The sequence below is a fragment of the Lates calcarifer genome, linkage group LG1, assembly GCF_001640805.2.
Source record: "Lates calcarifer isolate ASB-BC8 linkage group LG1, TLL_Latcal_v3, whole genome shotgun sequence".
In the NCBI taxonomy this organism is placed as follows: domain Eukaryota; kingdom Metazoa; phylum Chordata; class Actinopteri; family Centropomidae; genus Lates; species Lates calcarifer.
The window spans coordinates 16,053,420-16,114,367 of record NC_066833.1 but is presented as its reverse complement, the minus strand read 5'-3'; the positions used below and the strand labels follow the sequence as shown (position 1 = coordinate 16,114,367).

The following is a 60,948-nucleotide window of genomic DNA, read 5'->3' as shown; positions in this document are numbered from 1 at the left end:
GACCAGCAACATGTCTGCTGTAAACAGGGCCTGATACAGTTGTATATACATTAAAAAAAAAAAAAAATACCCATATTTCACAGTAAAAACTGGACCACACGAAAACCTAACATATTTATCTACAGTAACAAAAAAGCCAGGCTGTCTGGTAGCAGTACAGTGTGTTCACTGTCAAAAAATATCTGACAGTGAGGTGAGAGGTTTGTAAACACTGCACATCCTGGACTGTACCAAAGCCGGAGGGCGGTGAATAAACAGTAATGTTTACATTTCAAATTTAAAGTTACACGAGGAGAGATTGGTTTATTTTTTCTCCGGGCGACAGTTTAGCTTAATTTCTTCGTGCTCTCACAGTGTAATCTCAAGTTGAAGACAAACATCTCTTTTTACCGTTGAAAAAATCCCCGCCCCACCCCTGCTCTGCGAGGAAGTGAACCGTGCGTCCGCGCTCGGCTCTGAATCAGCTGAGTTAGATGATCCCGCCCCGTTGTGACAAACTGGTGCCTTGGGGATAGTCGCCAGTGCACACACACATATATATACATACACCCATCCTCAGAACAAATAACAGGCTTGCTACCTCTTTCCTTTGAGACACATGACTTCGAAATATGCAGCATGAGGACCGGACTTTTTCGACTCGGGCTGGTTTGAAGCGAGTGTGCTCCGGTTCTTCCTGGGTTTGTTTCGCAGTTGGTGAGTCATTGATGCACCTGATGGTTAGGTAATTTTGTTGCTCTTAGCCTGTCCTAACGGTACATGCTGTCTTCATTTACCCAGTGGACTCTGATATGTCCTCTTACACTGTAAGAATTAAACCATGTCGATGTGTAAAGTCAGGTTTTTTAATAGCTAGCTAGCTATATCTTCAAATTGTGGTATTGAGGAAAATGTGCATAAGCTAGCTGTACACAGGCATATTTCACTACTGTGAGAATATTTGATAATCCAGGCAGTGATGTTATCATCCAGTCTGTGGTCTGAGGTCGTGCAGTTACATAATATACTAAGCACTAGGCTCCACTGATGCTACAATATATTCACAGGCCAAAAGATGCAGCAGCCAACTTGTTATTTGGCCACAGTTTATATTGCACACAGCGTCTTCTCATGTGCCACCTCAGAGCTTAACACCGCCACATTAAAGCCTGTTGTAGCAATAGTGTCAGTCAGGTGACACAGTCATTGTGGGGCTTGTTGTGTGTCTTACTGTGTCCACCCTGAAAGCACACACACACACACACACACACACACACACTCCTCTGCTCAACAACAGCCTGTAGAAACGCATGGTTTTTGTTTTTTTTTTTAATATCGCACTTGCTGTTTTGCTGATACGTACAATGAGGAAGTAAGAGTGTATACTTAGTTCTGGTTGACCCACACAATTTGATTGTCACGCTGTCACCTGTGACCAAGCGAAGTTTTCAGGATCCTCTTTTGCTTGATGGTTGCGCACACTTATTTGTGTTTTTGCAGGAAGAATTAAGGCCTGTGTGCATGGAAACATCTGACTAAGATATGTGCAGAAATCGGACCACTTAATGAAGGGATAGTTGGTATTTAGACAGATTCATCTTTCACGTGCTGTCTTCGTGCACTTAAATATTAATATCAAAGCTGTCAGTGGGGTAAAAGCACAATGGAAAGTTTAATCTGACAGTGACAGGATTGTAGCCAGGGTTTTATAAGTACTGAGATCACGAGTCTTGCGTGTGGCTTTCAATGGAAGAGGGGCTCACGTTTCAGAAATTTGATCATTTCTAGGTACTGCTTTTTAAAAAGTGACAAATGGCCTCATTTATTAATGCAAATGGAACCAAAAATGGGTGCATGTAAGCGAAGGATATGGGCCTCTTCAAACAAAGTTCAAAGACACATATCACATGTTATTATACAGTGTGCAGCTATTTTATTAATCAAACATAGCACCGGTGACATTGTTTTAACCACCAGAAAAAATGTGATTATCAAGCTGTCACCTAAGATTAAGCTGTTTTTATTGGCATCCTCATTTGCTTGATGGTTACATTAGTTGTCTTTTTGCTTGTGTGCATAGAAGCATCTGAATAAGATCTGAGCAAAAAATTGAATAACTTAATCAAAGGACAGTTGACATTTAGGCAGATTCATCTCTCACATGCTGTCCTCAGGCACTTAATATCAGAGCTGTTGGTTGTGGGGGTAAAGCACATTGGAAAGTTTAATCCACCAGTGACAGAGTTGAAGCCAGGGTTCTACAAATACTGAGGTTGGCTGTAAATGAAGGAAATAGGCCTCTTTAAACAAAGTTGATGGTGACACGTATCGCATCTTATTATATACTGTTATGTTATTTTATTTATCAAAAATAGCAGTAATTACATGTTTTTAACCCTCTAATAAAAAACTCACAATAATAGAGCAGACTATTTCCAAAACTGATTTCCCCAAAATTAGAAGCACGTAGATACAGTTTGCAAAAACAAAAAGCAGACATAGACCATGACCAGTCAATTAACAGGCTATAATCGACCAGTATTATTATTATGATTATTATGAAAGATATATCAATATTGGTGAACAAACCAGCCAATCATTAACAAAAAAAAACGCAGTACAGATTTACCAATGATATATTTCAGGTAATTTAGAAACACTGTTATATGACAATAACAAATTTATTTTTAAACTGTAAAACATCTTGCAACCAAATTTAACAGACCCTTATCACAATCATTTTTCAAAAAGAAGCACTGATGGGATTTGATGAGAAGAGAAGCGCTCTTTCCATCACTGTTCATCACTAGGGAATTTAATTGTTCACTCATATTACTAGTTATGCCTCCAATTTTACTGTCCTACCCTCATTCCAATGGCTCTAAAACTGGATTAGCCTTTTTACTCTCTTTTTGAAAAGTTTATCTTTTGTCTGCTCCTGGAAGTGTGGTGCAGCAACTGCCAGTTATTATTATCTTTGCTAATAACCTAGTGGTTGTTCTTATATTTACTGAGATAATGTTTAGTGTTTAGTCTGAAAAAAACACTACAGAGCCTAAACTCATGTCTTTAAAATTGCTTATCTTCACTGAGCATCAAAGCCACAGTATTTAGTTTGTAAAGATATGAGATGGTGTAAGTCAGCACATCCTGACATAGAAGAGTAGTCAGTCATGAAAATTTCATTGAATTATTTTTCTTTCTGTCAGTCACTTGTTTCAGCACTAATGCACAGGCATCACAAGCACGTGTTGTTGGGCTTGATGGTAAAGCCCCTCTCATCTCAGCCACGGGGAGTCCAGATGTCTGTTCTCTTCTAATCCTGCCTTCCTACTCCCCCACCCATCTCTCTGTTTAGCTATATTCAAATACACTACACGCACAGACACACACAGACACACACACACACACACACACACACACACACACAGACATCACCTCCTTTGCCATGTGCATGAAAGCAGTAAAGCTACTCTTTCCAGATAAGTTACTTTGTAATTTGGTGTGTCCTTTTGCCAGTGTAGCCTAAAATAATCATTTCCATATTTTAGTTCTTCCTCTGGACCCCTCTAAAGCTGCATTCATCAATATTATTATAATAGTATAATATTATTATACAGTATAATAGTACATGGCACCCAAGTCTGTGCAGAGCTTTAAGCATTTGTAGCTCTTGTCTTTTGGTTTGATGGTCTGCAGATTTACTGTTTGGCTCAGGTTCACCACTCTCATCACCATCATTTCCAGCTGCGCAAAAAAGTGTTCATAAAAAGACTGACCTGCACATTACCAAAGGGTGAACAGAGCTAGCTGGTGAGCATTAGCTGAGCACTTAGAGGCTAAAGAGCCTGATATTTTCCCTCAGGATTTTTAGGAGACAAGGAGAGTTAATATTAGACTTCTATCTGAAACATAATTCTATACATATGGTAATTTTGCTCAGTGTCTGCTAGATGTGTAAAAAAATGCCAGTGTTTGCTGGCATCTTTGCAATGATAGTTTTATAATGTGATAATTTGTCAATGTTGCCCCGAAAAAAATCACTCAATGCAGCTTCAAATTTCACTTAGTGGACAAACAAACTGTATCTCTCTGTATGTTTGTGCTCATTCCATGACTTGTTTTTCTCCAGAAGTGCATACAGAGCCATAAAATTTGTGTCAGAAGGACTCCTCCCTCCTTAGACTGAGAGACAGGTCAATCAGGCAAACACAGACCAGTCATGAATGAGGATATTTGTCTCCTTTGCCTCAGAGCTTGTGTATGACAGAGCTAAATTGGCTAATTTTATTTGCCATAAACAAGCCTCAGAGGCAGAGGGATATCCAACAGGTTGCAGTCAGACAGATACTATGGCAGTTCTGATTCTTCTCGTGAGTTTGATAAACTTACTGTTTGTTTCCTTTGAACCTTGCATTTGTCTTGTCTCCTCACCAGACACATTGTGCTAAAACATGCTGGGATCAGACTGATATATCATGGATCCCGAGGAGTTAGAGCTGCAGAATGACTACCGCTACCGTAGCTATGCGGCAGTCATTGAGAAAGCACTGCGGAACTTTGAATCTTCAAGTGAGTGGGCAGATCTCATCGCCTCACTGGGAAAGCTCAATAAGGTAAAGTATGGTGCACCAAGATGCCCTGATGCCATAGAAACACTCTTAATGACTTCCTTTGGATATCTTATTATGTGCTGTATATGAATGATGTGTGTTCTGCTGTTAAACCTGAATTCTCATTAGTATTTATAGTTCTTCGTCTTTCTTTTTCTGGTGTCAGCTTCACAGCTGCTGTGTGTTTCAGTTCTCTGCAGTTAAGAGGAAGTTCTTCTTTATCAGCATGGCTCACTGGGTTATACGACCTTATTGCTCAAGTCCTCAGGCCATTTATTTTGTGCAATAAATGTGCTACTTTTCTCTTGACTTTAAGAGCAGATATTTACTTTGGAGTGTCTGTGTGTGTTGATGCACAAAAAATAGTCCTTAAAGTACACAGAGAATGTAAGAGACTTTGTGTTATGCACAAAGTCCTGTTCCTAATACCGTTTCTCCTTATTTTCTCTCTTTTTCTATCAGGCACTGCAGAGCAACCTACGCTACTCACTCCTGCCCAAGAGGCTGATTATAGGGAAGCGCTTGGCCCAGTGCCTACACCCTGCTCTGCCCAGTGGAGTACACCTCAAGGCTCTGGAGACCTATGAGGTCATCTTCAAAATCATTGGATCAAAATGGCTGGCCAAGGACCTGTTCATTTACAGGTGAAGAAACTAGGTTGAATCTTTTACTTATTTAAGGAGAGTGCTGGCCTGATTATGAGTGCAGTTTTTTTTATGCCTTGTGTGTCTGTCTGCTTTTTTAGCTCAGGATTGTTCCCGCTATTGGGCCATGCAGCCATGGCAGTGAAGCCTGTGCTGCTGACACTGTATGAGCGTTACTATCTCCCGCTTCAGAGGGCTTTGCTGCCCAGTCTTCAGGCCTTCATAACAGGACTCCTGCCAGGCCTGGAGGAGGGACTGGAGGTCAATGACAGGTACGCAGCACATACTGTTTTTGTCAGAAAAGACAAGGAAATTATCTCAAGCCGTTCTTGTTTTTAGATTTAACGGATACCTCTAATGATATTTTATATTTTTCTTTTTTTTCAGCAAATCCCATGAAAAGACCAAACCCCAAGTATTGTCTGTTCAACTGGTTGAAATATTCTTTCATTATATTGAACATGGCCATTGTGGCTAATTAACCTATTAAGTCTTGCTCTTATTGCTCTTTAGGGTAATTGTGACACGTAAACAGTACTACACTGAAGGGTTATTTTAATCAGAATTGATTGGTATGACCATGAGGCCGGTCAGCCTCTCAGAAGTATAGATTTAATAGTAGATGTGTTGTTGAACACGTCAATGAGTTCTCTCCATTTTGACCTCTCTCTCTCTCTCTCTCTCTCTCTCTCTCTCTCTCTCTCTCTCTCTCTCTCTCTCTCTCTCTCTCTCTCTCTCTCTCTCTGTCACTCTCTGTCACTCTCTGTCACTCTCTCTCTGTCCAGGACTGATGCATTGCTGCTCAAGTTGTCACTGTTGGTGGGTCAGCAGGTCTTCTATGGTGCCCTGTGGGGCAGTATGGTGGTCAGCCCCGTGGTGCGGCTGCCCGCCTCTGTCTTTATAGTTACGCATTATGACCGTTCAACGCCCCTTCGCCAGCAAGCACACATGCTAGGCTACGACCACCGCCAAGTGGTGAGTGTTTGTCTTACTGCACGAATTTTGACACAGTGAAGCACATTTAGTTATAAAAATTCACAGTTATGGGGATATTTTTGTATTGTGGACATATTTCAGTCATGCCTCAGTTCAGTTTACGGTCAGCTCCATCACCATCTTTTGTCCTCTGTCTCCAGGTGAAGTCATTGTGTCTTTCTCTGCAAGATTCAAATGTCCTGGTGCAGAGGAACATGCTTGAAATCCTGCTCTATTTTTTCCCCTTTGCCATATGCCTGGTAGGTAAACATAGATTCACAGACATGTTTGATTCTTAGTGATCTAAGTGTTTCTCCATGCTGCCTGAAACGTAAAATATTTTACGCACCTGAGGATTTTCCCTGGAAAAAAACAGACTCACTGATGAGTGTTTAGAACTGCAAATGTGAAATTCTTCTTTATCTGAGTCTTTGGTGGATCACTGTGTATGATATATATCAGGCATAGACAACAACAAAACATTTTAAATGGAAATATTGCAGATTCCATTGAATGTGAAAGTGTTGTATCATTACTCTGACCTTCTTCCCTGATGGTTCTCAGCTTACTGTCACTGTGTGTGTTGTTTGTTTAGGACCCAGCAGAAACTTGTATTGCTATGAGTGTTGAGGACATGATCACAGTGGTGTCTGCAGCTTCACTCACACTGCTCCGCAGAGACATGTCCCTTAACAGACGCCTCTACGCCTGGCTCCTAGGTGCTCACCTCAGTGATAAAATCGTGTATCACACTACTTTTCACCTCTCAGTTCACTTGCTGATGTTTGTCTTCGTGTGCATGTGTTTTCAGGCACAGACATAAAAGGAGAAATGGTGGCACCACACCCCACCCTCTCCACCACCACAGAGGAACATACATCGTTCTACTTCAACACCTACTCTAGAGATTTTCTTGTACAGGTAACTCCCTAATATATATATGTAATTGTTTTCTTGCTGAGAGTTAGATGAGAATATCAATGCCGCTCTCATCTTTACAGTAATTATGAAGCTACAGCCAGTTGCCGATCAGCTTAGCTTTACATAGCATAACAACTAGAAATGGGGAAATAGCTAGTCCTAAGGGAACAAAAGCTATCTACCAGCACCACTGAAGCTCACTATTTAATACATTATATCTTGTTTGCTTAATCTGAAAAAAAAAAACAAACTGTGTGAAAACAGTGTCTTGTGGTTTTTTGGAGTTTATGTGCAAGATTATTTGTTGGTAGGGAGCAGTAACTTGTCATGTTGTCACGCTGAGATTTCAGGCAACCAGCAGAGACAAAAAGTAGTATGGTTTCACACACATTTCATTCCAAGACTAGGGGGGAAAAAACAAATGAGCACATTTCCTTAAATGTCTTAATTAAACAAAAGAAAATGTCTTAACTATTTTGAGATTTTAAATCAGAAAAATCTGAGTAAAAAGAGGACATTTCAGCTTGTACAGGAAAGGATAGAGCCCATAAGTCACATGTCACATGTTGGTCAGTGTGTTCTAATGTGTGTTTGTAGCCTTTTTCTCTTATTTTTATCTGTTTATTCCTGTGACTTCAGGCTCTGATTAACATCCTCAAACAGAAGGGTAAGGAGAGTGACCCAGAGAGTGTGATTGGATACCTCCGACCATTTCGCATCATCATCAGCCTGCTGGATAAACCAGAAATTGGTAGGTAGCTCTGAGCACAACAGTACACAAATATGTCAAAATGCTGAATTGCTCCATCCACCACTCTTTGTTAACGTCTCAGCTTTAGACCAAGTTTGTTTCACTGTGATAATCATGATGTTTCCTCTCAGGTCCAGCTGTCTTGAGCAGTGTGATGTTGGAGGTGGTCCGAGCCTTCTACAGCTACTGTCGAGAGATGCTGGGAGAGGAAACCATCGCCAGCTCAGGGCTTTCAGGCAACCAGCTAGCCAGGTGAAAGTCATAGATGATTCCACAGATGCAAGGATGTTTACTGTTGAATTCATATCTCACTGAACATGTGACAAAAGTGCAACCAACAAAGTGAACACAGAAACAGATGATTTTTCTGTTTTCTTAAACAGTAAGATAAAAGAGAATAAGAATGCATCAGAGATCATAAAGACGGTGAATATGCTCGTGAGCTCCATGAACAGCGAATACCTGTGGGAGTACATGACACGACGCTTCTGCACTTCTCTCAGGTATGGTGGAGATGGCGGTGACAGAATGTTTGAAGATGTAAGGCTGTTAGAAAAAGTCAACATTCACAAAGTATGATTGGCTGAGAAGGCAGAAAAAAATTAGTTGGTGTGATGGTCAAGAACACATTTCAACATACAGTTTTCCATGTTTATCCTCAAATCTCAACCAAGAAAGGATCATTTTATTCTCTTTATTCTCTTTTATTCTCTTTATTTCTCTGCAGTGAAAAAGATGACCCACCAACACCTCCCCAGCAGGACCGCAGTCATCCTGCTCCCTCTGTTACAGAGATGTCCAATCTCATCATTTTCCTGCTTGATGTTCTGCCTCTGGTAAACAACATACACACACACACCTGCACATCACTAGTTCCATTCTTTGTGAAAATGAAAATTAGTGCAGTAAAACTTAAACCAGGAAAAGGCAGGGAGGTGTGTATTCCAGACCCAGACCCAGAACATTTGTTTTTTATCCACAGGAGCTCCATGCTGACATCCAGTCCCAATTCCTCCCTGAGATGCTAGGCATCATGCTGCGGACCTTACGCAGCCACATGGACTCTGTTAGCCCAGAAGATGTCACACACGGCCTGCGTGCCTGCTTCAAGGTCCTCAGTAAGATCCAAATGCCTGTGGCTTACATGGACATTGAAGCAGGGGCTCACACGGAAGAGATGGAGTTACAGACACCAGAGGAGGAAGGCAAAGAAACACAGGTTAGATATTTTACTGTCTGTGCCATTGTGGTTTCTTTTAAAATACTTTTGATGTTTGACTGTGCCTAACCATAAAAATTACTTCATCTAGGATATCGAGAGGGAGGGAGAGAAAGATTGCTCTGTCAGTCAGATTAATGGTCACCAAGAAGATGAAGAGCTTAACAGAGATGGAGGAGATGAGGGAGAGCCTGCAAATGATGTTTACCCAGCACTCAGGTCTGAAGACAGCGGACTGGGGATCAGTGCCTCACCGTCAGAGCAGCAACTCCCACTAGGGATGGGGTTGGGGACTGAGAGAAATGGAATTTGTAAAGAAAGCGAGGGAGTGTGGAGGAGGGGAGGCAGTGTCGACACAATGACTCTATGTCTGCAGGATATCCTGTCCTTCATAACTACAAGGTAAACTACCGAATCATTTTTTAAAATTAGTTGCAATTGGACCTCTCTTTAGGCCACATTTTTAAAACTGAGATCTAAATATAAATATTTTCGCCCATTTCATATTTCAGATACCTGCTGGTGCAGGTGGAGGATGTCAAGGTACCAGAGGAAGTACTCCAGCCTGACGTAACTGCTGCCTCTGTGGATCCGAAGACTTTGTTGACAAGCATAGGGGGACGTGAAATCAAAGACAAACTGACTGGACTGTTCACTCCAAACAAACTTAAACCTCGCCCTTCATCTGAAGTCCAGCTCCCAGCAGCCCCCGTGGAGAAGAAAAAGGAACGTGAGCGTTTAGGATGTCTGGACTGGGCGGCGGGCTACATGCCGCGGGGCAGAGCAGAGATCTCTGAGGCCTGTCGACAGGCCTTCACTGCCACCTGCCACTTGCTGCTGGAGTGCACCACCTTCCCTGTCTATCTAAGTGAAGAGGAGACTCTGTCTCTCCACACAGACATGTTTGGACACACAGGTCAGCTCACAGATGGTCTTCAGCGATGCAGCCGAGTTAATATAACCCACAAAGAAGTAATTAAAATATTTTTGTTTTCCTTAGGCAGTGAAGTGGAGAGCCTGCCAGTATGGCTGAGGTCCTTGATGACACTGTGCTGCCTGTCCAGGGACTACAACATCCAACACACAGCGGTGGCCTCCCTGTTGGAACTTATCAACCATTCGCAGTCCTTAGCACTGGTCATCCAGGACAAGCGCAGACGCTACCAGACGTCTGAGTCTAACCCTCTGAGTGGGCAACTACAGATGGTCACTGTGCCACCCATCTACCCGGCTCTGCTACAGGCCATAGAGGAGGGCACAGATTTCTATCAGGTAATACAGTCAAAAGGAAAATGTCCGAATAACTCAGAGCTGTATTATAAATGTGTTATATTAAGATTTTGTGACTTTGTGCTGTGATCCAGAGGGTGTCCCAGGTACTATGGAGCCAGCTGGAAATGGAGCGGAGAGAGCAGCACATTTCCTGTGTGGAGCTCTTTTACAGGCTGCACTGCTTGGCTCCATCAGCATCAATCTGTGAAGATATCATCTGCCAGGCACTATTGCACAAAGACAAGGTATGTATACCTGTGCACACACACAAACACAAAATTTGCTCTCACATTTTTGTTTTCTCCCAGTGTCTGGGAGAGTGTCAGTTTAACTGGGACACACAAACAAACATAATAGGAAACATAATGAGTTGAGCAAATAAGCCTTGTGTTTGTCTGCCTCAGGCTGTTAGGCTGGAAGCACTGCACCGCTTCACAGTGCTATGGCACCTGACCCGGGAGATACAGGCCAACAGGACCATGTCTCTCAATCGCTCCTTTGACCGGTTAGTATGTAGTTGAGAGCAGTTAAGACAAATGGAGGGTTTTCACAGCATGTTGTCAAAATAATGAAAACACAAAAATGTCACAGAGGATGTAAGTGTATGTTTTGAAACGTGTCTCTCTCTCAGGTCTCTGTGTGTTGTGGTGGACAGTCTGAGCTGCACTGATGGCTCAATACGTGCAGCAGCTCAGTGCTGGCTGGTCAGGGCTCTGTCCCTCAACGATGTGATTCGAATCTTGGAACCTATTCTATTGTTGCTGCTTCACCCCACCACTCAGCGCTGCTCCATTCACAACATCAAACAAAATCTCACTGCTGGTAAGTGCATGTGTCTGCATGGTGTATGTTGTATGAGTGAATTAATTATGAACTGTGACTGTGTTAAGAATCAGCTTTGTTTGGTTTGTGCTGTTAAGCTGATATGCTTGCTCTTTGCTTTAAAGGTAACCTGAGGGTTCTAAACAGCAGAAGTCGAAGCTCCACCAAAACATCTGGGACATCTGCAGATACCATGGCGACAGAGGTCACCACCTTAAATCTCTCCAACGTTGTGGACCGAGAATCCCTGTGGGCAGAGTTAGACAGTGGTCCAGAGCTGGACAAACTGCAGGACTCTTTAGTACTATCAAGGAGTGAGAGCGAAGAGACAGAGGAGGAAGAGTATAGAGTGGAGGAGGAGGATGAGCCTGAGAGTGAACACACAGAGTCAGCTGACACCAGTGGTGCCCAGGTATCCACGGAGAACTCCAGCTCTGGCTCCGCTCCGTTCCGTAGCATTGAGGAAGGAGGCGTGGTCAACGGCTTGCGGAGGGCAGAGTCTGAGCATACGCAGGCATCTGATTCACTGTCGAGTGAGGATGAGGAGGATTTAGAGCTGGAGGCCATGGCCAGGTCTCGCCTGTTAAAACAGGAGCGCGAGAAAAGAGAGGCCATCGATTCTCTGTTCCGCCACGTTCTGCTGTATCCTGTTGCAGGCGGATGGCGCCATCTGCTCCAAGGCTTGGCACTGCTAGACAGCCTGCTGAGGAGCAGTGCCGAGTGCCCTCTGGTGGATGCTCTCTCCTCCACCTCTCTGGACACGAGCTCTGCAGCACATTTAAACCTGGTTTCTAACCTTTTACAGCGACACCAACAGGCTCAGGATGGCAAAAGCTTCTATGGCTGCCTGCTCTCCCCCACGTCCTCCCCCTCCGTGCCCCCGTCCCTTCTCATTGAACTGCTTGTGTCCTTGTGCCTGCGATTCCTGCGCTCTTATTACCCTTCCTACCTGAGCCTTGGCCCTCTTGACCTGCAGGGAAACAGAGAGGTTCAGGTGAAGAGTGTGGAGGTGCTAACCCGGTTGATGAACCAGCTCGGCTGCATAGCACGAGAACAAGAGGGTAATGGGGCCAATCTGGAGCCCATCCGCAGACTACTCTCAGGATGTAAAGTGCAGCAATATGCTCTGCTTACACTTTCCGCATCCATGTATGTCAGCCAGAGGGGAACAGACAAGGGACAACCCAGAAATGTGGAGCTTCTGGATGAACAGGGAGGCCTGTCAGAGGAGAGCCTGGTGAATCTTGGATCAGGAGGGGGACAGGAACAGTACCCCTTACAAATGGAATTACTTAAACTCCTTCAGGCTCTCATAGTCCTGGAGTACCATGTGTGGATTGGTGGGTCTGTCTCAACAGCATCTGGCCAGCCTGGGGACCCTCGTGAATCCCCAACTGCCAGCACCCCCCTTGCTCGTGAGTGGCAAACTGCAGTCCTTTTTCAGCAGTCCATCAAGGCAGCCCAGTATGTCCAGAGTCACCCCATCACAGCCCAGGGAATGTTTGTTTCTGCCGCAGCCAGGGCTCTGCAGCCACAGTACGGCTATGCCATGCACCCCCACTGGGTGTCACTGCTGTGCTCCTCTCTGCCTTATTTGGGACGCTCATTCGGCATCATCGTGGCTCCGCTCATCAGCCAGATCTGCAGGAACTTGGACGACCTTGTCAAGCTGTATGAGCATGATGGAGGAAAGACAAATCAGAGGTAGACTGTGCACCTCTAAAAATACATTCTTACATAGTTTCATATGCTGTGATGATTTGACAGATTTGTCAGAACTCTCTCCTGACATGTAGGATTTTATGACAGTATCAAGTAGACCAATAGTCAAACCCACAAAGAACCCAGGACCAAGACTGAAATAAAACGTAAACAAAGGGAAAAAAAGTGTCATGGCCAAAGACGCCTGGGTTATGACTGTAATATTTTCGGCAGGTAGTTTTTGATGCTGTGCACAATGGAGAGTGACAGTTTACATCAAATATGTGCTTTATATTTGTGTCTTCTGATCAGCCTGAGTGCTCGGAGGGAAAACATCGCCCCTGACTACCCTCTCACTCTGCTGGAGGGCCTGACCACCATTACACACTATTGTCTACTGGACAACAAGAGGGTGAGGACTGAACATACAAACACAGATTTGTATGTCTTATATCTGTGACAATGTTAATACTCGTTTTCTTCTCTCTTTGTCTCTCTGTCAGTCGCTGGTTGCCTGCGATCCTGTGGATGTCCGTAACGCACGCAACGCTGTGATAGAGGCTCTACCACACATGCTCAGCAGTATGGCATTGTTATGGGGTGTGGTTATGAGGGAAGAGCTTCAGAGGCGGGCATCTGACTCTGGCCAGAGCAGCAGACACACTTCTACCTCTGTCTATTTTAGAAGCACCAAGGTGTGTGTTACAAATGTGCAGATTTCCAGCATAAATATATTTAATGAGAGAGATGTGTTCTTTACGCTGCATGTGTTTGTTGATCAATGCTTATATATTTTCTCCTATTCAGCCATTTGCATGTATTCTAATTTTATCCATTTGTGGTGTGTGCATGTTTAGATCCTGCGGCAGCGAATACTGGAGTTTCTTGTCCCTCTGACTGGGCAGTATGGGGTTCAGCTGATGGCTTCACTGGGAGTCGTATGGAGCAGCAGGAAGAGTAAAAGGAGACATAAAAACAAAGTAATGACTACATTGTGTCTTGAAACAAACAAACAGGACACAGTCACATCTGGGTCACTGATGGGCTACTAGTTGTTGGCATCTTAAAACTCTTGTCTTCTTTAGGTTCTACCTGTGGCCAGTGAGGCTCGTCTGACCATTGTGGACCTGGTGAAATCACTGAATACCTTGCATACGGATACCATTCTACAGTTAGTCAAAGAGGTGGTGAAAAAGCCTCATCAGATCAAAGGAGAACAGGTACCAAAACATACATATGCACACAGATGCTCAAAACTTGTATCCTGGTAGTTTCTGAAGTTTATTTTAACTAATTTTCAAAATATTTTCTACCTTTTTCTCCCATTAGAAATCAACCTTGGTTGATATCCCCATGTTACAGTTCAGCTACGCCTATATCCAGAGGTAAGTAGAAAAATACAGCCCCAACCTCAGGTTTAATATAACCATTACATTGCACTACAAATGCTCACTAATATAATCTGTTTCTGTTTGTAGTATTCCAGCTCAGGTTCTGCAGGAAACTGTTGCTCCTCTTCTCAGTCTGTTGCGGGAGTCTGTTCAGCTCAACCTTGCCCCACCTGGGCACTTCTTACTGCTGGGGTCAGTTTTTACACATTCAACCTATTAGTAGTAGTACTTCTATATTACAGATGATAATAATCACTGGCCTGGTAATGTTTCCACTGCAAACAGTTTGAGGGCATACACACCAAAACAGACCATAAGTGCACTGCAGTTCATGTCTGTACTTAGGAAATAGGTCAAACACATTTGCAATTCTTAAATTATATTTTTATAACAATGAATTATTAAGTAATAGTTTCTATCTTGCAGAATCCTGAACGACTTCGTCAATAGGCTCCCCAACCTGGACAATAAGAAGGATACTCGAGACCTGCAGGTATGATGCATGTTGAATTGCTACAGCTATGATTAAGATAGCAAGCGAAAGTGCCCTCAAGTAATAGCTAACATGGAGGAGGGAGGGATTTATTTGCACTTTAGTAATTACTGTAAAGTGATGTATACGTGTAGCAGGTCAGTAACCAGATTTCTCCTCAACTTATCTTGGAAGCACAGCTCACTGACTTTAACAGCCAGAACAGAGCTCCCCTTCACAGCACAAAGTGTCTGCTGCTGTGTACAGACATATGTAGATTTCTACAAGCCACTTTGTGCCAGTTCAAGTTTTGGTTGTTTTTTTGAGTATGCATCACTCCATCACTGATTATCATGCAGGAGGTCACTCAGCGGATCCTTGAAGCAGTAGGTGGAATCGCAGGGTCATCTCTGGAACAGACCAGTTGGCTCAGCCGCAGTCTTGAGGTCAAAGTTCAGCCACAAGTGTGCCCTGAAGCAGACGAGCCTGATGATGCAGACGTGGATGGTGAACACTGTGGTAACGTTAAAACAAATACACACATGCATGACCTTGGCTGCAATTCCCGACCGCTGCTTGAGAAAATTAACACAGGGGATCGATGTAGGCCTCTGCCAAATTGTGAAGCTCAAATACTTCTGTTGCCATGGAAACAGTGCTCTTTCTATTGTGCACTTAGTATTCCATGAATGAACGTGACCTTTTTTTTACTTTCTTTTCGAAATCGACCTAAGAGCAAACACCTTTCTTCTTATCCATGGAAACCTAGTGGCCAAGGTAATGCAATAGACTCAGCTGGAAGCAGCCTTAATAAGTGGGGATACTGACAGAGTCTGCTGACTTAAAACCAGTAATATTTGAAACGTGCAGATAGTTTGTTCAAATTTAAGTGCCTTTTCATTCCATACACTGACAGCGATGGATGACAAATCAAAGGAAAAACTGACTGTGTCAAATGGACATGCTTCCACGCAGGGGTACATTTTGTTGTACTGTGTCATGTGTTAAAAAAAGCTGAGCTTGATTTTGGATCAATACAGAAAAGAAAAAAAGATCTAATTAACTCTGAAAAGATCCGAATGGCAAAAGCGTCAGTGACAAAGGCTGTTCAACTGACTAGTGTTTTAATACGAACAACAACTTGGTAACACTCACAAGTAAACTCACTGTTCTTTCACTCTTTATCTCCTTGTCAGACTCAATGGCTCAAGCTAGCACCATGGTTTCCTCCTCAGCTCCCTCAGTTTACAGCGTGCAAGCTCTTGTACTCCTGGCCGAGGTACGGCTCTGTGATTTTATTTAAAATGAGTGAATTAACGCTCTAACATTAGTCTGTTTGTAGTGCTAAACACATTTTCTCACTGTGTAGATCTTGGCACCACTTCTAGACATGGTATACCGCAGTGATGAGAAGGAGAAAGCTGTTCCTCTCATTTCTCGGCTCATGTACTATGTTTTTCCATACCTGAAGAACCATAGGTAACTACTGCCAGATGTATCTGAGTTATTTTAATGTTAACAATTTTAGGCCCTTTGGTTTTAATAAAGGTCCACTAACTGTGACTTTCTCTTGTCTAGTGCCTACAACATGCCCAGCTTTGAAGCAGGTGCTCAGCTGCTGAGCAGTCTGAGTGGGTATGCCTATACCAAAAGGGCCTGGAAGAAAGAGGTCTTTGAGCTCTTTATGGATCCCCTCTTCTTCACCATGGATGCCTCCTGTGCACCCAGGTTAGTTTGTTCATCTGTGTTACAACCCTGCTTGTTAGAGGAAAGGGAAGAAACATGAAACTAGACACATGGTAAAAGGGGGAAACAATGTAAATGGATGCTGCTTAAAACAAAGAAACCAATATAACCAAAAGAAGACAAGACAAGATTGCTGATATCAGTTCTTCTTTAAAAGCTGTACCTGGCCCAGTCCTCAGATAGTTCCACAAGTGCCTCAGTGATAACGCACAAATTTATAGAATTAAATAATCAATTGGCATCAAACTCAACACATCAAAAGCAAGAGGTATGCTGACAAGCTGTGGGTGCCAGACATGTCCAATAATGGGATGGCCAACCTCGGTACCCAAATTGCATCTGCTTAATTGGGTTCCGCTCCAATCAGTATTCAGTTTCACATTGCCTCCAGGTAATGTCTAGATAACTTCAGGGTGGCAGTACATGTATGGACACTGCTATACAAGAGTCATATTCCCCCTTAGCATAAAATGATAGATTTATGGTACCTGTGTAAGCACGTAGTAAAGGATGATAGCACAAAAAGCCCCAAACATTCAGTGCTTATCACACAGGAGAGTAAAGAGAGCCTCTTAGTCTGCTGCAGCAGATTGAAAGGTCCACTGGTGGCCAAGCTGGTTCATTTGTCAAGACAAATCCAGGAGCTTCAGGAGTCATTAATCACATGGTTCTGAAAAACAGGATGCACAAACTAGTTTAATTTGGGCTTAAATGATAGGTGTGGACAGACATAGTATATATGACCAGTGATGATTTTAAAAGATATTTAATCCAAAAATGTTATATCAAATATGTCATGGCATGTCTGGTCCAGGCTAGTTAAACTAGTATTTTCTTCTGTAATAAATTCCATGTGATCCATTCAAACACCACAGTATGTGGTAGAGTGTGTAAGGCAGATTTCTTCATGAGGGCACTTTATTAGCAGTACTGGGTCAAGTACAATCTGCTTGTGCAACCAGAGAGATTAACAAAGAGACACAAAAAAGCAGAGTGCATATAGGCTGAGAAGTAACTTATAAGTTGATATCCACAAGATATATAGTTGTATAAGCAATGTGTCATATATCTGAACCACAGCTGGCTTGCATGTTATATGATAATCAATATACAGGACTGCTGTATCACATACTCAGCTTAATAAATTGACTATTGTACAGAATATGGAAACTCCAAACCAAATGGTTTAGGGTTCTCTCTCAGTAGTCGGAATTCTGGGTAATCCCACAGCAGTGTTTTATTTGGCTTTTCAGGAAGTAACATGACAGTCTAAAACCAAAGCTAAATTGTTGTATAGATTACATACCGAATGCAAACCTATTTTGCTGTATCTTCATAAGAAAATGAAATTTATTATTCCAGCAAATTAATTTATAATGTACTCTGTTTGATTTCCCTGTGTACCTATAGCTGGAAATCCATTATTGACCATCTGCTGACTCATGAGAAGACCATGTTTAAAGACCTCATGAGTGAGTACAGCCTCTACAAAATTGATTGTGTTACTGGGTTAGTTACAATTGTCCATAAAAGGTGAGAGCAAGTTTACTTTGAAGTAGAATGCAGCATGTTGGGAGAGAGATATACAGTGATGGAGAGAGCTCATGAAGGTTGTTCAAATAATCCGTTCATGCAGAGGAGAATAAGGTCTAAGAAGGCTGAAATTGCATAGAGGTTTTTGATGATGTACTTTTACAAACCATAATTTATCTGTGATGTAGGCATGCAGAGTGGCTCCTTGAAACTGTTTGCTAATGTAGATCAGAAACCCATGCTGCTGAAGCGCCAGGCATTCGCCATGTTCAGCGGAGAACTCGACCAGTATCACCTCTATCTGCCTCTCATCCAAGGTGTGGTACTGTTACTGAATAATTATTTGTTTATTTATGCCATTTACTATGTTCTTCAACTATTCTAAAACTTCAGTCCTCTTCCTTTCAGAGCGTCTCACAGAGGCTTTACGTATGAACCTTAGCCCTGCTGTTTCAGCGCAGATGTTCTTGATGTTTCGTGTTCTCCTGTTGCGGATTTCATCTCAGCATCTGACATCTCTTTGGCCAATCATGGTCACGGAACTGGTAAGATCCCCATCCTCTGAGAACCTGAATTTTCTATTTGAATTATTGTAATGGATTTTTTAACTTGTTTTTCAGATTCGCACATTTGCACGTCTAGAGAAAGCTCTTCAGGCAGATAAAGATGTCTCAAAGTGAGTAAATTTATCATCAATCAATCATTTACTTACAAATTCTTCTTTCACTAACTCTTTGTTGATGCTCTTACTCAAAATACTTGGGTCTTTTTTTCCATCTTGTCTACTACCAAGGCTCACTAAAGTGGTGCGTGGCGCCCTTGAAAGAAATGGACCAGTGACTTTCTCTCAGGCAGAGTTGGACATGTACCTGTCAGCCTGCAAGTTTCTGGACACCTCCCTGGCTTTTCCTCCAGAAAAGATACCACTCTTTCAGATGTAAGAATCCAATTTAGAACAAAAGAGCTTTTTTTAGAACTTTATTACACATTTTTTTGTGTAAGTTCTGGTATTGCATAAGTTGTTTTGTCTGGATATAATTTTCTTTGTTACCTTTTCTCTGCAACTGTCTACTCCATGTACAGGTATCGCTGGGCATTTGTCCCTGAGGTGGATGTGAACCGTTACAGTGGCCCAGAGACTGCACTTATAGAGGGAGAGCAGGAATGCAAACCTCATGTTATCAGAGTACTAGAAGGGATACAGCAACGATATGGGGTAAGATCATATGCAGGTTGGGAAATTCAGACTTACAGTCATTTCCATTTAAAAATCTTTACTCTTGAATTAGAAACCATTTTAGTAAGATTTAACCATTCTAAATCAAGTAACCATAGCAACAGTACTGATGTTTACCAGCAACATCTCAAAGAAACCAACCCAGTCATAGGATCTTTTTTTCTAATGCATTAGTATTTAAACACAGTGACCCAGTGTACTATTATTTTGTTTGGACACCTTTTATCCCATTTACACCTGACATTAAAATACAATCTGAATGTAGATGTAAATGCACACAAAATGCATTGGGATCAGAGTCACATTAGCCAGGCAACATTTGGAAGTGGTCAGGCTCACATGGTGATAGGATGTCAGCCAGGTATAAATGCAATCTGTACAGCATGACCACACTCTTAAGAGAAAAAATCGAATCTAGCCAGAAAGTTGAAAGGTCATCTAACCCCACATCTTCCTGTTAACTCAAGCCCAGCAAAAGGAGTAACATTACCTGTTTATAGCAGGTGTAAATAGGGCCCTTCTCATGCATTGTCATTTGGTGTTAAGTGATGATGTAATAATGTTAGTCAGTGTTATTTAGTGCATAGCCTCCAACTGCTAATGTGTTTCCATGGAAATGACATCATACAAACAAATGTTTTTGTGTTCATTTGTAAGAAAATTCTGATAAAAATAATTCAAATTAATCATTACAATTTTGTTTGGTGAAATGGCCACATCTCACTCTAATTACAATGTCCTGACCTTTTACTCCAGACACTGAACGGGCTGAGTGAGGAATCTTCGACTGAGCATTTGGAGTTCCCCCTTCTCACCCAACGCTCCCTGTCCTCCATCACCCAGCTGTTGCCTTTCCTTCGCACCCTCTGCTGTTCCTTCCAGGGCCCTCCCCTTGTGCCCCACTGCCCAGTAGCAGACTACCCAGCAGCTAGTTCAGACACCGTCCTGAGGAAGCTGGAGCACATCATTGAAGAAGAATTCCTGGACCCCATGGAGAGTTAAAAACTCAAGCATGATGCTTTCATGAACTAAGTCCTCTTCTTAAGCTTTTTGACCTGCAGCCATATTAGAGGAATACCTAAAATAGGCAGAACCAGTGATAATGTTGTATTGTGAAATAGAAAAAAAGGAAATGTTTTTTAATGTTTTAACTTGTCTGATTTCCACATAAATACATGTACCTCTGAGGTGCTCTCACACTGAATCTGTACTGGAAAAGTTAAGGGACTTGTTGTTAATTCAGTGGGTGTTTTGAGTATCTGAAAAAAAAGGTATTATTTACAAGTTACTAAGGAATGCTCCCTTCTCTCTTAAGGATGGCTATCATCTCAGTCGCAAAATATTCATACTATACTCTCTTTGCAATTTATGACTAAAGCATTTTACCACTAAAAAAAGTTATTATGTGAACCTGAAATTATCACCCTTTTTTTTGACACCAAATAGCAGATTCAATGTGAAGAACCTTATTAAGTATTGTTTTAGGATTTTTTTTTTTTTTTGACTTTTTCATAACTCTGGTTAATAATTCTCCACTACATGCATACATACTGTATGTCTGTCTGACTCTGAGAATGTAAAGACTGGATGTCTGCAGGAACCTAATGTAGAAGTTCTTTCTCTTTGACTGTTATTATGGGACCTTACCGATTTACGTTAAGAGTTTTCTGATTAAGTTACTGAATGTGATTTGTGTACACCAGGAAAACCCTTTGAAATATTATTGGGTGTACCTTGGTAATATACATGCTTGCCATTTTTGGTGTTCAAGGGAACTCTGCCTTTCTTTGTAGTTGTTCATGGATAGTTTTTACAACTGCCTGTTGTCTTTTTTTCCACAGTGCTGAATGTTTAAGTAATTTATTTTTGATGTTTAAAGGACCATGTCAAGTTTTGAATTAACAGAAAGAAGATTCATTAAATTAAATATTAATCTTAAGTACTGTGTTTTTTCTTTGCAGCTTTAGTTGCTTGTTTTCCTGCATTTGCACCGGAGGCATTGCTCAGAAACTCTGTGTCAAATGTGACAATAATCACAGTTGAGTCGCTGGCTCCTCTTGCATGGGTGTTGAAATGTCCTTTGACACTGAACAATGACCCCTCTTCTCCTGCCTTGCTCACTGCCTTTGATGTGTGTGTGAGAGCGAGACACAGAGAGAACTGGTGAATGAGAAACACATTGTAAAGCGCTTTTGATTAAAAAAAAAAAACACTCTATAAATATAGTTACTACATACCCATAAGTAAAGCACTATGTTTCATGCACCTGCTACCAAAGTTACAATGCAGCCATTTCTATCCCACGATCTCTCTAGTCCAGTTTATACTGTATGCAACCCTCCAGTGCCCACATAATTTCTCTATATGATTTGGTTTTTCAAATTCAAATGTACTGTCCTAAATGATTAGTGTGATTACTTATGTAAAAACAAAATATTACCTAGCCTTGATTAGATGATATCTATCTGCTTCCAAACCCATTAGGTCCAATATGTGACTGTGGTTATATTATTCATTTTATTATTGGTATTATCAAGGACTTCACATCAGCTGTGATTGGGAAATACATTGTGAAATCCTTTACAGAAAAAAAAAACATCCCAGAGAATTGCTAACTCATGGCTATTTACTGGACTGTGAAAAGCTCAAAGCTGACATTAAGAGTAAGATGATGAGACACTTTCAACATATGAGTAAATAGTTGTCACTATAGAAAGCACTGTAAAGAATGTATATAATATGTTTCACTCCTTAATTACTTTTAAATCAGTGCTCCAAGTACTGTAATTTGTAGATGGAACGCTTTTATTCTGTAAAATGAACCGGAAGTTATCGTAGTTGAGGTTACATTTAACTTGTGAGCAACAATATATCATAGTAATATATGACATTATTATAATAGCGATACGAAGTAATACATATCAGCAATATTCAGAGGGAAACTGAGCTCACAATGTGAAGAGATTTGACGCAACTTGAGCAATTGAAAACAGGAAGTTGTATTTCGACAAACAGCTGTTCAATAAGTGTTATTGGTACAGCTTTCCATCTTGTAAAGCAAAACTTAAACACTAACGCAGAAAATATGTAAATGTTAAACAAGCTCGTGCTGAGGCATAACCACCGTAAATTTATTGTTTGTCCATTGTTTCCATCAGCGCCACCTTGCGCGTTCGACCGCACCTCCTCCTCCTGCTACCCGTACTGACGAAAACATGGCGGCGCAGACGGACCGCGGTGTCCCGCTAAGTACGGTAAGTAGAATTTACTTCTCTTTTGTTAGCGGTTTGGGCAATTTTACTGTGACTTCACCTGATGTGAACAGTTACAGATGAACGAATTAAACAAATGTGGGAAGTAGGGTCCATTATTTTGTGCGTACACTGTTTTACATGCTATGTTGAATATACTCTGCGGAGCTCTGTGGTGGCATGTAGACAGTGTTTACCAACAAGTGATAACGAACCGGTCATATCTAAAGTAAAGTAAAAAAAATCTGTCACTGTTTGTAGCAGTTCTGGTTGGCTGACAGCAGTCTTTATCACGAGTTGAGTTTCGGTTCGCTATTTTTTAATGACTGATGTCTCTCATTGTTGACGTACCCACATTAAAAGCACACAGGAAATAACAGCCTGGCTGATTGACTGGTTAAATCCGCGACTGAGACACAATATCACTTTGAGCCACTGCGATATATACTCTCAGTCCTCACACTGCTGTATTGTTTGTGATGTGGTATCATATATGCTGTTTGTATTCAAGAAATGCATGATAATATGGCCTGCTCAAACATAGTAACATCAATCAAAATGTTTCTCTCAAAGCATTTGTGTTTAAGCTATAATATAATACAATAAAGCAACTTCATTGAGGCTGTAGTGAGGACATAGCTCCTTCTGTTCATTTCCGCTAGAAATAACAGGGTGGATTTGAATAGACCTCTTCAGGAATTGTCAGGATCATTCGCACCTCTGACAATGTAGGTGTCAGAATTTAAATCAGCCAGACAGGAAAACATTCTTCTAAAAAAGCCTTGAAGGCCTTTGAACCCACTCTACGACATCTGGAATTATCTCAGGCTACATAGATAACAATGTGTGCAGAGTAGAGACAGGTATATTTAATCCTAATTGGAATGTAACCGTTAAGTTGTTAGCATTGGTATGATTAAATGTCATGTGTTTGTTATTAATGTCTCATTTATTTGGTTAGACCTTTATTTACAATAAATAAATACATATCCATTCAATTGAAGGTGGTTCCCTAGTTTTCAACCAGTGCAAAATTAAAATCAAGTGCAGTAGTCACTGCAAGGTGAAGGACACATTAATTAATTGATTGTTTTGAATAGACTAATGTATTAAAATGATTTGCTCCCCTTGCAGCTTTGTCCTAAGTTTCTTCATACCAACTCCACCAGCCACACCTGGCCCTTCAGTGCCATAGCTGAGCTCATAGGTGAGTCATCAAGGCAAGGTTGTATTTACAAGTGAAACACAATGTCTTACTTTAGTTTCTCTTTTACCGCTTATTAATTTTAAATTGAAATATTATTAATTATTGTATAATTAAATTAACTTTACTTACTTACTCATTCATGTACCACAGTTTTACAGTTTTGTGACATAATGTGAGAAGTTAATGAAATTGTAAAAATGTTCCTTCTTACAGACAATGCCTATGATCCAGATGTCAATGCCAAACAGTTCTGGATTGATAAGACTGTGATCAAAGGACAAGAATGCCTCACCTTTATGGACAATGGGAAATGGACTGGACCATGACATGATGCATAAGATGCTCAGGTACAGACGCTGCTGCTTGGTATTACTGGACTGATAGGTGATGCAGTTTTAACACTATGTCATGGCCAACTTGATAGTCACATTGCACTCCCATTATTGATACACATGGTAATGACCACTGCCTAAAACCTATAAATACAAACCATAGATAGGACTTGTAAAAAGTCAAAATTTCAGTGATGAATGTGATCAATCATGATGGAACTCAAATACTTACTAAAAATATTTGCATTTTCCCCCTTAAGCTTCGGATACAGTGATAAGACTGCTGTAAATGGTGTAGCGCCAATAGGTATCTATGGCAACGGCTTCAAGTCTGGATCCATGCGTCTTGGCAGAGATGCCATCGTCTTCTCCAAGTCAAAGAGCACTTCGTGTGTTGGGATGCTCTCTCAGACCTACCTGGAAGAGATCGAAGCCAAGCAAATTATTGTGCCAATTGTCTGCTTTGGACAGACAGAAACAAACAAACATATCCTTTATCTAATCACATCACGTGTTAATGGAATCTCTGTTTAAAAAAATTTCTGTATATATGAGTTTGATATGTTTTAGAGAAGCACATTTTCTCTTAATCATACACCAGTCATATTTCTGTTTGTCTTAATTTTTCATTTCAAGTTGTCCTTAACTTAAGCTGTACTCTCCGTGCAGGAGGAGCACAAAGCTAGTCTGCAGGACATCCTGCGCTATTCCCCTTTTAAAAAACAGGAGGAGCTTTTCACTGAGCTCGAAGTCATTGGTCCCCCCTGGTCCACAGAAAAAACTGGCACACGGATCATCATCTGGAATCTCCGCAGGTCTGTATTTAGTCCACGTATACCGTACATGTTCAGATTTCAGAAGCTAAGTGGTAAGGTATAGTTTACAAACCATAGATTTGTACAGTGATTAACAGTGACAGATGCCCAAACAACCCTGCTTAGTTGTATTTTGTTCTGAACAGGACATCTGCTGAAACAGTAGAGTTTGATTTTGAGAGGGACCGGTACGATATCCGAATTCCATCTGATGTCTACGAGGCTGGGAACAACACTTCCCAACATCCAGCATCATCCAGCAGCAGCCCAACATCATACATCCCTGAGAGTGTCTATTCACTGAGGGTAAGGCGCATGACTGTTAAGATATTATCCAATGTTATGTATGTCCCCACCTCCCCCCACTGAAAAATGTGAAGAGTTTGACACTAGAAGGCTTCACAATCATCTGCTGAAGGGGGAAAGTGTCCCTGAGCTCACCTTACATCTGTGTTTAAAATGTCCACCTACATGTAGGATTTGTAGGTTTGAAGCTGTTTGTGTTTCAGTATGAAACTTGTGTGATGTGGAAACTCGAAACCTGTGGTGCTTATATGCTGAGAGTACAGTAATGATTCAGTGAGGCAGGAGACATCTTGTGTCCAGCAGTTAAACTTTTTAAATGATTTGAATATTTATAGATTCTGAAAATTATCATAAAAATGTTTCACTTTTCATTCTTTGACTCTTAACATTTGAATCCTTCACCTTTCCTTTGCTTTTATGAATAGATTAATAGTTGTGTTTTTAATGGCCGTAGGCATATTGCAGTATTCTGTACCTGAAGCCTCGGATGCAGATCATCATACGTGGTCAAAAGGTGAAATCTCAGCTTATCGCCAAGAGTCTGGCCTACATCAGGAAGGACCACTACAAGCCAACTTTCGTGGTATCCTTTCATTACAGGTTCTTTAGAGGAGGTCCACCAAGAATGTTTGTATCTTTGCTCTTTGATTTTCCTTAACTGTTATTTTAGATCAGACGCATCCCCATCACTTTTGGGTATAACACGAAAAGTAAAGACCAGTATGGCATCATGATGTATCACAAGAATCGGCTCATCAAAGCCTACGAACGTGTGGGCTGCCAGCTTAAGGTGAGTTTCTGCTGTTACGGTGTGAGTGTGTCTGTTGCTTACATATTTTCAGGTGTATCTAAATGTTATCATTCTGCCTTTGTCTCTTTTGAATCTTTGCCTCCAACAGGCCAACAACCAAGGCGTCGGGGTCATCGGGGTAATAGAGTGTAACTTTTTGGATCCTACCCACAACAAGCAGAGCTTTATTGAGACAGATAAGTACAGGTAATAGCATCAGTTGAGCTCAGTCAGTTTTAATGGTATTGGTTTGGTTTAACTGTTGCTATAACCTTTAGCATATACCTTCATTATTTAGAGGTCTAAAGCGCTTAATCTCTTGGTACAGGAAAACTATGACCAATTTGGGGATCAAACTGGAAGAGTACTGGAAAGAAATGCGCTACAGAAGGAACAAAGACAATCCAAACAGCACCACGCCAGTGGAAGATACCATGTTAGTACATTTGCAGTGACTGTATACTGCATGCATATCTGTCGAATCAGGTTAACTCCCTACATGTCTTGATACTTGTCTCTGTCTTTGTCATCAGGAAGCGACCTGATCAAAACTGGGTGCAGTGTGATGACTGCTTGCGTTGGCGCAAACTCCCTGATGGGATTGACTGCAGCAAGCTGCCAGATAAATGGTTCTGTTGTATGAACCCTGATCCTCAGTTCAGGTAACTAAATACCAAAACATTTGATCAGAAATAGCCTAACCAAAATGTTGCTTGGACTCAGTGGATGTTTGCTGATCTTTTCAATTTCAATCTAATTTGCCCTTCCAGGAGCTGCCAAGTAGAAGAGGAGCCGGAGGACTCTGATGATGACCGGCCTTCATACTGCAAGACCTATAAACAACAGTGAGTCACAAATTTCTGTCAAAACACTGCCATTACTTCAGAATTAAAATTAGACCTCACATGTTAACTGGCTCTTGTTGTGAATCTGTACCTCTGTGGTTTTATTTTGTTACAGAGAGAAGGAAGAGAAAAAGCAACAAAAGAAAAGGCAAAAAGTAAGGACACATTGTCTGTTCTCAGCTGCCATTTTTTCTCTGCTATTGTTTTTTCACCTGTACCTGTAACACCTCAGCACAAAGTTGGATAAATTGCTCTTTTAATTGTAATTTTTTTCCATAGAAGTTGAGACATGTGTAATAGTGCTTTTGGGAAATTTGTTCATCTAGGATGAGGAGGATCGAAGGCGTCAGGAAGAGCAGCGTCTGGCTAGTCTTGCCAGGGAAAACCAGGCTCTTATACAGCGGCAGGAAGACCTGAAGCGGCAGCTGCATCAAACAGTGCGCTTATTATTTTGACACTAAGGGGTCCGGGAATTACGAGCAAAGTTGTAAAATTTTGATCTAAGATTATGTTTATAGTCTCATTGTTTTGATAATACAGAAGAAGGTGGATATGGTTTAAGAATATGAACAATTACAAATTATTATCTATTTTCTTTTTGTTGTTCTTGTTGATAGACTGTCCATTCCCCCCTGACTCCCACTGCCCCAAGGAGTAGGTTCATCACTGAGTCACTACAAGGGGGTGCTGCGAGGGCTGAATCCTCCTCACTGAGATCCTCCACCATTTCACAAGCTGGTAAGAAAAAATTACAGTTTGTGCGTGAGTAAAAGCAAGAAAAGTTTTAGAGATTAAAATGTGTCTGTTTTCTTTCTATGTAGCTTGCAGTCCATCCAGTAGCAACGGTCTTCCACTTATTTCTAATGTATGCTCCCTGTCACCAAGCCATACCATGAGGTATGATGTTGCGTCATTTGTGAGCTTAGATATATTAATATCACTTTGTTTAAGAAGTATATTAACTGTGTGTTGTGTACACAGCAGGGGAAAAAGAACACAAGCTGTTACTCCACAAAGAATGCCTAAAAGACCTCGAGTAAATGGCGTCAGTAGGAGAACCTTAAATACACCCTCATCAGTGGATGTGAGCCCACTGTGCTCCTCATCCGCGCCTGATGACGATGATGATACTGATGATGACCTTGTCATCTTGGAGACTGCCAGTACGCCCAAGCCACAAAAACCAAGCGTTGATTTGAATAAAGTGAAGGTGGAGCAAGAGTCAACTGACATGAATGTCTGCATGCTGTTGGAGTCTAGCGATGACGCCGCTGTTGATGTCACCTCAGACAAGAACACTGCAGGAACAAGCTCTACAGGGTCAGAAGCTGTGGGAACCAGTCCCTCGTCAGCACCTCCCCCAGAGGTGACCAGCACCACCACCCAAACAGAAGTACCCAAAGTGAAGAAGGAAGAAATACAATGTCAAACTGAAGGGATTGGGAAAGCAGAGGAGAGTACATATAATAACGATGACACAGAGCAGACTTCACACATGACCACTGATGTCTGCAGCACTGAGCAGAGAGTAATTAAGGAAGAGAGTGAGGAAGACAGTCAGAGTCTCCTTGAAGACCACATCCTGCAGAATGGAGTGGCGCACCCTCCAGAAGATAATGAGGCTGCAGGACCTTCCTGTGCAGATGCGGTAGATATAAAACACTCTTCACTTCACCCCCCCAGTATTACTGAGGTACAGGAACAACAAGACCAGCTTCTGGAGCTCATGCAGGAGACTGCTCAGGAGAGAGACTCCTATAAAGAGCAAGTCCATAACCTTTCCTGCCAGCTGCAAGACATGCAAAGCAGACTGCAGGAGCTGTCTGAGATCCATGTAAAGAAGGAGTGCTCTCACCAGGCCAGCCAGACGGAGGAGACCAAGGAAATGGAGGGAAGGGATGACTACAAATATCTGTTTGAGAAGGCTAAACAGAAAGTTGATGAATTGATTAAGGAGAAAGAGGCTTTACTGGCAACTGCGGACAACAAGCCCAGTACTAGTCGAGGTGAAGAAGAGGACACTGATGACATCGCACTGCAGGTTGACTATCTGATGCGGGAACTGGATCAAAGAAACATGGAGAGAGATGAACTGCGTTCACAGGTCAGTGTTCCAGCTCTGTTTTAAGCTCAAAGAATAGAACAACTACACTAACTCTCTCAGTGTAGAAATGAGCGTGTTAGTATTGTTTAAAGGCAGACTTGAAAAAAATTAACCTCTTTAATGCAGATGTTATATTTCCTTAATTCTGTTTTTGATTCCAAGAAAATGCCTCTGACATCTAGAAAAAGTCTTGAGCATGGAGGTTCATTCCTCCTTTGAGAAAATTATGTGTAACAAAATAATTTGTAAGTCAAAGGTCCGTGTGTCATCACTGTGTCATCAGTGTGGAATTTGAAGATTGAAAGACCATGACATGTTTCCAAGTCTACTTCAAACACTAGTTAGAATTATGAATGCATTTGTGTCCCACAATAATTCTCAAACAACAAATCTAAACATTAATCTGTTGGTCTATTCTCAGTGTGTATGTTCATATGTTATATATAATTCATCATGTGTCGTTCAGTCATATCATTATGCATCATTTTCTTTCCTCTTGGGGTTCACTGTGGGATATGCCAACAGTTGGACAGTCTGGAGCAGGAAAAGGAATACCTGGTAGCCCAGTGTGAAGAGCTCAGGCAGCAGCTGAGGGAAAAAGCACAGAAAGAAAGCACAACTCCACCAAGAGCCACTGATTCTGCTGAACAAACAGACACAGAGGAGGGAGAAGGGACTTCGATCTCTGGCACAGATTCAAGCTCCGATACATTCAGAAGGTTGGATTGTTAGAAAATCACTCCCCATACATGTTTGAATTATCACAGACATATCACAGCAGAAGAATTATGTAAATCTTGAGTTTCCCTCTGTTTTTCTCTCCTTCTCTCTACATTTCTCTCAGTCTGATCGAGCTTCGGCAGAACATTGGGCGCCTTCTCATCACCTACGTGCCTGCTCTGGACCTGGGCCAAGTGAATTATGAATGTAATGTAATTGATGAAATCCTAGACCAGGTTCTCTCTGATGAGTCTTTCGGAGGATTTGGGCAGCGGGACGTAGCACAAAATGAATGAACAAATCATCAAATTCTTGACTTAAATGCTGCACTACATCTGTAAATATTTAATGCAGATTCCCAAGAGTGGGGGAAAATAAGTCATATTTATTACAAGATATGTACACGTTTACAGATGATTTTTTAAAGAAGAAAACCAATATAAACAGTACAACCATAGCATACATAAAACACATACAGTACATAATGTTATGGACCATACACTTTGATCATAAACTCCTGAGTATAATCAAAAAAGTAAATGATTCATGAGTTAAGTGCGAGATGATGTTGATACATTCATGGCAGTGTAATAAACCACATCATTGGCTTGTATTAAGGTTTTTCAAACAAAACGCATCAAATCATGTAGTTGCTTTGACAAGACTGTGGCTCTGCATCTAATTCTGCTTCATAGTAACACTTGTTTTCTTTTTGGTTTGTATATTTTGTATATATATTCTGTCAAATCTATTTTTGTATTTCCTGTCAGTGATGAAAGACTGCAGCACATTATCATTGGTACACTTGTGAACTAAGATAGGGAGGGCAATGAGCCTTTCTGTATGTTTCTGAGTGATACAAACTGAAACTTAACTGGAAGAGTTATCACAAGTGTCTTTGAGGCATTGAACATATTGTGCCTGTTGAGCAACGTCTTAATAGGCGACCGTTATAGAGAACTGAATCGGCATGTTGTATCTGCAGGCAAATAGTCCGTTCTCTCTGATCTGAAAGTGAGTGGTGGTAAATAGTCATTGCCATGAGTGTAGAGATCTCTATAAACTAGTGTATTAAAGATGATGATTATATTTTTCTTGAAAATGCCAGCAGTTCAGTCCAACAAGTTTTTGAAGGGACACTGAACAAAATGTTTCGCTGGCTTTTGGGAGACTGAATTTCCAACAAAGAAAAGAAAGTTATGTATTACTGCAGTAATTACTTCTTGAATAAGTTTCATTGACAAATGAAAATTTCCCCTTAATAAGAGAAGTTTGTTATACTTTGGGCTTAAAATATTTTTTGAATGTACAAGGTTAGTTTAGGTAGTTTTCTACCAGTACTTGAAAGAAGTGTTTCTTAAGATACATTGATCTGCTTTAAAAGCAGATAAATTGAGGGTAACTTAGTCATTTTTATTTTAATACAGTTTGAGGTTCTCATTTTCTGTTAGGCTACTTTGTACTTGTATTCCACTGTTTTCCAGTTGAATGCTGGTACATTTGTTTTGTTAGTTTGTTTGCAGATTTAGATTATTAATGCAAAACAATCAACAAATGCATGAATAAAGGGAAAAAGGACCTATTCTTATAACATACTGCTTGAACTGTTGCATCACCACTGTTTACAAGAGAGAGCTTGCCAAGTAAAGTAATTTACATTTAATCAATATTGATATGAACAGGTAGAGAGGAATTGTAAATTACACTCCAAAATATCCATTTATTCGCACATTTCAGATAAATAGCAAAACGGATGTAATAAACATGGAGACAGAAAGCTGTTTCCTCAGATTCATATAACGACAGATACTATTGCTTTTAACCTGAAACTTGAACGTGTGTATTAGTCTTAACGCCGTTTGAATACGAATGTAAAATTTGTGAAACCTTTATTTTATTTATGAAAGCAAAACAATTCATGATAATAAATACTTTTTTAAATGGAATTTTCGTGTTTTCCCCATGCAGGCAATATAGACTCCAGACACACACATCAAACCTTAAAATCCTGCTTAAAACACATAAAGACGCCAGACCAGGTCAAGTCCAGGTTTGGTGACTATGAATGTGGTGGTTTTTGATATAGAGATGTTGTCATGGATGTAAGAAATGCACTGAGATCGGCTATATTTTCTTACACAAAGGATTTCATAAATGTGACAGTAGGTATATGTCTAATACTAAGACAAGAGGTGCACAAAACAAGAATCAGTCTCCCAGTACTGTAGCCTAAATCAAGTTTTCCTCAACTTTACCTTCACTGCCCATTCGGAAGCTAACTTTAGGTTTTCTCTGCAAGCATTTAGACAGATTCAGTGCATTCAAACATGTGCTACAGGTGCGGAGACATTCGGAGAATATTTTTAAATTGTCAATTTATTTTTAAAACCGCATTTTACTTTTGTGGACGTAAACGAAGATGTATCTATGGAGCGGAACAAACGCAAACGTCATCGTTCAGCACCGCCCTTTCCGCATGTTCGTCCAATCACAGCAGCCCGGTCAACCGGAAGTTTTGAACGAATAGTACGCGGGAAATTACTGGATTCTTCAGCTGGACAACAGAGGAGGTAAAGCACCAAAAGACTTAACTTTGGTCCAAAAAATAAACAGACCACACTCGTGTGTATTTGCAACAGCTATACGTTTCATTTAACTGCAATATATGTTCACATGTATCTTTTTGTCTATTAGGTTTGCCACAAATCCTCCAACTAACCCGCTAAGTTTGTTGCTAACCGTGTTAGCTCGTTGTAGCATTGATTTCTAGTGACTGCAATACAGCATCCCTATTTGCCAGCATGTAAAAGTAAGCGACTGTTACAGCTACAGGGTCCGTATAAATGCTTTTAGATCTACATGACGTGTAGTCGTTTACGTGTTTTTTTGTTCCCTCCTGAGATCAGTGTTGAATTTCAAGAAATGAAGGTGGTAACGTGTGAGATTGCATGGCACAACAAGGAGCCAGTATACAGCCTGGACTTCCAGCACAGCTCTGATGGACGCATTAATCGATTGGCCACAGCTGGAGTAGACACCACAGTCAGAGTGAGTGGAAAAAGAGAGAGGAATGATTACAACTGCTTGAAAGCACAAATATAACTGAAACTGTGCACAAATTTGACCAGCGGTTTTAGCTGTAAGAGGAAATGTGCAGGACCAAGAAGTGGGGTTCATAACATGTAGCATCATCCACAATGGTTTCATACTGCGTAATATAATCTTGGCATTCATAATAGGGCCATTTTACCAGGACCTTAAATGGGTGGATGTGTCACACACAAGATCCACCAAATAAGTCTTATTACAATAATGAGATTTTTACACATATAACCCTTTAGTCCTACAAACCTTTTCTCTCCCAGATGTCATAATTAATATTTAATACATTTCAAACTGTGGTATACCATTGTCAGACAGCTAATGGAATTTCATGGATGTAAAATGAACCTTAAAATAGATGAGTTTGCAAAATATTAGTTTGAGTGGGGAAAAATAATGGATTTTTTTACAGTTAGCTGCAGCAGTGGTATATGTAGTCAGACCTGTTTACAGTGACTGTTTAATGATGTAATGCCCTGATATTGGTGCTAGCTGTGGCGGGTGGACACAGGCCCAGATGGGAAGGCAGTGGTGGATTTTCTGTCTAATCTGGCAAGACACACCAAGGCTGTCAATGTAGTGCGCTTCAGCCCTAATGGAGAGCTGCTTGCCTCAGGAGGAGATGGTATGTCTCACATATTTCACAGATGCTACGTAAAATTTACGAGTTACTATTTTGGTGCTTGTTATTCTCAAAACAAGATTCAGTACAACACAACTTAAGTAATCATATGGTTTTTATTTGATACAGATGCATTAATTCTGCTGTGGAAACTCAATGACTCTAAGGAGCCTGAGCAGGCACCTGTGTTTCAGGAGGATGAAGATGCTCAGCTCAACAAGGAGAGCTGGTCTGTGGTCAAGACACTAAGGTACGCAGTTTTGATCCCATAAAGTCAGAATGTCTTAGAGATGATTTCTACCTCTTTCTTTGATTCTGAAGACTGTTAGGCTGTGTTCAGACACCTCCATATTCATTTTGAGGTGCAGTGTCCCATCTTAACAGTTAAACCTGGCTCAACTTTTGCTGCAGCACCGTTAAATGTTGTCTGGCAGCACATTGCATCGGCCAATCAATAATGCAAGTGCACATTCCTGGTGTAATACTGCTGTTGAGCTCACAGTGGTCCAGACAGGATAAAATCCTCCCATCACAATAATATGTCTGAGTTGTAAAATCCTGCCCTGTAATCTTCTCACTGGGGCCTGCCTCAGCCTAATTTGCTTACTTTGAAAAACTGACATCATATACAGTCATATACATGTCAGACACTTCTCAGTGTCTTGCTCAGCACTTAAAATCACTAAGGTCAGGCAAGTGAGACAGTTAACAGTTTTATACCTACAAAAGAAACCATTACTTTGATATGAATAATACTGTAATTTAATTAGTTTAGAAATGACAGGAGATGTCAAGAAACCACAGGTTTATACTAATTGTAATTGATACTTGCTTCAGAATAATCTAGTTTTGGAAAGTTACCTGTTCTGTGTAACTTGTTATTGTTGTTTTTACAGTTGCCTGTGGTTTTATTACAACAGTAAATATTGCGGTTGACAAATCATTTTATTATTTTAATGCTGTAATTTCAGGTTTAGTTCCAGAATTGGAATGACTAACCTCAGACCCTGAGTCCAAGTGCAACCACTGTTTTGTTTTATCTAAATTTGTAACAGTAGTGTAGTTGTATAGACAGATTCCTTATCATTTGATCTGTTTTCAGGGGACACATAGAGGATGTGTATGACATCTGCTGGACACGAGATGGAAACTTGATGGTGTCTGGCTCTGTTGACAACACTGCTATTATGTGGGACATCAGCAAAGGTTTGCATGTGATCATAGATATAAAATATGTGAGTCTGTTCCATAGCTTCTGTTTTGTTTCATATGTTAGGTGAAGTACCTCAGTGATGCACGGCATACTGAAAAACATGTGAGGATATGTCTTATTTTCAGCTTTGTATTTATTATGTTGGTTGTAACTGTTGTGTTTGTGTTTTAGGACAGAAGCTGTGTATCTTGAATGACCATAAGAGCTATGTGCAGGGTGTGACCTGGGATCCTCTGGGGCAATATGTTGCCACTCTCAGCTGTGACAGGTACAACTTTAGATTTCCTGTTTCACACTACTCTTGGCATGTTTTTGGGCCTAATATTCATTAAATTATTGTATTTGCTGTTGCTTAGCTAGTCACTAACAGTGAAATTTCAGCTGGATGATGCTCAAGATGTTTTTGTTTTTCCTCCCCTTCAGAGTAATGCGTGTGTACAGCACTCACACCAAGAAGAAGGCTTTCTGTATCAGTAAAATGAGCTCTGGGCCACTTGCAGAGGGAGAGGTCAGTTTAAATTTTGCTTTTAATGATACTCAGGTGAGTCACTCTGCTGTCTTCGATATCACTAAGAATTTATATGTAGCAACTGTTTTTTTCAATCAGGAATTTTTTGTCAGAATGAACCAGGTTTGTCTGCAGTAATATCAGAAATTCTGCGACTGTAAGCCTGTAGATTTCTCAGCCATACTAATAGTTACATGCACACACACTGTCTGTCTTAGCCACCTAAAACTTGTTTATGATGCTTCTACATATTTTTCTTACAGTTCCTTACTTTTGGTCTCAAAATTATGAAACTGAACTCCCTAATATCTTCAGAAACATTTTCTTCTGTTGCCAAATGAGCGACACATGTTGTGTACTCTCTTTCAGCCCTGCACTTCTCTGTATCTTTGCAGGTCAAGCAGTACAGAATGTTCCATGATGACAGTATGAGGTCGTTCTTTCGACGCCTTTCATTCACCCCTGATGGGTCTTTCCTGCTCGCCCCAGGTACATAAATGACATGCTCAAAATGTGGCTTTTACCTGCCATTTATCTCGTGAAACTTAGTGTTGTAATATCCCTGTGAGAAAAATGAATACAAACCAAGTTAACTCTGTTTCCACCTTTTTTTTTAAACCTGAGCTGGATGTGTGGAGATTGGAGAGAACATCATAAACACCACCTACATCTTTTCCAGAAAGAGCCTTAAGAGGTAACTTCTCTATGGTGTTCAGCATCAGTGTTCGATATTATAACTATATACCATATACTATATAGATATTCATGTATAAATCTCTGTCTTTGTGTTTTAGGCCTATCGCCCATTTGCCATGCCCAACTAAAGCTACACTGGCTGTGCGCTGCTGCCCTGTCTACTTTGAACTGAGAACCAAGAAGGGAGAAGGCAAGAACATACACCCCACTGATTAACAGACCAAACTAATAATTAAGACCTTTTTGGTTGTCTGTTCTCCTCATTTCCTCTTTTCCTGTGTATTTTCCTCATTTCTCTGTTTATGTTCCATAGATGGTTGTGTCCAGGCTCTTCCTAACGTATTCCAGTTGCCGTACCGTATGGTGTTTGCAGTGGCATCAGAGGACTCCATCTTCTTGTACGACACTCAACAGACTCTTCCTTTCGGCCTGGTGTCCAACATCCACTATCACACACTCAGTGACTGCACATGGTAAGCTAACATTTTCCTCTGTTGTCCTCTTTTGTAGTGCATTCTTGCATAGCTTACCATATTTTTGTCATCATTGGCAGAAAAGAAATATGGTGGAATATGGTGTCCTGGACTTAATTGCCACATCTCCTCACTTTAGTCATTCAGTCTGACATTTTGCTCATATTACCTGATTCCTTATTGCAAAGCAGGAGGCTAAATAAAAAGACTCATTCATATATCACCATTTCACTGACATGTTTCCTTTATATCTTGACTAGGTCTCGCGATGGTTCCTTCTTGGCGGTGTCCTCCACAGATGGCTACTGCTCATTCCTGTCCTTCTCCCCTGGGGAGCTGGGTACTCCACTGAAGGAGCCCCCCACATTGGAGGTCTTTGTCCCAAACAGTGGTGTTGAGAAAAAGGGAAAGAAGTCATCAGTGGGCAAGACGTCGTCTCCTGTGTCTCAGCCATCAAGCTCAGCCCCAACTCCCACGTCCCAAACCAGCCATGGCAAAGATGCCCCGTCTGTCACTCCTCCGGAGGAGAAGAAGAGCACCCCCAGTGCCAAGCCTAAAACTCAGCCCCGCAGGATCACCCTCAACACCCTGGAGGGTTGGGGGAAGCCCACTACCCCTAAAACTACAGCTCCTCCAGCGCCTCAGACCCCAACACCTGGAAGCACAAGCGCTCCGTCAACTCCCCAACCACACATCACCCCCCTCACCCCCACCAGCTCCTCCAAAACCCAGATACGCATCACCCCCCTCACTCCTTCCACCCCAAAAGTCCTCAACAGTGCTAATACTCCTGGGCCCACCACTCCTAAGGGTACAACCACCCCAAAGGGGCCCACCCCAAGGTAAATATAAGAGGAGCAAAAAACTTAAGGAAAATAAGACTTCCATGTTGCCAAAATCACCCATGTTACTTGTGCTATTTCCTGTGATATATAAGACATGTTTCCTGCGTTTGAAACATGATGTTTTGAGATGAGATTTAAAACACTCAATACAGCTGTTTCATTAAGGTGCAAGGACAGTAGAAGCTGGGTCACCACAAGTCTTTAACTTTGATATACTCACTGATATTCAGTGGAGCCAAATTGTGCAATGCCTAAAAAGTAAGTAAGAAAGGTAAAAGTAAGAATTTTGACTTCAATCCTAAATTTTACAGGAAGCCAATATAGTGAAGCCAGCAGTGAGCTGATATGGAAACAATGCAAAGTTTTACTGAGTAATTGTGCTGCAGAATTAATTAAATTAAATGTTATTTCTGCAGCAATGAGATTATCATAAACTGTATAATTCACAAAGGGTATTGAAAGTTCTGTGATGATGGCATGAAGCAGGTTCAACCTCATATAAGAGTAAGTATGGTAATTTATGGAAATACTTTAACTATTCAAATGTCTTTTGAAAATAGTCAGACTGAGGAAGTAAGTACACAAGGCAAACTCCATCCACCTCCCTCCCTCCTAAGTTGATTATCTCTAAAGATACAGTTTACAGAGATCAGTACTAAGAGATGGAAAACACCATGCTCTTCAGAATGTATAGAGGATCCTTTTTTTAAAATGGCCTTTTAAATTATTCTTACAGGAGAATTATAAGTAGCTGTAATGGGCTTGTGGTGTTTTTGTTGGTTTGCATGTGCTCAGCACTGGCAGTGAGAACAAAGCCCTGTCTGGTATGAGGTATTCGTTGGACCCCCCACTGACTATAAAATAATAATCACGCTGCCAGACAGTTAACAGAACAATGGCAGGTCTGTACATGCTTTTGTATTTGCTTTGTATCTGTAACTTGGAAAGTGTGCCTTGACTAGTCTTTAACTAGTTTTCTAATAGGCAGCGACTATATTAGAAAAAAAGAGGATAGAATGCAGTGGAACAGTGATTAAATTCATTCACTGTTGAAGAGTAATTATTTTAATATTTTGTGCAGTGATCTCATGCTTGATGTCTTTTTCTGTTTGTTTTCAGGAGAGTATCTTTGACTCCCGTTGCATCCAGATCCCCAGCTGTTAGTTCACTCTTCAGCACTCCCTCCTCCACTGAGAAGGCCAAACATGGTCAGTAAGGGCAACGTTTTTGGCCGCTGTCCTTTATGTTGTAAATATCACAAGAGAAGTTTGACAGTACAAAGTACCACTCAGATACCAGTGCTCTCTTTTCCCCACATTTAAAATCTGTATATGTCATTGCATGGAACTTATTTGAGCATGTGAGATGACGTGTGTGATAATATGTGAGATAACATAAGGCCAGGGATGGTACTAAAAAAAACTGGCCAGTGGCCCAACAGGAGTGAATGTAACTGATGATGGAAACAACAAAGTGTATTGACTGTGGATCAGTCATAATGTGCCCTGATCCAATTAATCAGGTCATGATTGGTCCGGTGTAGATGCTACAGATTGGATCCTTAGTTGTGATTAATGTACATTCACAGAACCTGTTATATTGTTACACTTTATACAATAATTTCAACAAATCCAACATTTAATTGATGTCTGCTGTTCACTGTATTTTCTGTAGATCAGCAGAAAACTGAGTGCTTTACATTTTGGGTCTTATTTTTGTTGTTTTTACCATCATTTTTATTGGCTTTAATAAACTTGCACTCACCAAAGTAATTGCTGGGATCTGGGAACACAGCCATGCCTCTACAATTGAACAAGAAACACAAGCAGTCAGACAGGTTGTAATTGCACCTGATAATTCTTCATCGCCAAATAGAAGTGAACCAGGAAGTAGGTTTGTGAACTATGATGAGTATTTATACTGGACGTTTGTAGTTTTTAAGAAATTGCTTTTGTTTTTTCTCTCAAATAAGTTTTGCTTACCAGTGGGTTTGTTTACAGCCTGTATAATCATCTGACTGCTCATGTTTTTTGCACAGTCAGTAATATGAAGAATGAGTACAACAATCAAAATAAAACCCATTAACCTGTCTCAAACATTTTCATTAAATACAGCATTGTAGTTGCTAGTCTGATAACTAGATCGTGTACTTCACTATGCATATTTGACTTGTCTGCTTGCTTGTCACGTGTATCCCTTCTGTTACTGACCTCTTCACTTGTATTTCTCCAGAACGTCCTTCTCCTCCCACTGATCCAGTGTGCCAGCCTCCAGAGTCCAAACGGCCCAAAACCAGCGACCCCCCTGCAAAGACCAGTGTCACCCAGGTGTTGTAGTAGTGTTTAGTAGTGTTTATTGGGAACCCTGTGGTGCTATATCAGAAAAGCGTACATACAGCAGAGAGTGAGAGTTAATGAAGCTTCAGGAGAAAATCGCTGAGGCTCCCCATGGATCTAATCCCATAGTGCAATAGCATTGTGTTTGGGTTTGATATGTCTATACGTGACCTCACACAATGTACTTGGTTATAAAACAAAAAACTGGGTATCCTTGAGTTATTTTAGGCATGTGTGTTCTGTATCATACAATAAACAGATAATGAGGTAACTGTATTATATTTGGTTTGTTTGACATTTAGATGCCTAAATGCTGTTGTAAAACAGATGTCTTGCTTCCTTTCAAGAACATGGTTGTGAAATTGAAACAGTGCTCCAACCTAAAGAAGGAAAAAAACATGCACTTCAAGGTTTAGTGCTTTGTGTATAGTCCTGAGTCTTAATTTGCAAAAGACTGTGGATCAGCAGCTTCTGTGAAAAGTGCGTTTTCTTATTGTCTAATAAAGGATGTTTCATACAGAGAACATGTTATTAAAGTGGTTTGCGTTGAGTGCTCATTCGTCGGCTGATTTGAACTCTCAAACCATTCTTACAGTCATAGTGAGACTGAAATAGAATTTATGTTGCTTAAGTTTGCTGAGTAGCTATGCATGACGTGCATGGCTATTTGTCCTGATGCATTCAGGGGTTTAGCTGGGATTTTAAAAAGTCTGAGGTCAGACAATTTTGACAGTAAACCAAAAATACTGGATTTTTCGTTTTCTGTTTTCTATAGATTTTAAGTCATTAGAATGTTTCCACAATGCAGAAAAATAAAGAATCCTTAAAATGGAAAAATAGAATATATCTTTCATGTCATTGCACATTTACGTTGTATATCGAAAATAAACCTCATAAACCTCTAAATTGTCAAAATATAAATACAAAGGACATGACCACTGTGTCCTAAATGGTGGCCCAGAGTGTATTACACTATTTAATGATTGCTTTGGCTCAGTTTCACTGTGTAAACCTCTCAGTGCAGACAGCCATATTAACTTCCAACCCTAGACCTCTTCATCCATATTTGCAAAAAGCATCAAATATTAGCTGAGTAAAACTAAAGTTTTCAAACACTTGTGTTACTCTACACTATTTCCAGTTTCTGAATTTTGCATGAGTTGCACATTTTTCTCATTACTACTGGTATAATCTTGAAATTAGGACTGCATTGTTTTGATGAGCATTAGTCGCTGTTTGACTGCAAGATCTGACAATGACAATTTTATTTCAAAATGTAACAATGATTAAAATTCAGTAATGCACACACAATGTTAGATGATGGGTGATGTAATTAATATGATGAAGATGTTTTAATTTTATGATGTTACAACTAAGCTGGTTTCATATTGTGTCAGAAATTTTGAATATTTAAATTCTTTTGGGAAGACTGAACCAAAGCCATTGAAAAAACAATGTATTGCAACATTTGTGACTGACATTGAGGTGACAGTGACAGCTAACATTTCAGAATCTGAAATCATTTGATTCTAATTTGTTTTGGCAAAAATAACGTTAACAGATTTTCAGAGGATAAACACTGGACACATAAAACTGCATCCTAAATGTGGATGTGGAGACAGTCCACTGGGTGTATCATGTTTAACTTGACTGTGCAGCAAGTCAAGCAAACACTAGTACACTGGCATCGCGAGCGAGCAACCTACCTTAACTGAGAGGGAACGAAAACTCTAAATGAGTGACAGCTCCACTAGCCAATCACATTTCGTTTGGCCAAGGCTCTTTAAAGCTTCCGCTAATGGCTTTTGTCTGAAGGCGGGGAGGAGTTGGCTCGGTTTAGGCTGCTGGTTAGCAACAAACAGAAGGTTACGAGTTTGAAAAATCGGATTGTTTTATCGCCGGACGGGCTTTGCGGTCACGGGAGCGGCATGAACTATGTCGGGTTTCTAACCGGAGCTTGTTGGCTCGCTTTTGAGAGGACCCGGTGGTGATTTATAACAATTTCGGGCTGATCGCGGAGACAACCTCGCTTTTAGGTCGTTGGAAGTGGCGATGCTGAGCTGATAGCTGCGTCATCATGTTGCTTCCGACTCGAGTTGGCGAAAAGAAATCTCAAGTTAACGCCGGAGGTGAGGCTGCCCGTCGCCATCCAGCCCCGGAGGCCACTCCCGACCCCTGAAGTGGATGGAAGACGGGCTGCTGGTGAGAGGTTGACGGTGAAAGCCTGCGTGCGCGGTTGCTGTGAAACTGGTGACTTTACATCACTTGGCTCGGCGTTATTGGCGCGTTACTCTCCCTGGCTGAATTTATTATCCACACTTGGATGGACAGTCAAACATTTCTGTTGACGTTGCGTAACGTTACAAACCACGACATTGTACAGAAATATGACCGAACGTCTCTCAAACAGAAAGTGTAACTATGGTAAAACATTTTTAGGGATGTTAGTCGCAAGTGTTTGGATAGTGGGAAGTGATGCATCCATTGACAGCTAGGGTACGAAGCAGGACCCTACAGTGAAATGCTCCTGACCCCCATCTGGTTGTTGAGGAAAAACAAGCCTTTGTAAGCCATAATGAGAGACGTTACGGTTAATTTTAGCTAGCTGACACGAGCGAGCGGACGGCTACAGAGCCAGGCTATTAGTAGGGAGTTGAGTGGTTGTTGGGGTTCATTGTTTGGTTTGGGGTCTGTTGTTTGCTGTCACCGCATCCACGTGGACTTTATCTCGGGACGGTGGGTAAAGTTTTGGCTCGCAGATCCCCGTTGTGACGCACAGGGGGTGACCCGGTCCGGGCTAAAGAGGGAGTGTGTGACTACTTCACAGAAGAACAGGCTTTCACAGACTAGGATAAAGTTTTTTTTTTACACTTCAGAATATAAAACCGGTTAAAATGGCCAGCAGTTTCACCCACACCAAAACTCACTACGCGAACGCTGAGACGTTTTGTCCGTCCAAAACCTGGTCGGATGGAGACCGGGAGAGATCCGGGGATGTGGAGTCAGTCGGGAACTCTCTAGGGCGTGGACTCCCCGCACGCCGGTCGCCCAACTTTGAGATGATAGACGGACTGCTGTACCGCAAGAAGCTGGAGAGGGGCTTTATCAACTACCGGGAGGTTTTGGATGATGACCGGAGACACGAGGCCATCTCCACCTTTCACCGGCGGCGCGCTGGCCAGCGCCACCTCTCCCTGGAGGAGACCTACAAATTCGTGGCTGAAAACTACTGGTGGGAAGGGTATGAACATCACTATTTTCCTATTTGCTCTGTATTTTTAGGAAGCATAGGCATGTTTGAAACAGAAACACACTACTGATTGATTGAATCTAAGATGAAGCAATTTACTCAGAACACGAACGATGGCAGTGGCTTTTGTTATTGAATTGAAACAATACATTTCATCCTGTGTCTTTCATCAGGATCAAAAACCAATACTGCAAGTGTTGCTTGAGTATCAAGCCTTTAAGAGTATTGTTTTTCTCAGTGCATCTTTGAAGTTGGACTAGAAATCCTTCCTTGTCTTATTTTTTTATTTATTCTCATCTTTGCATAACTGTTCTCTTCACAGGGATGTACTTCCAGATCAGAGACTTTGTCCTAAGCTGTCAAGAGTGTCAGAGCCAGCGCACCAAGAAAACAGAGGTAAGGTTAAGCCAGAGTCACAGAGGCTGATCAGACGAGCAGCTAAAGGACAAGTCTTTATCCATGCTTCATTTTTTTCTGAGTCTCACATGTTTGAATTCACACTTTCTCACTCTCATTCTCACTTAATCTCACTCTCATTCTCACTTAATCTCACTCTCACAGTTGTCTCCTGTAAGTTCTTTGTCTCACATTAAATTCTGATAATTAAGAGCTCTTATCTGTTTCTGTCAGGGGCTGGGTGGCAGAGGATGTGTCACAAAAACGATGGCGTCACACAGCACCGACATGCTGAGCAAGCTGAGGAGTCAACGGGAGGCGGGGCTCTTCTGCGACATCACCCTGCGGACGAACGGCCGATCCTACTCGGCCCACAGAGCTGTTCTGGCCGCCGTCAGCGATCACTTCCAGGAAATCTTCACAGAGATGGACTCAAACATGAAAGCAGACATAGATCTCACTGGTAAGAACAGATACCTAGGAGTCGAAATGACACAAGAAAACCTCACTTCGCTGTGCTCAGTTTAGTGGGCTAGATGTGCCTTTAGATGAGTTAGTCTAGCCGCAAGCAAAAAAACACTGCATTTGGGCATATAGCAGTTTGTCATCAACTTGTAAGTCACTATTTCCAATCTAAACATTAGGAAATGTTCATCGAAGTACTACCAAATACTTTTTGTAACCTTACAAAACCGACATTCCACAGTTCACACCCACTTCATGCAGCAATTTGCCTTGTGTGCAGAGGTGAGGAAGTGAGTAGGGTTTTAACTTTTCTCTCCAGGCCTTCTTTTTTCATTCTCTACATACCTATAGAGTTACAAAATGGTGGTGGTGGTGGGGCTGGCTCCGGAAGTGGTTTTCCCCATTCTGTATTCCCATTTAATTTTTTCCCCCAGTAAATTAAATCCTTCATGTTACCATAAATACTATAGAGCCCCTGACCCTCTGGCATTGTTGTTGTGGAGAAAAAGCCAATCAGAGGTGCAAAGCGGAGCGATGGGGAATTCAAAACACTTCTTTGTCGCAATTGTTAACAAAATGCACTGCCATAGCTGCTAAATTTTATGAAAGTTGTTACTTTTCTCAACACCATAATCTTTAGCTCTTGCCCCCAGTAACAGATCATGTGACATAATTTTAAGATTAGTGATTGGATATTTCTTGCCAAAATACACCTGAATAATTTTATGTACACAAGCTTGCACCTTTGAATTTTTTTTATCAATGAACCTGATATTTTGTATCATAGTCATTAACCTTTTGGACAGATGATTTTAACAGGAGAATTTTATGTTGATCTAAGCCGCAGAAGTGATCTAACTGTAAGTCACATAACATTGTCTAAATGAATGGGACTTTTACTTCCAGAACCAACCGGAAATAGTTCCTCCCAATTCACAAGTCTATTTCTGTCAATTTTTGTGTGCAACACTGAATTCTTTCCTGGACAGACTGTCTGTCTATCACCATATTTAGACAGTATTTTCTGCCGGGGTTGTTACCCCGGGGTGGGGTTGTTACCCCACCTTCATGTGTGGTCATTCAGATCTACTATAACCACTCTTGCCATCTGACATAATCTGATAAGGCGTCATACAAACTAGTTCTTTTCCAGGATAAATCTTTATTTTGTCATTGGTTAGTCTCCAAAATACATAGTTCATCATTTTTTCCATAAAATGCCAAGAAAAATATAAAATGTCCATCATAATTTCTCAGAGTCTGGATGACATATATATGAGAAACCAGCAAATGTTTGGAATCTTTGCTTGAAAAATGGTTTAAATAAACAGTTGCTTATTCATTTTCTGTTGATCAACTAAATGATTAATTGACAAATTGATGCAGCTGTAGTTAATGGTCAATTTAATTAAGTAGTGCTTAAACAGTGATTAATATACAAAGACAGGATTGAAACGGATTGATTGATTACCTTCTGTAGGAGCTTTTCCATTGGTCCAGATGTTCATATATTTACTCATTTACCAGTGACTTGTGAATGACTGAATGCAAAGATCCAGTAAACACATGATCACGTGATATTTTCTGACTTTATGAGTTCACAAGGTTCATTTATTATGTTTCAAACAGTGGTTTGTAGGAAACTAAGAGTTGCACTGGTCATGTCAAGCTGTTCAGACCAAGGGAGGTTGCATTTCAAAGACCTTTTGAAACCAGATCAGGTTGTGATGTATTCTGTCTAGAAATCTTTAGTTGGAGGATCCAGACCCTAAACTGGGACACAGCCACAGTCTGTCCTCTCATTTACTTACGTTTTTGATGTTTGTCTTCAGATGGGAGCAGAAGTGTCCGTGATTAAAGCAGTTATTATATTGTCTCTTAGTCTCCACCGCCATGTGTCCACTTTGCTGCCACTCTTCCTGTCATCTCTCTGATCCTATTTACACAGAGCTGCTTTCATCTCCGTCATCTCACTCACTGCTTGACCAGAGTTCAGCATATCTAATTAAAGACTCTTTTTTTCCCCTCAGGTTTCAGTGAGGATAGCCTTCTATCGCTGCTGGATTTCTCCTACTCCTCAACTCTGTGCGTTCGTCAGGAGGACCTACCTGAAGTCATCGCCATGGCCCGCCACCTGGGCATGTGGCCTGCAGTGGAAGCCTGCTCTGCTCTCATGAAGGAGCAGGAACAGCAACTCCGACCTGGCAAGAGCTTTACCTCAGCCTGTGCAGGTACATGCCACGAGCGTCACCACCAGCAAAGGGAAAACAAAAGGAAAAAAGTTTTGGGACTAGAGGACAACATGAACGACAACTTCAGTCTAATGCTGGATGCATCAGATGAGTCTTTAGAGGAGAGTCCCAGGCGCAATTTGCGCAGAGTGGCAAGACCCCAAGGTCATAACTGCCTCCCTGTGAGTCCCTCACACAGAATGAAGCTCATGGACTTCAAATCTCCCTCTTCCAAGAAAGCTACTATACCTCGACACACCATAGGCAATCTTCAGTCACAGAACTACTCACCCATACCTCCATCAAACACCCGTCTTCTCCGCTCCTCTCCTGGAGCTGCCAAGGAGGTTCAGAGGTTGCTGCCAATGACAGAGAGCCCACGACGCAACCGAAAGCCTCACCCCATTACTCGGCTCTCATGCACCTCAAGATCAAGGCCCAGCGCAGCTTGCAGCCCCATGAGGGTGAAGCAGGAAGTAGAGGAGGTTGGGGAAGATGAAGAGGATTATGCAAGAGCACAGGAGAAGTACAAGTTGATGAATGTTCTGGGGCTACAGAGGACTGCTCTCCTTCCCAGACCAGAAGATCTGATCGGGTGGAGACAAAAGAAGCGACTTAGGAAGCTGAAGGCCAACAACTATTCACTTACCAAGCGGCGGAAACCCCGCCCCACATCCCCAGGGCTACCATATGGGGATGTGACTCTGTCACTTCCCCTCTGTAACCCTGTTAACACTCGTCTCCTCAACAAGTCAGTGAAGGCCAAGCCTGTGGGCCCAGTGAGCACCGAGCAGATTACAGCAAAGAGGCCAAAGACCGTACTGAGACATGTCCCCCCAAGCGACAGGAGCATGCGAAGTAAAGGTGTGTTACCAGACATGTTCCAACCTGCGTCCAGGCCTTCCTTCGGAGGGAGAGAACTCAGGCGGTCAGTGAGGAAGGGTGACGGTGCTCACCTTCCTGCCCAGCAGCCTCTACGACGTAGCACCAACAAACCTCTTGTGAGAAACACAGTCAGGATCAAATCAGAACCAGCTGAATACTCTATCTCAGGTCTCTCTCTTTCATCAGACAGTCATCTTGGCCACACAACTCAGAGATCCCCGCCTTCACAGAGGGCCAGAAATAAAGTCACTGCAGAGACGGTCAAAACACTGCGTTACAACAGCAGCCGACCAGCAACAAAGGCCAAGCTTAAGCGGGGCTCCGCTAGAGAGGTGGAGAAGACCAAGTGTAAGCCCAGGGAGGAGGGGAAGAAAGTGGGGAGCCAGGGGCTGAAGGGGGTCATGGACACTAAACTGAGAGTGAACGATAATGAACCTAGTGGGCTCCAGTTTTCAGAGCATGGACCACCACCGTCCATCTACAGCCACCCTCTGTACAAAGTCATTAAAGAGGAGCCAGCAGAGCCGGTGCCAGTTGTTGGACCTTTCCCTGATCCTCCCTCACCAGACCTGGGCAAACGCCAGAGCAAGCCCCCCATCAAATTACTGGATTCAGGCTTTCTATTCAGTTTCTGTCGGCCAGCAGGGGGGCCCATGGCAGTACTGAAGAAAGAGGAGGAGAGCGTGGATATCTGCTTGACGCGCTCTGTGTCACAAGTTGGGGAGAAATTTGGAGATGAAGAGCCCCCCCACAGGGCACTGAGGGCCAGAGGGCCGCCCACCCTGCCTGTGGTTAAGAGGGAGAGGGAGGAGAGGAAAGTGACCCAAAACAGGGTTCAAAAACCCAGGGGAAAAACTCGAAACAATACCCTTCATCTGCCCAAATCTGCTGGGTCCAAGGCCACACGGGCCATGCCAAAGGTACCTAATAGGGTAGGTGGTGTTGTATGATATGACTATAAAACCATCTAGGAATGGGCACACTGTAGGAAATCATTAGTGTCACCTTCTTAAATTTATAACTACAGGTTTTCTTTAGGATATCACAGTTGATATAATAATATAATTGAGGCACGGAGTCTGAGAATTCCATACATTACTTAGACATATTATTACAAAATAGTTGTCAACTCATCCATAATTTTCTTTTCCCCCCTAACTCTCCAGCAACAAGGTAAAGTCCTCACTCTGAGCAGCAGGAACTGCATCGTGCTGGATGCCGTGCGACGGGCGCGGCTAAAACAGCTTCGGGGGCCTCGTAGTCAAGCACCTAAAGTCCCAAAGGCAGCCCACGCGTGTCTGCAGTGCTCTGCCTCCTACAGGGACTGTGATGCTCTAATCATGCATCGCCTCAGGCATATCGAGGGCAAGCACTGGCCCTGTCCGGTAAGCACTGACTTTCCTACACAACCTAGAACCGCACGACTCTTGAGTAGAGTTGAGATAATTCATAAAGGACTGTGATGCAGGACGCCAAAAGTCTGCAAATGTCTTAGTCCCATCAAACATTATACCGGCTATTTAAAGTGAAGTGTTACATGGTGCATTCACACCTGTGGTTTGATTCATTTACTCCAGACCAAGTAACTGTTGTCTCTTAGTTTTGTTCCAGTTTGTGTTCACACTGAGTCTGTCCAAGCAAACCAAGAGCTGTACATACAAAGTTATATGAACGGACAGGAAGCTCAGAGTCACGCTGCTTCATTAGTGCTACATGAACCCATGTGGGGAAGTCAAATTCCTGTGACTGACGACAGGCCTTGCTGCACTTCACTGCACTTTATGGCTTTATTTATCTTCTTTGATGTCACATTATGAGCAGTAATAGTCAAGACTGTAACTTTAACTCGTCATAAATAAGTGATGATGAACAGACGGAAACAGTGCAGTCTCTTGACACTCATGGCTATAATTCCTGGTCCTGACAGTATGGCATCACAACTATATCATCAGTGTAGATCAAAGCTTCTGCCTTGTCGTTCTCTGGTCATTTCCACACTGTTAATGGTCTGTTTTACCCACCCTGCACTCTGTAGCTCTGCAGTAAGACGTTCTTTCGACTAAGGAATGTACGGAACCACATTCGCACCCATGACCCCAAGTTGTACAAATGCCGGAGCTGCATCATTTCCGGTTCCTGAAGCAGCCAGAGGGGTCTGCTCAGGCAGCAAAACTGGGGTAGGTGAAAGTGACCCCTTACAAGCCAGAGCTGCGCTTAACTGAATAGCTAATATGTTTCGTGTTCGGTTTGCACATCTGTCATCTTTTGTGTTTTTTGTTGAAAGGAGGAGAGGAGTATTTTCCTTTCACTCTATAAATATCTTGCAGAAGGAACTGTCAATAGACTACTATGCAATGTGATCACATGTGTTCAATACCTGCATTGATTTTCTTTAGAGCCTGTTTTTTAATGCTAATGTTTATTTTCCAGGATGAAGGCTGTCAGTGTCTGACACCAGCGAACAGAACAGAAACCAGAGGCACATGATCGATCAGCAGCTTGTACATAATGCATCCGTAACACACAAGCACAACGGTCTGTGGAAAGGCATAATTACTCTGATTTCTAATCATTGCCGTCGTCAGTGATTGCTAATGTTATTTAAATAACCAAACCGAGGTTGCTGTTCCTGTTTGCGTTTCCATAGCTACAGAAGGTTAAACTTGAACATTACTCTCAGGGGGCGGGGGAATGTGATGCCACGGTATAAAGTGATATAACATCACAGTTGTGTATAAAATGAGATGTAAAGTGATTGTTATAACTATTACTGCTACTTATTGTTATCATTATTTTTCTATGTATAGATGAATTTTGAGTGCACTTATATCATAGCTTATGTTGTAAACCTAAGAAGTGGTAATGGAATTGAAGGTTTGGCGTCCACGGCAGGAATACTTGAAGTGTTGGAGGGAATACTTGAAGTTAGAGGGGATCATAGGAGTGAGATCGTTTGGTGTATCGGTGGGTCTTTGTCCTTTCTTGTGCTAACTTTTAAATGATTTGACTAGTCTCTCCCTCCTTTCGAATTGCTAGTCTCACATAGTCCATGAGTCGGGGATTTGACTCAGGGCTGGTATGGTGACATCACTGCATGTGCATTTTGCAGGCCATTTGTCGTCCACTGTCTTTTCTAAGGCTGCCAATTTTAAAAAGGGAAACGTGTCTCGTTTTTAATGTGAATTTCTGAATAGTAACACAGCTGTGTCATTACTGATGTTTTATTGAACTTTTCTTCCACTTCAATCGAAAACACTTGTCCTACTTCAAATTCCCCTCCTACCGAGTAAATGCAATGTGTGCACATAAAGAGATGTTTCTTTCACAAATTGATTTTAGAAGTAAATGAGCTGTCTCTCGCTATCTGTTAAAAGACTGAATAAATTTTTGCCTTTTATATCCTGTTATTCTTGCTTTAATTCTAGATATATTTGTTATGTACTGCATAACTGACAGAAACAAATACTATTCTAGCCAGTGAGAAATGTCTTGACTATTAAATGAGCATTGTTTTCATGAGTCAAACTATATACATATTATATAGAGCTGGGGGAGTTATTTTCCTAAAGGCAAATTTGTAGTAAAATTGGCTCTGTCACAAAACAATAGGCTTTTGTTGCCTAGGAAGTAGTGTACCTTTGTTCCTAACTTCTCTTTATTTTATACTAGTAATAGGTGGGTTTTTCACTATTAACATTTCATACACAAAATGATAAATCAAGAAAATATTATGTAAATGCAGCCCACACATGAAGATATTTGTCAGGGGGAGGGCTGCAACTAACAATTATTTTCATTATTGATTAATCTGCTGACTATTTTCTGAACGGATTATTTGTTTTGTCCATAAAATATTTGATATTTGTGAGAGGTCTATTTCAGTTTCCCAGAGCTCTGGGTGATGTCCTATAAATATCTTGTTTTGTTTCATCAACAGTCTAAAATAATTTACAGCTATATAACAGCTCATTAAATGTGAGTAAATCTCACATTTCAGGAGCTGGAACTGGCAAGTTCTGCAGGAAAATTGAAGCAATTATTAGATTATCGAAACAGTCACCAATTAAGTTTCTGTTTGACCAATCAATCAATCGACTAATCGTTTCAGCTCTAATCTGGAGAGAATTAAGTTTTCATGCAGAATATTAACCATATGAATCTTTATGGTACTTGCCCTCCTAAAGTGTAGTGGGGCTGATGGGAGAGACTGGACTGTTTGAGGCATGTGGAGTGGGTTCTGCACTGAATTCAGCCAGTCAGGGGGAGGAGTTCTGTCTGGGCATGGTGTGATCCAAGAGGAATGAGGAAGAGCTTTGCACATGAATCAAGTTTTAGCATCCTCTCTGACTGACTCATCTGCAGTAAAAATGGAGGTCTTTGTATTACGACGTGTTGTGCAGTAAAACAAAATGATTTATGGACTTTGGTTCAGCTGAGTTAAGATGAACCTTTGATCAGTTGTAGCAGTTGGAGTTATTTGACCATTGAGACAATAAATTGGACAGTTCCACAGAAAATGTACAACTGGTTGGCATAACTAATAATATTAGGATACAACAAAGACCAACAATAGTAACACACATGCATTACAAAAACAAAATGATTTACAAATTAACAAGATCAAATCAGGCATGGTTTCAATGAAGCAGTGGTACATGTTCAGTGAGGCAATCAAGGCAAATGTTAAATATGGAAATAAAACACATCAAATGTGTGAAATAAGTTTATTTGAGGCAAGTGTGCAGGCGTGCCTTGAAAAATGAATTCTTATTTCAGATATAAATCACATGTACAAGGCAGGAGATGACAGAGTACAAGGCACATTTGCATTGTGCTCTGTTCTCATTAAAATCAGCATAATAAGAAAACGTGAGGATGGAAAGGACATATGCAGACAAATTGAACAAATTAATAAAGAGTATAATATAGATATGACCAGGTCAGAAAAAGTGCAGTAATATATATGGTTCAGATAAATCCAAACATGAGCTTGGGAAAAGAAGATCAGGATGGATCGTATAAACAATGCAGACACCCAAAACCGACAGAGACTGGCTGTTTGGAGACGGATTCAATGTACTGTCGGTATGAAAGAGCATTTAAAGTAGGGGTGAACTGAAGGCTGAAGGTGCTGCTTGGGGTAATAGCTCATTATAGAGGGTGGGAGGTGTTGTCCCAGATGGAGTTCAAGTTAAATCTCATCTTCCCTCACGGACTGTCTCTGCACTGTGCAGTCTTTACCTTTTAGCTTATTTCACCTGCTTCTTTATGGTGAGAGGTTAGTCTCATTGCTTGAGTAAAAATGCATGATTCATGAATACATAAATGAATTAATGTCAAGTAGTCTACATATATTCTACCAGCTTCAAGTAACACTTCCTTTAAAAACACCTCTTGTGCAGTTTAAGCTAAAAGCAAATTGTATGGCATGAATAGAATTTGCATACTGTTCTTTGCTACCACAATAAATTTTATTTCAATGTTACTGCAAAACATTCACATTAGTCAGATTGTCATCATGTGTGAGAACAAGATCCGACTGATCAACAAATTGCAAAACTGCATGAAAACTATTGGGTTAGCAGAGAACAGTGCAAATTCTGCTTTATCATTACATTTGCCTGCTTGGTTCAGCACTTGATGGAGAAGTTTCTTTGGATTTGTGTACTTTTTTTATAACCTCTTTTTAAATGTTTTCCCTTTTTTTCACTCATTTAGAGATGATCAAATCCACACGCACAAGTCACAGGTTAATATATATAATGTTGGAGTTTTGAGAATTGTTAAATGTCCTCAGATGAACAAATGCATTTTGTGTTTTGTGGCTCTGTAAATAAATGCAACCAAAAATTGCTTTTTCTAAATTTATATTCACAGAAAGAAATAAAAAGACATGTTCCAAGAAATAGTGTATGTACAGCCTGGAAATGCATATGTTGAATACTTGACATTTCTATTAGTTAGGTTGCATTTGTTTGTGGATAGGAGAATGGATTCACAGTTGGTCATGCAAATTTGTAAATTTTCTTTTTAATTTTTGGTTTTGAAATAACCACTCTCACCAATACTGAGACTACACACACACACACACACACACACACACGCACACACACACACACACACACACACAACACACAGCGCAAAGGACATATGCTGAAACCTGAACTGTTCTGCAGCTGAATCTAGCTCTCACAGACAGAGGGGTCTAGTCAAAGGGGAATTTTTCAGCAGAGAAATCTCACTGTTGTATTTGCCATAGTGAGTACATCCATCAGACTGGACAGATCTTTGTTCAGTCTGCCATCGTGATATACATTGATATTTCTCATGACTTTTCAGTGTTCCTTATTCAGGTTTCGCTGCTAATGCATCCAACACCAAAACAAAAACATATGATTCTTTCTTCTTATTACCATTTCTTTTTTTTTGGAGAGGGAAGGGTTGGTGTTTCAAGTGAATAAATAGTGCTGCCCAGTGCTGTGAACTGGTGCTTATCCAATTTCAAGTCCTCTGTCGAGCTCCTCTGGAAGAAAAAAACCCCCATGTGTTGCTTCATTAAACCAGCAGTACCCAAACTCAACACTAGATGACAGCCTACACTAGTTGATAACAATGGCTGCTTGGTAACAATAAGACTCATGCAAAATGGTTCCAGCCATATCAAACCCAACCTCTAGAAACCTCAAGACAACCCCTAATGTGGAGTATCTCAGAGTGGGGGAAAAATGAGAAGCGCATGGTTATTTTGTGAGACAAAACCTTTGCACGACTTCTACCTGGGCATAAAAATAGAAATTACCTTTGTACTCTCACAGTTAATTATCCATTAAAGCAGACATCATATTTATAATATTAATAATAAAAATATTTTAAAAAAGGTTGCTGATTGGTTTTAACTCTTAACTCCTCCGTGAAGGTTAACTCTGAGTGACCCCATTTGTGAGTTGTGACTTAGGATAAACTGTCCTTGATTTTCCGAAAAGGAGTAAACAGTATCACATGTATATCACTACCTGTTTGTAATTAAGACTCAGACTAATAATAGTGTGCTGGCACTTGCTTTAATGAATTTAAAAAGCCAAAAAGAAAGTATGTTTATGTTAACCTCACAATACCATTAGCCTCAGTATCTGTTGCAGCTTATTATAGAGTAAAATTCTCAGTGTCTTCACACTGCAGCATTATTCAGGGGCCTCAGTATACTTTTTCAGACTCATAACCAGCAGGGCTTACTTAGGTTACCCTTGTCCCACCAGCGACTGCACATGTAGGCTTATGTGAGTTTAGGGCTCCATGGAGAGTACGCCCAGGAACAGCTGACAATTTATGCTAGTGGGGCCCCCACATTCTCAGAGAGAAGAGAGAGGAGAGAGAGAGAGAGAGAGAGAGAGAGAGAGAAGAGGGGGAGGGAAGAGGGAGGAATGGGGGAGAAGGAGAGAGGAGGGAGAAGAAGGGGGGTGGGGCCGGGGATGGAGAGGGTGGAAAGGGTAAGGAGTGAGGACGGGTGGGAGCAGAGCAGACCTGGGGTTGAAGGAGTAAGAGAAAGAGAGAGTGAGAGAGAGAGAAAGAAGAAAATAAAGGGGGGGGGAGAAGGAATGGGAGGCTGTCTTGTTTGTAGCTTGTCAGCAATTGCTTGAGACAAGCTTCCCCTCCATGTGTGAAAGCTACTTGGCAGGAATGCTTGGGCTGTACCAAGTGCTGCCAGGCGAGAGGGGGGTTCCACAAGAGGAACAGACCCGGATTGAGGAGCCAGTGTGTGGCTGAAGTAATCCTTCGTTGGTGTCGGCTCTTTGATGTTGTATCTTTGTGGATGTGTGTGTGTGTGTGTGTGTGTGTGTGTGTGTGTGTGGGGAGAGAGAGAGGAGGGAGGGAGCAGTGTGTGGGTGTGAATGGGGCTGGAGAGAGCGTTCTGTATGGATATGTCCTCTCTCTCCCCAGCAGCAACAAAAGAGAGGGAATGAGACACCCCCCACCCCCCACCCCCTACCACCACCCCCACCACCCCCCACCCCGGCTCTCAAGAGAAAAAAAGCAAAAAAAAAAAAAAAAGAAGATGATGAAACCTGAAGTGGTCCTGCGGTGTGAATTTTGTGTGCGTGTGTGTGTATGTACACACCCAGATGCTCATATGTGCATCTGCATATTTGTCTGTGTGTGTTTCCGCATGCATGCCAGTGTTAATAGTTTCTCCAATTTAATCTGTTTACTAACAATCTGTGTGTATCCTGTTTGAGCTATGTATGTATATGTGTGTGTGTGTGTGTGTGTTTTTCAAGCCCTGGCTGTGGGTGGGTTTCTGCATGCAATTGTCCCTGTGTGTTTCAGTGTGGTCATGTTATGTGTTTTCTCCCCAGTAGGGGCTGTTATTGTCTTAAGAATGTGTGTGTGTGTGTGTGTGTGTGTGTGTGTGTGTGTGTGTGTATGCGTATGTGCATGAGGTCAATCTCCAGTAGCCTGTTGCTTTCTGCCTCTCACTGCTCTCAGCTCTGCATCAGGAGGAATGCAGACTGAAATGGATTCCTGCAGGATTCCTCTTCTCTGGCTTCATTATTCCCACTGCCGCTCTGAACAAACACACAGAAAACACACACACACACACACTCGCATGCACAAACATACACACACATTTCAGCTGGTCTGCTGTCACAAAGCGGAGGATCCTACAACGCAAACTTACCCCGATCTTAATGATGAACACACAACAGGCAGTTTACTCTTCTCTTCCCAAAACTTGGAACAACTTTCTCCTCTAAATAACTGAACTACAACTCTTCCCTTCATCTCCTCCCATTTTCCCTGCTTTCACACATTCCCCCCTATCTTTTTCTCTCACAAATGCATACACTCTGCTGTTGGCAGTCACAGAGTTTTATTTCCTCTCTCTTCCTTTGTGTGTGTGTGGGGAAAAGCAGTAAAGTTTGAGAACGTCCAGTCAGCAGCTACCAAAGAGCAGCAGCTTCTACGTTACACAAGGAACTGAAAGCTCTTCTCATCCTTTCACCCCCACTCATCAACTGTTTCCAGGGCTTGTGGCAAAAAATGGAAAAAAAATGAAGGCAAGGCCAAGAAATGGGATGCAATTTTAAAATGAATTAGGCCGTGAATAATTTTCAGGATGTCAAAATGTATTGGGGTGAAGGCGTTTATGTAATTGGAGCACTTGGTTCACTGGTATACAGCTTAAGAGAGGAAATTCTTTATTAGGACTGGAATGCGGCACAACACACACAACTCATGATGAATACACACGCAAATTCACAGACTTACATCTTCATTTTGTGCGTGTATTTGTTGGCGCACACCTACGCCAACACCTGAGTGATGTGGTTGCTGTGCTGACCTCATTTACATGTCCTCTTGAGGTGGTGTACTGTAAAGAGGAGAGGAGATGAAGGGTAAGAAAGGGAAGGAGAAGGAGAAGGAGAAGTGAGGAGAGGAAAAAAGGGAGGAGGGAGGAAAGGAAAGGAAAGAGGAAAAGAGGAGGGAGAAGACAGGAAAAGATGGAAGAGGACAGGAGTGGAGAAGGGAGGAAAATAGAGATAAGACAAAAGGAGAAAGAAGAGGGGGAAAGAGAAGAGACGGAGAGGAGAGGAGATAAGAGGTAATAAGAGGAAAGAGGAGGAGTGGGTGAATGCTTAGTGAAGAAGTGATGATGAAAAGAAGAGTTGCGCAGTGTAACATGAGGTAAGAATGCCGGTGAGGAGAGGCTGAAGGAAGAGGATGAGGAAATAAGGCAGAGAAAGGAGAGCGAGGGAAGGTTAGGGGGGAGAAGGAAGAAGAGATGATGAAGAGGGGGAGAGGTAAAAACGAAGGGGAGGAAAGGGTAAAGGAAGAGGGAGGGAAGGGGGAGGAAATAAGGCAGGGAAAGAGGAAGCAAGGGAGGGCATTTGGGGAGGAGAAATAGATGGGGTGTAAAAGGGTAGATGAAAGAGAGGGAAAGTTGAAAGGTAAAGGGGGCGGAGAAATGAATGAAAACTGTGGCGGAGCAAGGCAGGGATGGAGAGAGGGGAGGGGAGGCTGATGGAGGAGGGAGGGAGGGAGTGAAGGGAAAGGGAGGAGGGTTGATCTCTGGGGTTTGAAGCACATTAGTATTCATGGGGAAGAGGAGGCCACAGACAGGAGAGAAACAGAGGGACCAGACTGAGAGCAGCACACACACACACATAAATACACTCACACTGCATGTAAGCAAGCGCTCACACATTTCTCGGTATATGTGCCCACACACACACACACACACATCACTTGCATGTTTTGTGGATGTAGATGCTACAGAGGACCTAACCACTCCTTGCGCAGATACACACACACACAAAAGCGGAGACAATTACGCTCCATCTTGTCTAATATCTCCAGGTTGCACACATTAATGTGCGTATGGGCCCTGCAAATCCTCCCAGGAGATGGTTTAGTGGTTGAGGCCTCTGAAACCGCATGCACCCCTGCTGGCCTCAGATCGAATCCCGCTTCAGAAGCGTCTCTCCTGTGTTTTCACCGCTTCGCATCCCATTCCTTCCCTCCCACTCTGTCAATAAAAGAACACACCGGAGGGCTGCAGATGACGTCTGCCTGCTTTGCTTTTTCCTTTTTAAAAAAGAAGACCTTAACTGCTACTGTATACCTTGTGGACGCGGAGAGGAGTGGTGGAGTGCAGGTGACTCATTTCACTGTGGGAGAGGAGAGCTGGACTGAGCTCTGGGGAGAGGGTGGAAGACAGAAAAGATTCCTATCGTGTTGGAGGCCACTTGCAAAACACCGCTGACGGTGGCAGGAGGAGAGCAGAGAGAGGGAAGAGGAGGTGGAGGGAGAAGCGGCAACACTCTCTGGGTGTTCTATTCTTAGTCTCTCTCTCCTCAGACTTTGGGTGTATGTGTGTGTGTGTGTGTGTGTGTGTGTGTGTGTGTGTGTGTGTGTGTGTGTGCACGCAAGCATGTGTGGGCGGGCAGGTGGTGTACAGCTGACAGTTGATTTGCTGTGACACCAGACACACTGGCTGCCTTGGACTCCCGTGGCCTAGATATCAGAGTCTCCTGGAAGCCCCTCACACTCTATTTCACACACACACACCCATGCATGGTCACAAACACACACACTTAATCACATGCACACGCTCATCTGTGTCACTCTCTTTTCTTTCCTTCTCTTTTTGCCCCTCTCTTTTCACTTAGACCTACATATCATTTTCTGATTGGCAAGCAGGTGGTCTCTACTGAATGTTCGGGGGGGACGACTTAGCCTCGCATAGATAACACCAACAGCAAAGCAGCAGGCGAGAGGAGCCAGAGAGAGGAAAAGGGGAGCTGGGCGAGAGAGAAGCAGAGAAACTGACGATGAGAAGGATAAATAGAATAAGAAACGAGTAAAAGGGAGAAAAAAGAGAAGGAAAGGAGTGACAGAGTGCAGGAAGCCAAAAGAGGGAGGGAGATGGAGTGAGAGGGAAGAAGAGAGTGAGATCCCATCATGTAAACAGTCTGAAGCACCGCATTGAGATGGAGGAGGCTGTTGCCATGGCGGCAGAGGCTGCATCCTTTTGTTAAAGATGTCACTCAGGGGGAATCAGGGCTAATGAGGAAGGACTTTGCGCCTGCTTGTGCGTGTGTATCTGAGTGTGCGTGCGCAAGTGTTTAGTCAATGTGTATCTGGGCAACACGGTCCACTGGTGTTCTGGAGTATTGGTGCTATAATGGTTTTCACTTCAGGAAGTAATAACGATATTTAAAAAAACAGGAATGTATGATAGTGGAAAATAGAGCTGAGAGTAGAAGAATGAGTGGGGAATTAAAAATAGAGGAGAGCTGAAGTCAAGCAGGGGTTACACACTCCATACAGAGAAATGTCAATGTCATTGGCGAGACAGTGAACTGCAGATGAATGTAGGTGTGTGTGTGTATGTGTGTGTGTCAGTATGCCAGAGTGAACTCCATTGAGACTTGAGACTTGATGTGCGTGTGTGGTTTGGGTTGGTGTGGTGTGGTGTGGTGTGGCGCTGCGCTGCGTAGGTGGTTTGTTTTCTGTGCTCTTCATCTCGCTGCAAATTAGTGAGGAATCAAAGGGAAACAGGTTTCATTTAATCCTACCCTCTCTGTCTCTCTCTGTCTTTCTTTCTTTCTCTCTTTTCCCTCTCTTGTCTCTCAGTCCTCGGCAAACAGCCTTGAGCCTCCCACAGAGTGAATGCAGACATCTGGCTGCACGTTTTCTTTCTCTTTCCATCTCTTCCTCCTCTCTGTCTTCGAACCAACACACAAGCAAACACACACACACACACACACACACACACAGAGCATTTGTTTCACTGTCAGCACTATCATCAAAGAGAGTAAGAGAGGTCTTCCCGCCATTCTTCCATTCTACTCCATTTTCCTCTCCTCACTCGTTTTTCCCTTCTCTTCCCTTCAACCCCCCCCCCCCCCCCCCCCCCCCCCCGCCGCCGCCTTTTTTCTCCCTGATCTTCCTCTCCTTCCCTCTCTTCCTCTGCCTTTATAGACAGGGATAAATAATTTGATCTGGAGGGTTTTGAAATTCCACCACTCTGAGAGGCGTGACGTTAATCTTTTATTATCTGCTCTCTCATTCTTCCTCTTCCTTTCTCTTCCATTCCTTTTTCTCCTTATCTCCCTACCAGACCTCCCCCCCCCCCCTTCTTCTGCCTCTCCCCCAGCCCGTCCTTGCAGTATTCTAATGATTCATATTTCACATCCACTGCCTTTTCATTTAGCCTGTCTACACCGCTTCAGGGACAGCTACTCACGATCTTAATTGACTGAGGAGATAGACGGGCTGGGTAGGTGGCAGAGGTAGAGCCCCCCCCCCCCAAACCACCACCTTCCCCCCAGCGTACACAACAAATGTATACGTGTGAGAGTGAAACGGAGAAGGATGCGAGCACACGTACTCTCTCCAGCATCCCAACGTTTGAACAAAAACACATCAACGCACGGGGCCTGGCATGCAGATTTGCACACTGTGGTAATTAAGCTGTCGATTTTTCTTAGGGTCAAGGGAGTGACGCAGGAGAGCAGAGAAGAAATGATGATGTGAAGCAAAGGATGCTCAGATGAGGAGAAATGAGCGGACTCACTCCCTCCCTTTCTCACCTCTCTCTCCATCTCTGCCTCCCTCTCCTCCTCTCTCTGTCTCTGAATCCCCCCCCCCCACACACACACACCTCTCAATGCACCCTCCCACAACCCATCTCTCTGTCTGTCTGTGCCTGTCTTTGATCTCAGCCTCTGTCCCACACTGCATATTAAGATGCCCAGGCCCCTGTTTGGTATTCTGAGGCGGGCACCAGGATGCCAGTCTCCATATCCTCTCCTCGCTTCTCTCTGAAAGAGAGCAAAAACCCCTCTGTCTGTCTCAAGATGCTTATCCCGCTAAATGGGTCTGAAATAGCTGGAGAACAGGGCGGGGGAGCGGTGGTGGCGGCAGGGTAGAGAAGAGGAGAGATGCGTGGAGGGGGAGAGGGCGGTAGGGGGAAGTATTAGACACACCACAGACGGGGGTGGTGGGGGGTGGGGGGAAGGGAAAGAAAAGCGGGGTAAGAGAAGCAGAGTGATGGGGCTGATTTTAGCTGAGAGGATAATTAAACGCTATTATCACAATGGGCCAGTAATACAGCCAGCTTGTACATAGAGAAGCCAGCCCTCCCATGTTTGCCTCACTAAAAGGAGGGAGGAAGGAATGAGGGAGGAGGCAGAGGAGAGGGAAGCACAGATTAATAGGCGGAGGAAGAGCAAGAGAAACAGAGAGAGATGGAGGGGGAGAGAGGGAGAGAGAGAGGGAGACGGTAAAATAGGCAAACAGAATTAGAACGGGAGAGTGAGTGGGAGAGTTTAGTGGTGGGGTGATTGCTCAGTGTTTGGGATTAGCATGACTCTCTCTCCCTCTCACCCACTCTCTCCCTCTCTCTCTCTCCATGTATCGCGCTCTTTCTTTCTTTCGTTCTCTCCCTCTCCTTCTATAAGCCCTGGGGATGGCACAGCTTTAGTTAAACTGCTCTATTAAACGGCGCCTGCTGAGAAAATCAAATTATAACTTCCTTTAATCAGTGAGTATCAGTGGCCCACACAGGAGCAGCCAGCTCTGACAGCACACACAGAGAGAGAGAGAGAGAGAGAGAGAGAGAGAGAGAGAGGGAGAAGGAGACTGTGACTGTGAGACCTGAGGGAGGCCGATATGAACCTGTCTCTCGTCTGCTTTGGTTCCCATGGCAACAAGATAGAGTGAGGGTGAATATGGGTTGTGGAATGTCTGCATCTATCGTTTCCTCTCGGTAAGCAT

The 60,948-nt window shown here is 42.2% G+C and overlaps 4 protein-coding genes across 10 annotated transcripts; all 4 read left to right on the top strand.

Moving 5' to 3' along the window:
• Positions 1–468: 468 nt before the first annotated feature.
• Positions 469–21,215, top strand: dop1b (DOP1 leucine zipper like protein B). Of its 3 annotated transcripts, none has more exons than XM_018703096.2 (38): positions 469–696; positions 4,417–4,595; positions 5,055–5,236; positions 5,338–5,508; positions 6,022–6,211; positions 6,373–6,471; positions 6,807–6,930; positions 7,023–7,132; positions 7,772–7,883; positions 8,015–8,135; positions 8,267–8,386; positions 8,611–8,719; positions 8,866–9,102; positions 9,194–9,504; positions 9,615–10,018; positions 10,103–10,374; positions 10,467–10,619; positions 10,779–10,879; positions 11,006–11,196; positions 11,322–12,900; positions 13,210–13,309; positions 13,401–13,592; positions 13,755–13,877; positions 13,983–14,117; positions 14,227–14,282; positions 14,376–14,480; positions 14,715–14,781; positions 15,120–15,267; positions 15,957–16,039; positions 16,130–16,239; positions 16,339–16,488; positions 17,917–17,978; positions 18,228–18,356; positions 18,448–18,584; positions 18,660–18,715; positions 18,833–18,976; positions 19,123–19,255; positions 20,033–21,215. In XM_018703096.2, exons 2-38 carry the CDS (start codon positions 4,458–4,460, stop codon positions 20,276–20,278), a joined length of 6,900 nt encoding a protein of 2,299 aa, XP_018558612.1. In that variant the 5' UTR covers positions 469–696; positions 4,417–4,457; the 3' UTR covers positions 20,279–21,215. The 3 variants fall into 3 exon arrangements, with proteins under 3 accessions (XP_018558612.1, XP_018558613.1, XP_018558610.1); XM_018703097.2 differs by having other exon boundaries at positions 15,120–15,279; positions 18,267–18,356; XM_018703094.2 differs by having other exon boundaries at positions 15,120–15,279.
• Positions 21,216–22,459: 1,244 nt separating this feature from the next.
• Positions 22,460–31,592, top strand: morc3a (MORC family CW-type zinc finger 3a). The gene is given in 20 exon segments (XM_018703131.1): positions 22,460–22,530; positions 23,662–23,734; positions 23,948–24,045; positions 24,047–24,081; positions 24,327–24,553; positions 24,725–24,881; positions 25,028–25,187; positions 25,642–25,770; positions 25,858–25,977; positions 26,087–26,184; positions 26,306–26,413; positions 26,511–26,639; positions 26,748–26,822; positions 26,938–26,977; positions 27,149–27,259; positions 27,440–27,560; positions 27,644–27,719; positions 27,804–28,926; positions 29,452–29,645; positions 29,771–31,592. Coding segments are annotated over 20 exon segments (3,285 nt in total). The 5' UTR covers positions 22,460–22,491; the 3' UTR covers positions 29,943–31,592.
• Positions 31,593–32,106: 514 nt separating this feature from the next.
• On the top strand, positions 32,107–39,965 carry chaf1b (chromatin assembly factor 1, subunit B). 4 transcript variants are annotated; one of them, XM_051070974.1, is made up of 15 exons: positions 32,198–32,216; positions 32,341–32,455; positions 32,553–32,694; positions 33,241–33,373; positions 33,500–33,620; positions 34,473–34,576; positions 34,755–34,851; positions 35,007–35,091; positions 35,487–35,580; positions 35,716–35,785; positions 35,886–35,977; positions 36,101–36,260; positions 36,521–37,102; positions 38,225–38,313; positions 39,338–39,965. In XM_051070974.1, exons 3-15 carry the CDS (start codon positions 32,569–32,571, stop codon positions 39,439–39,441), a joined length of 1,857 nt encoding a protein of 618 aa, XP_050926931.1. In that variant the 5' UTR covers positions 32,198–32,216; positions 32,341–32,455; positions 32,553–32,568; the 3' UTR covers positions 39,442–39,965. The 4 variants fall into 4 exon arrangements, with proteins under 4 accessions (XP_018558648.1, XP_018558649.1, XP_050926931.1 ...); XM_018703134.2 differs by having other exon boundaries at positions 32,199–32,216; positions 32,548–32,694; XM_018703132.2 differs by lacking the exon at positions 32,341–32,455 and having other exon boundaries at positions 32,107–32,216.
• Positions 39,966–42,991: 3,026 nt separating this feature from the next.
• On the top strand, positions 42,992–50,065 carry si:dkey-229b18.3 (uncharacterized). 2 transcript variants are annotated; one of them, XM_018703136.2, is made up of 6 exons: positions 42,992–43,087; positions 43,322–43,550; positions 45,583–47,588; positions 47,835–48,053; positions 48,704–48,845; positions 49,099–50,065. In XM_018703136.2, exons 1-5 carry the CDS (start codon positions 43,016–43,018, stop codon positions 48,806–48,808), a joined length of 2,631 nt encoding a protein of 876 aa, XP_018558652.2. In that variant the 5' UTR covers positions 42,992–43,015; the 3' UTR covers positions 48,809–48,845; positions 49,099–50,065. The 2 variants fall into 2 exon arrangements, with proteins under 2 accessions (XP_018558652.2, XP_018558651.2); XM_018703135.2 differs by having other exon boundaries at positions 45,583–47,600.
• Positions 50,066–60,948: the final 10,883 nt, after the last annotated feature.

Excerpts from the sequence above, each read along its gene's own strand:
- chaf1b (XM_018703132.2), top strand. The coding sequence starts at position 32,569 with ATGAAGGTGGTAACGTGTGAGATTGCATGGCACAACAAGGAGCCAGTA. Across the intron at positions 34,577-34,754 it reads TATGTGGGACATCAGCAAAG|GACAGAAGCTGTGTATCTTG; the intron begins GTTTGCATGTGA and ends TTTGTGTTTTAG. Across the intron at positions 35,978-36,100 it reads GAGAACCAAGAAGGGAGAAG|ATGGTTGTGTCCAGGCTCTT; the intron begins GCAAGAACATAC and ends TATGTTCCATAG.
- dop1b (XM_018703094.2), top strand. The coding sequence starts at position 4,458 with ATGGATCCCGAGGAGTTAGAGCTGCAGAATGACTACCGCTACCGTAGC. Across the intron at positions 14,782-15,119 it reads AGGATACTCGAGACCTGCAG|GAGGTCACTCAGCGGATCCT; the intron begins GTATGATGCATG and ends ATTATCATGCAG. Across the intron at positions 17,979-18,227 it reads CATGTTTAAAGACCTCATGA|GCATGCAGAGTGGCTCCTTG; the intron begins GTGAGTACAGCC and ends TCTGTGATGTAG.
- si:dkey-229b18.3 (XM_018703135.2), top strand. The coding sequence starts at position 43,016 with ATGTACTTCCAGATCAGAGACTTTGTCCTAAGCTGTCAAGAGTGTCAG. Across the intron at positions 43,088-43,321 it reads AGCGCACCAAGAAAACAGAG|GGGCTGGGTGGCAGAGGATG; the intron begins GTAAGGTTAAGC and ends TGTTTCTGTCAG. Across the intron at positions 48,054-48,703 it reads GCAAGCACTGGCCCTGTCCG|CTCTGCAGTAAGACGTTCTT; the intron begins GTAAGCACTGAC and ends TGCACTCTGTAG.